This window comes from Triticum aestivum, chromosome 1D (genome assembly GCF_018294505.1).
Source record: "Triticum aestivum cultivar Chinese Spring chromosome 1D, IWGSC CS RefSeq v2.1, whole genome shotgun sequence".
Lineage (NCBI taxonomy): Eukaryota > Viridiplantae > Streptophyta > Magnoliopsida > Poales > Poaceae > Triticum > Triticum aestivum.
The window spans coordinates 98,708,069-98,780,157 of record NC_057796.1 but is presented as its reverse complement, the minus strand read 5'-3'; the positions used below and the strand labels follow the sequence as shown (position 1 = coordinate 98,780,157).

Here is a 72,089-nt window from a genome sequence, read left to right as displayed (position 1 = left end):
CGGACCCTATGGGCTCAAGAACTATGTAGACATGACCGAGACACATCTCCGGTGAATAACAAATAGCGGAACCTGATGCTCATATTCTACATATTCTACGAAGATCTTTATCGGTCAAACCGCATAACAACATACGTTGTTCCCTGTGTCATCGGTATGTTACTTGCCTGAGATTCGATCGTCGGTGTCATCATACCTAGTTCAATCTCGTTACCGGCAAGTCTCTTTACTCGTTCCGTAATGCATCATCATGTGACTAACTCATTAGTCACATTGCTTGCAAGGCTTATAGTGATGTGCATTACCGAGAGGGCCCAGAGATACCTCTTCGATACATGGAGTGACAAATCCTAATCTCGATCTATGCCAACCCAACAAACACCTTCGGAGACATCTGTAGAGCATCTTTATAATCACCCAGTTACCTTGTGACGTTTGATAGCACACAAGGTGTTCCTCTGGTATTTTGGAGTTGCATAATCTCATAGTCAGAGGAACATGTATAAGTCATGATGAAAGCAATAGCAATAAAACTAAACGATCATTATGCTAAGCTAACGGATGGGTCTTGTCCATCACATCATTCTCTAATGATGTGATCCCGTTCATCAAATGACAACACATGTCTATGGTCAGGAAAAATAACCATCTTTGATTTAACGAGCTAGTCAAGTAGAGGCATACTAAGGACACTCTGTTTTGTCTATGTATTCACACATGTACTAAGTTTCCGGTTAATACAATTCTAGCATGAATAATAAAAATTTATCATGATATAAGGAAATATAAATAACAACTTTATTATTGCCTCTAGGGCATATTTCCTTCAAAGTTTTCAAGTTTTGGGTGAGATCACGATGGATGAAGGAATAAGGAGTGGCAAGACCCTAAGCTTGGGGATGCCCAAGGCACCCCAAGGTAATATTCAAGGAAGACCCAAGCGTCTAAGCTTGGCGATGCCCCGGGTGGCATCCCCTCTTTCGTCCACAATTCAACGGTATGTTACTTGGAGCTACATTTTTATTCATAACATGATATGAGTTTTACTTGAAGCGTCTTGTGCCATAGTTTTATTTTGCTTGATTAGTTTGCCACAATCATTGTTTGTTGGGCACACCTTTTTAGAGGGGGACACATTCCTTGTGTTTTGCTAGAATACTCTATGTGCTTCACTTATATCTTTTGAGCTAGGCAGTTGCTCTTGTGCTTCACTTATATTAGTTAGAGCATGGTGGTAGTCATATTTTATAGAAATAATTGTACTCTCATGCTTCACTTAAATATTTTTTAGAGTCTTAAATAGGAAGTGGTAGCACGGGTTACAAGACTAATCGGAAAAGGATAGATATTTGAGATTGATATAATAAAAACTTTCATGTATATCACTAACGTATGGTTTAATTATATTGATGTAGTAATATGAAAGGGTATAAGTTCATGATCATTGGTTAGTAAGAATATCGATATTAACGCTTGTTATTAACTACTCATGTAAGTGTTCGTCATGGCATGCTAGGGAGGTTTGAGCATTTTTATTTCTAAAATGAAATCCTTGAGTGTTGTTATAACCGGAGGGTGCGCGATGGTTAACTCCTACCACTGGTGTGCGTCTGTCCTAAACAAATGGTTTTTAACCCCTTTCCGCGACGGCATTTGGAACCGTCGGCAAGTGAGTGTGTGCGATAGGGTGTCCTTCCCACACGACCCAGAAATTGTCGGGGATAGGCCCTCCTGGGACCCAGGCTGGGGCCGTGTGCGATCGGGCGAGGCATCGAAACCCAATCATTTCCGTAGGTATGTACATCCCACACGGTAATCCGAGAAAATCATTTCCCTAGGTATGTACATCCCACACGGTAATCCGAGAAAATCATTTCCGTAGGTATGTACATCCCACACGGTGAATCCCAGAAAAACATTTCTGTTTGTATGTATATCACGCACAATCAATCCAAGGAATACGTTTCCGTTCTTATGTACCTCCCACACAGTCAATCCAGGGAAAACGTTTTCGTTCGGACGTACATCCCACACAGTTTTATGTGTAGGCTCGTGTGTGAAAGGTGTAACTATCACACACGGTCTTCATTGGTTAACTGTTTGCTTTTATCAACTATGTCACACACGATTTGATGAAGAAAATTGTGTGGCATTGGGCTATCCATCGCAAGCGCTTTTACTGCTAGAACCATTTGCAAAGGTCCATGACACATTTAGCAGGTTTATTAGTTTACAATTAATAATTCCAGTATTACGCAAATTCACATTTCATATCGAACAGATGTTTGCCAATTTCATATCAGGCACATAAATATATTATAACATCACGGTACGGTAGCTACATGAAAACAACACATTACAACATATAGCTAGTTCAACTTCATAAGAACAATATATTCATTTCCCTAATCGAGATCATCCAGGCTCGTCTTATCCACCTCTGCTTTCAGTTCAGTAAGAACCCATTTTGCACGGGCCAACTGGGAAAGTGCCTCCTCCTTCGCCAACACCATCTTAGCAAAGTCTGATTTAAAAAATCTAAGCTCATTCTCCACCTTCAACTTGTTATCCCGCATCTTGAAATATGCCTCAGCTTGACAAGACTTTCTCTAAGCCTACGTGTGTTCTCTTCCTCATACATGCCCCAGAGCTTCGTTAGGCACATCTTCAAAGACTGTGGCCACTCTTGATCAACCCACTCCAAGTAAGAACACTTCCATTCATCCTATAATATTTAAAACTAGATCAGTAACAATTGTAGGGGAAATGGGTTTATAGCAACATAGAAAATCACCAATGCTTATTTTGAAAAAGTGAAGAAACATGTTAATTATGACATATCTTCTCAAAAAGATCAATGTGCAAATGAAATAATTGGTACTGAGACAACAACCAAATTCTGGAACATCATAAGCTATAATTAACTACAACGATGCTACAAGTTCTTACTCATGTACAATAAATAACAAATTGAACATTTTATGGGGAAGGTAAATATAACTGCAACAACATAACGATAGTGTTTGGATGACAGCAAATTGATACTAACAGGTGTGTACATGCACAAATTTAGTAACATAGAACTAATAGCACTAAGGCCGTCCACTATGTATGCCAAAACTGGGGTAAAGACAACTGTTGCTACATCTCGCACCGGTGCCCTGCACTGGCGAGCCGATGCAGCGGAAAAAAATCAGGGACCCGGACTCCGGAGCACGTAGTTGCTCCGATGCCCAGTTCCTTCGTGCCATAAAGATTTAGTATTTTACTGCTTGGCTGCTCGGATGTGTGGACCAAAGTTGGCTGCACAAACTGCTGAAGCAGTGCCAAATAATTTTCTAATGGCACCGCTGATGAGATGGCAACAATTTAAGATACTAGGTACAAGCTGTGACACTGTCTTAGGATGCGTTTGGTTGAAGGTGTGGTATGAATGGGTTGGGACCGTGACAGTGTCTGAATCACATCTAACAAATGATTTGTAACAACGAAAGAGGGTCTAACCTTCTCTGCACATGCCAGAAACTTCCTCCCACTGTTCACAGAATCAAACGCAACTAGCTTCACGCATGGAGATTGATGGTCACAACGAGCAGATAGATCTTCAGCCACCCCGCTCCATTCGTTGCCACTGATGGTCCTAGGGAGCTACAAGAGGAAGAAATGACTCAAATCGACCGCCGGGTAAAAAACCTTCATTCCAAGTCATAGCCCGAGAGAGAGAAGAGAGGCATACCCGGGTGGTGAAGGAGTAGTCGCCGGAGGAGGAACCGCTGGAAAGGTCTTTGAAGAAGACCATGGCGACCCCGGAGGTAGGATGCGAGACAGCGAGAGCGAGGAAGCGGCTATAGCTTAGCAAGGAAGGAAGGAAGGAGGAAACAGGGGAAATGTGACTTGTGGTCGGGGAGAAAAGGGGGTGGGAAGGGGGAAAGGGGGGCGTGAGGGAGTCCTGGATTAAGGGGTCCTCGGGCGTCCGAACTATGGTACGTGGGCCGGACTGATGGGCTGTGAAGGTACAAGACCGAAGACTCTCTCCCGTGTCCGGATAGGACTCTCCTTGGCGTGGAAGGCAAGCTTGGTGCCCGTATATGAAGATTCCTTTCTCTGTAACCAACTTTGTATAACCCTAGTCCACTCCGGTGTCTATATAAACCGGAGGGCTTAGTCCGTAGAGACAATCATAATCATAGTCATACAGGCTAGACTTTTAGGGTTTTAGCCATTACGATCTCGAGGTAGATCAACTCATGTAATACTCATATTCATCAAGATCAATCAAGTAGGAAGTAGGGTATTACCTCCATAGAGAGGGCCCGAACGTGGGTAAACATCGTGTCCCCCGTCTCCTGTTACCATCAACCTTAGACGCACATTTCAGGACCCCCTACCCGAGATCCCCCGGTTTTGACACTGACATTGGTGCTGTCATTGAGAGTTCCGCTGCGTCGTCTTCAAGAGGTTCGATGGACCCGTCAATCATCTACAACAATGATGTCCAGGAGGAAGTCTTCCTCCCCGGACAGATCTTCGTATTCGGCGGCTTCGCACTGCGGGCCAACTCGCTTGGCCGTCTAGAGCAGATCGACAGCTACGCCCCTGGCCATCAGGTCAAATTTGGAAGCTTGAACTACGTCGCTGATGTCCGTGGAGACTTGATCTTTGATGGATTCGAGCCCACGGCAGCCGCTCCCTGCCACCGCGATGAGCATGACTTAAATCTGTCATCGGACCATACCCAGAAGATAGTGCCTATGACTGCTCTGGCCCTAGATCCGGAGCAGATAGCGCCATCCGAGGACGGAAAGCTCAACCCCGCCACGGAAGCCGCAGACTTAGCGGCGTTGGAGCTGCACACAGACCCAACCTCGAGTGGAATCTGTGCCACCGGAACCTCGGACTCGTTTCTGGCTACAGGTTCCGAACCACGTGCATCCGCGTACGTCGAGCTTGATCAGGCATCGATCGTCGAATTCAGCTCCGCGGACATCTTCCGGCACTCACCTTTAGGCGATGTGCTAAACTCATTAAAAAACACTCTCCTTAGCAGGGGACTCATAGCCGAATTATATCCGGTTTGAACTGGAGGCTGATGATGGAGAATTTCCCTTCCCAGCCACCGCCCACTTCATAGCCACTGTTGAAGACTTAACCGATATGCTCGATTACGGCTCCGAAGACATCGACGGTATGGACGACGATGCCAAAGAGGAGCAGGGCCAAAACCCGTCGTTTACCGGGCGCTGGACGGCCACTTCTTCGTACGACGTGTACATGGTCGATACACCTAAAGAGAACAATGGCGATAACGAGAAGGATCCAGTCGAGGATAAACCTCCCGAGCACAGCCAAAATGCCGACGTCAGCGGCGCCGCTCTAAATCACGCCGTGGAAAAGATAGCGATACCGGCACGAGACAAAACAATACTCCGGACGATGCCGAAGACAAGGAATACCTTGTTGAGCCAACCTCCGAACAGGACGAACGGGAGGACAGGCGAGTCAGCCCTTATGAACAGGTCGTAAACGAAGACTTGGAGGACAGTAATTATCTTCCACTCTCCGAGGATGAGATGAGCCTCCGCAATGAGGATTTCATCGTGCCTGAGGAACCTCTCGAGCAGGAGCGCTTTAAGCGCCGGCTAATAGCCACTGCGAGGAGCCTGAAAAAGAAGCACCAGCAGCTTCAAGCTAATCAAGACCTGCTCAACGACAGATGGACTAATGTCCTGGCAGCCAAAGAATACGGCCTTGATCGCCCAACTAAAAGTTACTCGAAGCGCAAATTGTTACCCCAATTCGACGACGAGGCATTGGAGCCCGTACCATCAGCGCGTAATGCGGCTGACCGACCACCACGTGGCCGGGATAAAGCAGCACCTCAAGTCGAACACCAGCCCGTCCTACCTCACCATAAAGGAAGAGATAAAACGGCTCGGGGTTATACATATGACCTGCGGCAGGACCTAAAAACAGAATAGGTCAGACCAGATCGATCTACGGATCACGGGGGCATGCCTTGACGCGCGACGACGGCCATTTGGCCGGACGTGACAAACATAATCACGCCCGGGCCAAAAATCGCAGACAGACTACATCCGAACTACGTCGCGACTTAGCCCGATACAGAGGCTCCGCACACCCCCTCTGCTTCACTGACGAAGTAATGGAGCATGAATTCCCAGAAGGGTTTAAACCCATGAATATCGAATATGATGGAACAACAGATCCCGCGGTATGGATTGAAGATTTTCTTCTCCATATCCACATGGCCCGCAGTGATGATCTCCACGCCATCAAATACCTCCCACTAAAACTAAAGGGACCAGCGCGGCACTGGCTAAACAGCCTTCCAGAGAACTCCGTTGGCAGCTGGGAAGACCTGAAAGATGCCTTTCGCGATAACTTCCAAGGTACATATGTCCGGCCACCAGATGCCGATGACTTAAGTCACATCATCCAGCAGCCCGGAGAGTCAGCCAGGAAGCTCTCGACTAGGTTCTTAATTAAAAAGAACCAAATTGTTGATTGTCCGGACGCCGAAGCCCTCGCGGCCTTCAAACACAGCATCTGGGATGAGTGGCTCACCCGCCACCTCGGTCAAGAAAAACCAAAATCCATGGCAGCCCTTACTGTTCTAATGACCCGCTTTTGCGCAGAAGAAGACAGCTGGCTCGCTCGTTGAAGCAACAGCGCCAGCGATCCGGGCACTTCCAAAGTCCGAGACGGCAACGGCAAGCCACGACGCAATAAATACAAGTGTCGCAATAATAATGAAAGAACGCAAGACACGGCGGTCAACGCCGGATTCAGCGGCTCCAAACCCGATCAATGGAAAAAGCCATTTAAGGCAAATAGAGACGGACCATCCAATCTAGACAAGATACTGGATCGGCCCTGCTAGATTCATGGCACCCCCGATAAACCAGCTACTCACACCAACAGAAGCTGCTGGGTCTTCAAAAAAGCAGGCAAGTTTAATGTCGAACACAAGGGGAAGGGGCCGCCCAGTGACAGCGATGACGAAGAGACTCGCCAGCCGAATACCGGGGGTCAGAAGCAATTTCCCCCCGAAGTGAAAACCGTAAACATGGTATACATGACGCACACCCCTACAGGGGAGCGCATGCACGCACTACGGGACACATACGCCATAAAGCCGATCCCCCCAAAATTTAGCCATATCCGTCCCGAAGGTTCGGCAGCTCTGATCATCGATCCAGTTATCGATGGGTTCCATCTCACGAAAGTCCTTATGGACGGCGGCAGTAGCCTTAATCTACTCTACCAAGACACTGTCCGCAAAATGGGCATCGATCCTTCAAGAATCAAGCCCACCACAACTACCCTCAAGGGAGCAGTACCCGGCGTAGAAGCTCACTGCACGGGCTCCATCACATTGGAAGTCGTTTTCGGTTCGCCGAACAACTTCCGTAGCGAAGGCTTGACCTTTGATATTGTCCCGTTCCGCAGTAGCTACCATGCACTTCTGGGGCCGCTTTTGCTTGTTTTAATGCGGTCCCACTCTACGCCCGCTCAAAACTTAAGATGCCCGGTCCATGTGGCGTCATAACAATAAATGGAAATACGGAACACTCCCTCCGTACAGAGGATCGTACTATGGCTATTACAGCCAAAGTACAAAGCGGCCTCATCAAGCCGCATATCTCATCGGCCATTAAGCCGCCGATCTCTATTAAATGGAACCGATCAATCTCAGAGTTGGATTAGCAGTTCGGCCTCCGTCGTTCACCTCATATACCCGCGAAGTTTGTACCACGCATACATAATTATGTACTTAAAATACCCTGGTCATCGGCGGAGGCACAATACGGACAGGCCTAGAAGCACTCCCATAGCCTCCTTTTCTTTTCTAACTATTTTTTTTATCACAGGTGGCTCAAAGACTGGTCATCTCACGGACTCTTTCGGAGTTCGGCTTCGTACACTTACCCAAAGGCTATTCCTGTTAAGGAGTCCTTTCACCGAGGCAAGCGGCGCAGACGTGCGACAGGAGGTCCAAATAATTTTGTGTAGAACGCACTCTCTATTTCGAGCCTGTAAAGTGCCTTCTCCCTCAGCCTTCGACCACCGGCATGTCAAATAGCCCGGGTTGTGGCGTTATTATCTGTAAGATGGCAATTGACATATAAATCAGGTTCCAGTGAACATAATCCGTATTCAGTGTTTGCTTTTTCTAAAGAACTGAATTTTGCTTCTTCGGTTGTTTCACACACGCACCTCGGCACAAATTGCCAGGGGCTCGATACGGCAACAAATGAGTTGCCGACAAGTCCGAACAGCTTTATAGCACACTTCGGCGTCACGAGTTTGGCCTTATATGCACCAGCTCCGAATCATGTCTTTGGTCAATAGTTGGGTTGCCCGGCTCTTGTGCTTACTATCTTACGTTCCGCTATATCGGCTAGGGTAGTAAAGGGAGAACTACTGTGATTGTGTCCTGGTTTATCCGGATGAGCACCTCAGTAGAGAAAGCCAAAAACTGACTGTCATCATGCGGCGAGAGCTGGTCAACCACTCGATGACTTGCCAAAATCTTTTGCGATTCCTTCCATATTACACAAAGGACCGTTCTTAAGGTCACCTATGTAACGCACCGTATTGGGATAACTGCGTACATACCAGGGGCTATATCGTAGACCCACCGTCAAACTCCTATGGCTAAGTGAAAGTGTTAAAGCCCTATAGTCTGATTGCCTAGTTTGCCGCATTGACACCTCCTTCACGGACCAAGACGTTGGGTCAAGAGTGATCAAGTGCTTTTCCGAACACCCCCGTATTATATGTGAGGGGGCTGAAGCCGACGACTGGCAAACTTTTAGATTATACAAAAAACGGCCGCACAGGAGGAACCAAAACTTTCCGGTAAAAGTATAAAAACATAGCCTTAATATATCATAAATATTGTTTTTACAATTTCGATACATTCACTCGAACATCATATCCTTCGAGCACTGACCCTCTATCAAGCGAGCACCCTCTAGGACATCTTCAAAATAATGCTCTGGCGTGTGATGGTCCTTGCCCTCGGGTGGACTCTTCGCTGCAATATCGCTGGCCCTCATCTTCGCCCAGTACGTCTTCACGTGGGCAAAGGCCATCCGTGCACCTTCAATGCACGTTGGCCGCTTCACGGCATCGATACGCGGCACCGCATCAACAAGTCGCTGCACCAAACTGAAATAACTACTCGGAATTGGCTCGGCCGGCCACAGCCGGACCACGATGTCCTTCATGGCAGATCCGGATATCTTGTGGAGCTCGGCCCACTGGGCCATCTGTTTGTTGAGCAACAGCAGACGCTTTGGCATGATGAACTGCGACCAGAAAAGCTTTTCCGTTGCATGTCCTTCTTGCGCTTGGAAAAACTACGTCGCATCAGAGGCACTCTTCGGCAAGTCCAAAAATGCGTCTGGAGAACTCCACATTTGATTAAGCGGGGCATACTTCGGATCTTCAAATTTAGTTTGTAATAAGAAGGGCTTACCGGCCGCGATCTCCCCAGCTTGCCGGATCTCCTCCCGAGCCGCTCTAGACTCGGACCGGGCCTCTCTCGCCTCTCGTAAGGCCTTGTCAAGATCGGCTGTTTTGGCTTTGTTATCCTTTTCGAGGGATTCGCATCGGATAGTGGCATCCTTCAGCTCGCGCACCATAATGGATATTCTCTCCTCGCACTGGCGTCGAGCAACCTGTTCGGCCTTTAGCTCAGCAGCTGCCTTTGCGGCAGCCGCATCACTTATCCTGGCTTGCTCCTTGGCCCGGGCAAGCTCAGCCTGAAGGGTCTCAACCGCGGCCGCACTATCTACAGTTACGCATAGCTCAGTGCACAATTCTCAGCGTCATGCTCATCTTATCATACTTACGTATACTGACTGCCCCAAAAACATACCTTCCGCCTCATCGAGCCGCCTGTTAATAAGCATGATGTCATCATCCGCAGCATCAAGTTTTTGCTTCAGACATACAACCTCTGTAGCTTGGGCATTCGCCATGTATGTAGCAGCCTGTGTTCCAATTAATTGGATTATTTCCTGAGCATATCTTTTTTGATCCTCTGATCGCCTCCCTTTGGGCGCCAACCAGAGTCTCAGGGGCTACTATCTATACGCAGGTGCGTTTTGCGTACAGAGCACAATTGAAAATATTACAGTACGTACCTCGAAGCCTCTTAGTAGGCCCATGAAGGCTTCATTCAATCCGCTTTTCACGGACAGAATCCTTTCAGCCACCGTACTCATTAAGGTATGATGTTCCTCCGAGACGAACGCATGTTGCAACATGCCCATCATTGTATCCGGCGCCTCCGGATTCCTGGCAGCGGCTGGAGTGGGGACTCCCTTCGAAGGGATATGTTTACTCGACTCTAGAGTCGTCCCCGACTGTAAACCGAATAGTCCGAGGCCTTTATGGTTGTCCCCGTTGGGGCCGCACACCACGGGCCCTGGGGGACCGAAGTTTCACCTTCGGGCGTTGTCTTCATTGTCCCCCGCACCACTTGTTGATCAGGAAAGATCCTCCGGGACGACACCTCGAAGTCGCTGCCCTATTGGGCGAGGGAGCCTGTGGAGGCGTCTCGCTTTCCATCATCTCTGGAAGCAGATCCCCCGAGGAGGAGGACTGTTGAGGAAGACTGCACGCCGGACTGCAAATATATATTAAATGTTACCCTTGTAGCCTGAACGGAACGGGATATGCTTAGGACACCCTTGTTCACTTATGACTCGGCTAAAGGCTTGTCCTTGTGGAGGAACTGCGCGACAGTGTCGTCTTCCAAACCCGAACCGCCTGAAAGGGACGTCTTCCCTCGCTTGGGAGCCATTACCTCCAAATCTTTGGAGGCCTCCTTTTCTTACCATGGGGAGAAAGGATGTCAGCTTCTCCTTCTCTTTTGTCTTCGGAAGAGGGAGCCCTAACTTCCCCGGACATAGTGTCTGGTGTGCCTTTAGAATGGAGGCCACCTTTGGCCTTCTTGCTCTCCTCACTGTCCTCTTTCACCGGCACTTGGTATGGTGTTGGGACCAGCATCCTTGTTAGCACGGGACTAGCTGAGTCTTCGGGAAGAGGGGCCGAACACCTAATTCGCTCCACCTTCTTTATCCAGCCCTGGAAGAAGATGGTTTTCTCAGTATCTTATTATGGGATATTTAACTAAGCTGTGTTCGGGAGTCGAGTGCTTACCGAGGTATCCGAATGGTTGCAGTCAAGGCTGATGTCCTCGGTGGTGTCCGGCCACTGTTTTCGTGTCCCGGAAAATAACTTCCACATTCCTCTGTGCGTCGTGCCGAAGAAGTGCTGAAGGATTCGTGGTCCTTCCGGATTAAACTCCCACATGCGGAGGGGGCGTTGTTGGCACGGCAGGACCCGGCGGACTAGCATTACTTGAATCACGTCGATGAGATCGGTGTCCTTTTCGATGAGGCTCCGGATGCGGCTTTGTAGCATCTGCACTTCGTCAATTGATCCCCAGTCCAGCCCCTTATTAATCCATGATGCAAGCCGTAATGGAGGGCCATATCGAAACGCAGGGGTAGCTGCCCACTTGGTGCCACGGGGTTCAGTGATGTAAAACCACTCCCGCTGCCATAGGTTGGAAGTTTCCGAGAAAGAGCCTTTTGGCCAAGGCATATTGGTGAGTTTGCTCACCGTAGCGCCACCGCACTCCGCTTGCTTCCCCTCGGCTACCTTAGGATTCACGTTAAAGGTCTTGAGCCATAAGTCGAAGTGGGGGGAATGCGGAGAAAGGCCTCGCATGTGATGATAACGACGAGATATGAAGGAAGGAGTCTGGAGCTAGATCGTGAAAATCTAGCCTGTAATAGAAAATGAGCCCTCGAACGAAGGGATGGAGAGCGAACCCTAGCCCCCGGAGGAAGTGGGAGATGAATACGACCCTCTCGCCGGATCTGGGAGTAGGAATAACTTGCCCTTGAGCAGGAAGCTTATGGGGGATTTCCGCGGTCAGGTATCTTGCCGCCCGGAGCTTCGCGACATCCTCCTCTGTGATAGAGGAGGCCACCCACCGGCCATGAAGGTTGGGTCCGGACATGACTGGGAGGCTCAAGGCAATTGAATTGAACCTTGGGTGCTGGAACTCGAGATTGGAAAGGGTTGGCATAGAGGAGAAAGACGGGTCTGTGCCCCTTTATAAAGGCGATGAATATCAAACGCCTCCTCGTGGGCCTTAAAACATGCCTATTCTCAAGGGATCATGCCAACAGGACGGTTGGGTTACCCACGCCCGTATTCATGAGCAATAAGGGGACACGATCTCTGCTTCGACAAGATGTGCCAATAAAGCCGCGTCTCGAAACGTGGAGCGACAGGCTAAAAAATGGTTCAAAATAATAACCGGGTGGTGACGTGATATCACGCTACAAGAAGTTGTCAGCAGATTGGACCCGTGAAAAGTTATACTCTCTGCGTGGTGTGTGGTATTTTGTTTTGCAGAGCCGGACACGATTCTTGTGTTCAAAGACTATTTTGGAGTATTCGGAGAAGGAACCCGCCTTGCAATGCCGAAGACAATTAGCGCGTCGGACACCTCATCATTGAAGCCTGGTTCAGGGGCTACTGAGGGAGTCCTGGATTAAGGGGTCCTCGGGCGTCCGAACTATGGTACGTGGGCCAGACTGATGGGATGTGAAGGTACAAGACCGAAGACTCTCTCCCGTGTCCGGATAGGACTCTCCTTGGCGTGGAAGGCAAGCTTGACGCCCGGATATGAAGATTCCTTTCTCTGTAACCGACTTTCTATAACCCTATTCCTCTCTGGTGTCTATATAAACCGGAGGGCTTAGTCCGTAGAGACAATCATAATCATAGTCATGCAGGCTAGACTTTTAGGGTTTTAGCCATTACGATCTCGAGGTAGATCAACTCTTGTAATACTCATATTCATCAAGATCAATCAAGCAGGATGTAGGATATTACCTCCATAGAGAGGGCCCGAACCTGGGTAAACATCGTGTCCCCCGTCTCCTGTTACCATCAACCTTAGACGCACAGTTCAGGACCCCCTACCCGAGATCAGCCGGTTTTGACACCGACAGGGCGGGGGTAGATATTTTGGCGGTAGCCAAAATTTTGGAAATGTGGAGGGAAACTTTGCGCGCGGTGCCACCGGACCATTCGCTTTAAACGATTGTGTGCATCGCAAACGATTCTTCTGCTTTACGCGCATGGGATGAGTTTGATAATTCAAATTTTGGTCTCAAGGCATGGGCACATTCACTTTGAACGCGCGCGGTGCCGCCGGGCCATTCACTTTGAATGATTGTGTGCATCGCAAACGATTCTTCTGCTTTACGCGCATGGGATGAGTTTGGTAATTCAAATTTTGGTGGAAATTTCCCCGGGTACGTCATTGCATAAATTTAACATCGCTTGCTAATTTGGGCACACAAAAGAGAGTACAACAGACAGACCACACTTACTGAATCGAGCAATTTTAGTAATTACACAGAGCCAGTTGACCTAAACATTGCTCTAACAAAAGACCAGCATTCAAAACAAAGCCTAAGTATGCATAATTAAAAATCCGCCGTCGCGCCGGCCTATGCATCGCCGGTGTGAGATGAGACGTCGATGACTTGTCCTGGCGACATGCCGCCGTTGGTGGACTCCGCGTCCCCCCTGCTGAAGTCGACCGCGTCCTCGTCCTCGTCCTCGTCCTCGGCGCCGCCCTCAAGAATGTAGTACTCGTGGTAGTGGCTGCGCCAGAGCTCGCGTTGGTACTCCACCGCCGATTCCTCGATGGACAGACTCTTCTCTACCTCGACCTCAGCCATGTGCAACTCCTCCTCCCGGCGCTCCTCAATCTCCGCCGCCTCCTGCATCTCCAGCTCCCGCTCGGCGACCTCATGAGGAAGCAGGTGCTCCATGGCCACCACCACCTTTTCAGACATGGGTTGCATGCTGGAGTCCGAGGTGGCCTGGAATATCTTTGCGTGTGCATCCTCGATCTTGGCATGGATGGCCTCGACCCGGGCCAGGGCGACATAGCGGCACGGACAACAACTCGAGCGCTCTCGGTGTTTGCAGCCGCCGTTGCAGCAGCAGCTGCAGCCGTCTTGGCTGCTGCAGCTGCCCTGTCGGCTGCCGCAGGCGCCCTCTCGGAGGAAGCGGCCATGCTCTCGGCGCAGGCGGCGGCGCTCGGGGGGGGATGCGGCCATTGTACGGGCCTTCACGAAGCGTTTCCACGGCGTCATCTTTGCAAGAAGGGGGTGCAGGAATGGGGATTGGGATTCGTGGATTCGGGGGTTGCCGGCACTAGAGCTGGCGAAGCTTAAGGAGGGAGACTTAAATAGACCCAGATATTTTCATTGCAAACGGTTCCTAGAAAACAACTGTGTGTGATGTTGTAGATATTTTTTATTAGCTGTGAAAGACGAATTTGGAATAAAGTGCCAACGGATGGTGTTTTAAATGAACGAGAAATTTTGTAGTACTAATACAACTGTCATGTCAAATTTTGGAAAATTTCAGGGGTCATTTGACCTTCTAAGACATTTAAGTGATTTTCTAGCCATTTAATGACCGTAACTGAAATTTGAACTACATGTACATGCAACAGCTAACCATAACGGTTTGAAAACTCATATTTCATGTACTTGTGTGCGATTTAATTCCATGTGCAGTAAATTGGAAGGAATTTTCAAACATATTGGTCTAACGGCTATGACATAATTAAGCATGGAGTGACATGGCATTTTAATTCCAAAAAAAATCAGAAACACATGAAACCGTGGTTGATGTAATGTCATGCCACCAAGATGATGTGGTAAAAAAATTGGCATGTTTGACCAAAGTTTGGGCACACACCCCTCACAAACCGGAGCAACTCACTAGAAGGCTCGTGGTTCCGAGAGGGAACAATGCATGTTTGATGATGAACGGGAGATAGCTTCCTCTTACGGGCTTCAAAAAAATTTCTACGTCTAACGTGCACTAATACAACTGTAATGTGAAATTTTTGAAAATTCTAGGGGTCATTTGACCTTTTAAAGACATTTAAGTGATTTTCTAGCCATTTAATAACCGTAATTCAAATTTGAACTACATCTACATGCAACGCCTAACCAAAATGGTTTGAAAAATCATATTTATGTACTTCTGTGCGAGTTAATTCCATGTGCAGTAAACTAGAAGGAAGTTTCAAACATATTTGTATCACGACATGGACACATATGCATGAATACGTATGCATGGAGTGGCATGGCATTTTAATTCCAAAAAAATATCAGAAACACATGAAACCTTGGTTGATGTAATGTCATGCCACCAAGATGATGTGGTAAAGAAATTGGCATGTTTGACGAAAGTTTGGACACACACCCCTCACAAACCGGAGCAACTCGCTAGAAGGTTCGTGGTTCCGAGAGGGAACAATGCATGTTTGATGATGAACGGGAGATAGCTTCCTCTTACGGGCTTCAAAAAAATTTCTACGTCTAACGTGCACTAATACAACTGTAATGTGAAATTTTTGAAAATTCTAGGGGTCATTTGACCTTTTAAAGACATTTAAGTGATTTTCTAGCCATGTAATAACTGTAATTCAAATTTGAACTACATCTACATGCAACGCCTAACCAAAATGGTTTGAAAAATCATATTTGTGTATTTCTGTACGAGTTAATTCCATGTGCAGTAAACTAGAAGGAAGTTTCAAACATATTTGTATCACGACATGGACACATATGCATGAATACGTATGCATGGAGTGGCATGGCATTTTAATTCCAAAAAAATATCAGAAACGCATGAAACCTTGGTTGATGTAATGTCATGCCACCAAGATGATGTGGTAAAGAAATTGGCATGTTTGACGAAAGTTTGGACACACACCCCTCACAAACCGGAGCAACTCGCTAGAAGGTTCATGGTTCCGAGAGGGAACAATACATGTTTGATGACGAACGAGAGATAGCTTCCTCTTACGGCCTTCAAATTTTTTCTACGTCTAACGTGCACTACTACTGTAATGTGAAATTTTGGAAAATTCTAGGGGTCATTTGACCTTTTAAAGACATTTAAGTGATTTTCTAACCATTTAATGACTGTAATTCAACTTTGAACTACATTTACATGCAACGCCTAACCAAAACGGTTTGAAAAATCATATCTGTGTACTTGTGTGCGAGTTAATTCCATGTGCAGTAAATTAGAAGGAATTTTCAAACATATTGGTCTCACGACATGGACACATGCATATGTATGCATGGAGTGACATGGCATTTTAATTCAAAAAAAATAGAAAAATGATCAGAAACACATGAAACCTTGGTTGATGCAATGTCATGCCACCAAGATGATGTGGTAAAAAAATTGGCATGTTTGACGAACGTTTGGACACACACCCCTCACAAACCGGAGCAACTCGTTAGAAGGTTCGTGGTTTCGAGAGGGAACAATGCATGTTTGATGACGAACGGGAGATAGCTTCCTCTTACGGCCTTCAAATTTTTTCCTACGTTTAACGTGCACTAATACAACTGTGATGTGAAAATTTGTTAAATTTCAGGGGTCATTTGACTTTTTAAAGACATTTAAGTGATTTTCTAACCATTTAATGACCGTAATTCAAATTTGAACTACATCTACATGCAACGCCTAACCATAACGGTTTGAAAAAACATATTTGTGTGTACTTGTGTGCGAGTTAATTCCATGTGCAGTAAATTAGAAGGAATTTTCAAACATATTGGTGTCAAGGCATGGGCACATGCATGGAGTGCATGCCATGGCATTTTATTTCCAAAAAAATAGAAAATGATCAGAAAAACATGAAACCTTGCTTGATTTAATGTCATGCCACCAAGATAATGTAGTAAATAAATTGGCATGTTTGACGAATGTTTGGACACACACCGCTCACAAACCGGAGCAACTCGCTAGAAGGTTCGTGGTTCCGAGAGGGAACAATGCATGTTTGATGAAGAACGGGAGATAGCTTCCTCTTACGGCCTTCAAACTTTTTCCTACGTTTAACGTGCAATTGTCATGTGAAAATTTGGTAAATTTCAGGGGTCATTTGACCTTTTAAAGACATTTAAGTGACTTTCTAACCATTTAATAACCGTAATTCAAATTTGAACTACATCTACATGCAACGTCTAACCAAAACAGTTTGAAAAATCATATTTTTGTGTACTTGTGTGCGAGTTAATTCCATCTGCAGTAAATTAGAAGGAATTTTCAAACATATTGGTGTCAAGGCATAGGCACATGCATGGAGTGCGTGCCATGGCATTTTAATTCCAAAAAATTAAAAAACGATCAGAAAAACATGAAACCTTGCTTTATTTAATGTCATGCCACCAAGATGATGTGGTAAAAACATTAGCCTGTTTGACGAAAGTTTGGACACACACCCCTCACAAACCGGAGCAACTCACTAGAAGGTTCGTGGTTCCGAGAGGGAACAATGCATGTTTGCTGATGGATGGGAGATAGCTTCCTCTTACAGCCTTCAATTTTTTTCCTACATTTAACGTGCACTAATACAACTGTCATGTGAAAATTTGGAAATTTTCAGGGGTCATTTGACCTTTTAAAGACATTTAAGTGATTTTCTACCATTTAATGACCATAATTCAAATTTGAACTACATCTACATGCAACGCCTAACCAAAACGGTTTAAAAATCATATTTTTGTGTACTTGTGTGCGAATTAAAAAAATCATCAGACAATGTAAATATCTGGTGTTCAAAAAAGAAAATGAAAAGATCTGGCAAGACAACCGGCCCCCACACGATTGGCACTCTATCGCGCGGCTCGAGGTTTGGTAGGTAATTGGCGGGGATCATTAATCAGACACGGTTCTGTATTGGAAACCGTCAGCTATTATGTTCACACACGGATTTGCTGCGGGAATTGTGTGTAATTCAAACTATAGTACTCGTAAATTCCGGCGACCGGCGTGCGTACTGTCCCCGTTGATCTAGATTCCGGCCGTCAATAAATACTACCTTGGTCACGTCGTCCAGCCTGCATTCTCATCTACATCCCCCCTCACTCGCCCTCTCTCTCTCAAATCTCTGCCATGGCGCCGCCGGTCTGCCCACGCGCCGACGAGGAGTCGCCACCCCCCGAGGACGCTCACTCGATTAGCAGCGACGAGGACCCCTACGCGCCGCCTGACGAGGTTGCGCCGGACCCCCCAACTTTGGATTGGTTTTGGGGTCAGTACAATCTTTGTTTGTGGAAGTCGCTGCCGCCAGCTGAGAAAGCCAGGCAAGTGGCTTTCAAGAAGGAGATGGCAGAGGAGGAAGCTAGGTACCAGGCGACCTGTGAAGCCTGTGATGCCGCCTGGAAAAAGGAGGCGGCGGAGCTTTGGGGGCGGGCGCGTCTTCGTGCCGAGGAGGTGTACGAAGACAGGTACTTCGCGAGGAAGGTCATAGGCGTTGGGCACCTCGTCGCTGCGTGGAGGTGGGCCGATAAGCTCCAACGTGCCACCGACGAGGAGCTCCGGTGGGCGCCCAACAAAATGGCAAGATCGGCCGCGTGCATCCGCCAGCAAGAGGCAGATCGGTACGTCAAGCGTTGCGAGGCGGAGGAGTCGGAGTACTGCCTCCGCACTGGGAAGACGCCGCGCACCAGGGAGCTGCTGGGGAGGGCCTGCCGGAATACTTGCCCCAGGAGGGATTATTAGTTTTAGTATTGTTTGTTTTCAATTTTATGCATTGTACCTAGTAGTTAAGTATCATCACATATATGTGATGATATTATATATATATATATTCTGTGATGATCTAATGAATAATTAATATATATAATTATGAATTCCATTTTCCATCTATTTTTGTATACTAATTTGAATCTAGCTGTTATCATCCATATATACAGAATGGAAAGCGTATATACACACATTGAAACAGAACATATAAGAATGGAAAACAAAGTACACACCTTGAAACAGAGCAATACTATGATTGCTGTGAATACATACCTATCCACGTCGAAACTTTTCAAAATAAAACGCGTCCATGAGACCATGACCACCAGCCCTTGCCTAGGGTAACTCTTGGCTCTGTCTGAACTCGTGCAGACGTTCGTCCAAGCGGTCGACACGCTCGTGGTACATCTGGAGCGCGATCTCGAGCTCCAAGTTGGCTATTTCATCGGAGATCATCAGCTCGAGGATGCGACGGCCATGTTCCTCTACTGCGCCTAGGTGGACACCTGGGCCAAGGAGGCGGTTGAGCCTATGGACCAGCGCGTTGGCATCCAGCGGGCCGCACACAAGGCGAACGGCGGCACCCATGTGAACGACGCGACGGGCGTCCGGTGCAAGTACGGCGCGGCCGGCCTCTGGTGCAAGTACGGCGCTGAGGGCCTCTGCCCACTCCTGGCGAGGAATGGGGGTACTGACGGGACGTGTACCCAGCTACGACACCGTGTCAACAGCAGGCAAGCGCCGATGGATCCGCTCTTGCTGTGCGGCGCGTCGCGCCTCTCGCTCTGCGGCGCTCCAATGGTCTCGCCGTGCGGTGAGCCGCAGCCTATCGGCGCGGACGCGCCTAGCTTGCTGCGGCGCGCCATCGATCATGTTGTGCGGCGAGCTGCAGCCTGTCGGTGCTGACATGCCTATCTTGATCCGCGGCGCTCAAGCGCCATGCGCCGAAGGTCTGCTCAACCCTGGCGATGACGCGCATCACGGCATCGTCCATCGCGTTGCCGGGGAGCGCCTCGGCCTCGACGGGCCGTGGCGCCTGCTCGTTTTCCTCGTCAACGAGGTTGATGGCAGAGGCGGCGCTTTGGTGGGTTGGCATGCTTGGAAAAGGTGGATGTGCTACGGGTTGCGCTTGTCGCCTCCGTGCGTCACGCGCCGCCTATGCGCAATAGAGCAGGGTGGCGGGAAACATGTGAGGAAATGGCGGGAAACGGTGGCGTGTTCATAAAACGCCATCAATTAATGGAAACTTAGCATAGAAGGAACATCGAGCTAGCACAAGAAGTAGATGATGATCAGATGAACACGGACCACACTAGGGAACCGGTCGGTGATGAATTCATCAATCCCAAACGGTTGAATACTAGCAAGCGTTTGCCCACAACACACACGGCCTATTCCATCACAAACAGGTTGGATGGATCAACTGTATGCCACGTATCGCACATTGTCAAAAAGTAATGCGGTAGACCTTCTTTAACATGTGTTAAAAATAAAAAAAATAAAAAACAAGGACCTCGAGGTTAAATTAGCTGAGGGAATGGGTCATTTCGGTCATTTGACCGAAATGATCCATCCTATCAGTTAATTTAACATCAACACAACTTCCCATCCAGTCACCCATCTGATGGCTGCTCCAGCCTGAGCACACTTAACTTGATAGTTTTCTTACATGAGCTACTGGTGGAACAGCTAGTACTTGCTGGTAGGAATGCCTCTTCGCATCCTTATGGCGTATCCAGATGACCGGCCATCCCACAACGGCCAATAGATGTTCTGTAGACAGAGCATATCACATACGTCATATTAGAAGCAATCGTCTGCGTTATTATCGGTCTTCGCAAACATTTCTGATTACAGACTTGTTTGCCGCGTATCACACACATCTTGTTATATTGAACCGTTTATGTTCTCTTGCCTAATCACAAACAGTTCATCCGAGTGAACCGTATGCTGTACATTGCACACACCTTGATCGGGTTGACCGTTTCTTTTGTGTTGCCTAATCACAAACAGTTCATCCGAGTGAAACGTATGCTATACATCGCACACCCCTTCATCTGGCTGCCCATTTCTTTTGTTCCTCCTCATCGCAAATAGTTAATTGAGCTGAATCATATGCCCTGCATCGCACACGCAACTAAAATCTGAACCGTGTTTGATGCATCCTCCATCGCAAATGTTTTGCACCTTTTTTGACGGTTTTTTATACCACCGTTTGCGATTATGGCATCGCACACAGTTTCGTCGAAGGGTCTCTGATCATAATGTCGCGTTAGCAGCATCCTGCAGTAGTGTACCAACCTCCTCCCTAGGGGCATGCGAGTAATACTTTGCTTTGAGGGCTAATAAACTTCCGCAATAAGTATATGAGTTGTTTATGACTAATGTGAGTTCATGGACAATTACGCATTCCTACCTTTTCGCAATTTGCTAGCCTCTTTGGTACTGTGCATTACCCTTTCTCACCTTGAGAGTCGGTGCAAACTTCTTCGATACCGTGCATTGCCCTTTCTCACCTCGGTAGTTGGTGCAAACTTCGTTGTTGTATCGAAACCCCATGATATGATATACTCTATCACACATAAGCCTCCTTATATCTTCCTCAAAACAGCCACCATACCTACCTATCATGGCATTTCCATAGCCATTCCGAGATATATTGCCATGCCACTTCCACCATTCCGTCTTATGAAATGTGTGTTCATCATCATATTGCTTTGCATGATCATATAGAGCTGACATGATATTTGTGGCAAAGCCACCGTTTATCATTGTTATACATCTTACGCTAGATCATTGCACGTCCTGGTACACTGCTAGAGGCATTCATATAGAGTCATATTGTTTCAGTTCATCGAGTTGTAAGTAAATAAAAGTGTGATGATCATCATTATTAGAGCATTATCCCAGTGAGGAAAGGATGATGGAGACAATGACTCCCCCACAAGTCAGGATGGGACTCCGGACGAAAAAAAGGAGGCCAAAAGGGCCCAACAACAAAAAAATGATGAGAGGAAAAGAGAGAAGGGGCAATGTTACTATCCTTTTACCACACTTGTGCTTCAGAGTACCACACTTGTGCTTCAGAGTAGCACCATGTTCTTCATATAGAGAATCTCCTGAGTTATCACTTTCATATAATAGTGGTAATTTTTCATTATAGAACTTGGCTTGTATATTCCGATGATGGGCTTCCTCAAATGCCTGAGGTTTTCATGAGAAAGCAAGTACCCACTTAGTTTCAGTTGAGCTTTCATACACTTCTCTAGTGCGTCCGTTGCATGGCAATCCCTACTCCTCGCATTGATATCGATTGATGGGTCTCTCCATTGCCCATTGATCCACCGAGTTGATGTGATACTTTCTTCCTTTTTGACATCTCCTATATATCTTTATCACCGCATTCTTTTACACCTATAATGCTAATGTCCATGTCTCACGCTCATGTATTGAGTGGGGTTGAAAATGCTGAAGCACATTAAAAAGTATGATACAATTGCATGGTTTAACATTTGGGTGCTCATGATTTATACTTACTAGTTGACCAGTTGCGCCAAATGGCGCAGAGACCCGCTAAAGCCATGTTGTCGATGAAAATAGTTTCATTTTGCAAGGACATATTCGATATTAAAAATATGTTTATCACGATGAGAAATTTGAGTTTTAGAAAAAAAATCATATTTCTATAACATGCATAGATGAGCTAAGGAAGCATTCTTTTTAGTTAAAATTATGTTTATCACGATCAGAAATCTGAGCTTGAAAAAAAAACATTTGTATAATATCTATAGACCAGTTAAGGATGTATTTTTTAGCAGTGTTTGCAATAAACTTTTATTTTTCATGTGCCCCAAAGAAAAACCTCTCTGTGTTGTGCATATGGAGGCACAGGTATGTGAAAGGTACATATGCTACCTAGCCCGGTCCAGGAACAATTTGTGTGGACCGTTCGGAGTCACGCCTACATACACAGTGCCTACTTATCCCCTTTTCTTCCTGGGTTCCTCATTTGGGCGAGAGAAGCATACTCAACTGATGAGATTTCTCCTTTCCTATTATTTCTGATTTCTCTGCATACACAAATGACCCATTACACCAAACAGCACAATGTCCATTTCAAACACGAAGTGTTATCAAAATTAAATTAGCTTCTAGCACGGAGGAACATTCCAGACTTGTAACAGCGGATGCAACCACTTTACCAATTCAAACTCTTTAGCAACCATTTATGATTATGATGTCTAATGGCACAAGGTGTCAATTTAGACTAAAGAGTTATTTGAAATGTGTTTCATTTGCCCTTTACAAACTGCTAGATACAATTTCACTACACAAAAGAATTTTCAAGCTCGATTAAAATGGTATTTTCATGCATACAAACCATAACTAAACAACGTGAATGTAAATATATATGACTGAGTCATACTTCCTAATACAAAAGCAAGCAACGGACTGGTAATAAGTAGGCCTGTTTTAGAGAGATTGTGGTAAATTACAGTTCATTATTACACGCAAAATGTTTTTGCGTCGGACCAGAACACTCATCTATCTTTGTCTTCATATCCTTTTCTTCTCAGAGCTGGAGTGTGATGCCTTGCTCCTACTCATCTACCTACAATTTTTGAACAATCTAAATTAGTTATTCATTCAATGGGAAATCTGAAGTGGGGATTACTTCGCCAATATCGTTAGCAAGTGTATGAGGGAAAAGAAAGAATGTAACTTCCAAAAGCGAAGGTAAGAATGAAGTACGTAGTAGTGTAGCTGGGAAAGTAGGAACATGAGCTGAGACATGTTTCAGAAAAAATGGTTGAGGTTCCCTGATCCTTTTGACATGAGCTGCGATTATTTTGTCAGGGACACATGGCTGTATATAACTTTCACAAGCAACATCCCCTATGTGACAACCTACCTTCGATCACAAAGCTATATAATCTATATAATGGAGAAAAATGGAGCTTTCGATAACCTGCATACCTATTTCCTAAAGCAAAGCTAGGAATGAAGTACACAGTATTGTAACTGAGAAAGTAGGAAAATCAAATCATATACTCTGAAACATATTGCAGAAAGAGAAGCGTGAAGCACACTTCCTTGAAATTTGAACACAAGCGAACATTCATTTTTGTTGAGCCTGCTATTTATTTATGGGGAAGCATGGATAAGTAAAGATAGAAATTTAGAAAATGTATGCAAATTCACATATATTTTTCTAAAATCCCATGGAAATATGTCTATCAGGACAGTGTATTTCAAAAAAGCAAGTCAGGTAGCAAATACTTTGGATAAAACCTCTATAGATAGTAGAGAACAACTTCCAACGATTCAACTGTACAGACTAAAAAGCTCGCCAGGAAATGAGAAGAGCCAAATACACTAAGTTACAGAAGAAGCACCTGAAATACAATAGTGGCACAGTTAGTATGGCAAGAAACCTGCATATATTTGAGTGCAATTTACATCCTCTAGGCCATCGTTCTCACGCACTTTTTCCTAGTAAGTAGAAAGCATATACAGAGTATGAAAAGGGGATACAGATCACACAACAAATAGTAGTTTCAGAGCTTTAGAAGGCTGTCCCATTTTCCACAGTATGCTTTCAGCTATGCAGAACCGGACGTTGTACTACTTATTTCAGAGTCAAGACATATTTCAATCTGTAAAAGAAACCTGACATGAATCATCTGCTACTCTAGAAATTTGATTTATCACGGCTAACCAACATGGAACGATCATCTGACTTTCTGGTTATACTAACGTGTAAATATTTGGCAGGAATAGACTATAGTGTCAACCATAAAGTATTATTTGCAAAAGCAAGGAAGGTTGCTGTATCTAGATAAACTACTCTTTTCAAGTTGACTGCCAAATTTTTATTAGAAAGTGGATGCCTAATAATAGCGCATCTCGGGGAATCACAGTGAGAATGAAAGGCCTGTAGAAATGCAAAACGGCAAGATAAAATTCAGACATTGGCATAGAGAGAAACTAATAGGAAAACATGCACCATCAATCACTCGCCATAAGGTCAGCAGCTGGACAATAGCTGAGCTGCAGTAGATGGTTACCAAATAATGAATAGAAGGAAAATCACTACAAAAATAACCATGAGAGCACCAAACTATCTACAAACATGAAGGCCCTTGCTTGGATTAAACAGGATGAGTATGCCATGATAATCAAAAGAACAAAAAGATGGATTAAAATTTATAGAGCAATGCTAGGAAGATATTGTCTTGAAGAATGGAAAGTAAGAAAACAATAAAGCAAGCAACGAACCTGCAAAAATATCCTCCAAGTTTTGCGTGAAAATCGATCAAATATATTCTTGATCGCATATTTGTCTCTGTCGAGGTACTCTACAGGAAGGTTCTCCAAAAAACAGAGTAAAGTTGTTTTTTCTTTTTTGAGAGTTTGATAGCAAACCTGCAATGCATCAAAAAGGGATTAGAGTTGATAAGAAAATAAATCTCTGCTACTTTATAGTCAAAGAACATGGTTCCATCGACAAAAATACAAAAACATTGAAATTTGACGGTGTAAGGAACCTGCAGTGATATACTGAGCCATAAACTACTTTGCAATGATATACTGAACCATAAACCTGAAGCTCTACATGCTTTCAAATTATGTAATGAACAGGCCAAGACTCTGCACCTACCATCATCACAACTGTGGACATACGATGTGCTATGTATTTTCAGATCTCTCATTCAAATAGTTTGTAGCACTGGCAGACATACAAAGGCTGACCCATGTTATTTCAGTCTTACGACTTTTACTTTAGCAGAACACTCATTTGGTCAATCTTGGTAGAAGAGCACCAAAACAATTTTAGGCGCATCCATTAAGAAAATAATAACAATAGCAGCACAGTTAGGCATATAGATTGGTTAGTAAAACATATCTTCTTTGGATTATTCTACCAGGATAGATAATAAAACTTCACCTCTCAGGTCCTTTTTCAGCATCATGCCAATATATACTTCAAAACAGCATGTCAAAATTTAGAAAATCCGTTGAGATAAAACATGTGATTGATCAGTGTGAGCCACATTGCTTCTATTTTTGAAACACACTACTTGGACAGTTGTAAACATTGGTAATACACTACTAAGATAAAACTTGATAACATAGGCTTAGTGACTGTACAGTAAAATGTGTATATCTTATGGCTCAGGGGTGTGATAAATTACACTTCAGCATTTGAATAATAGTTTCGAAAATAATAGAAACTTCCCCACTTTGACGTTCCTCAACACAAGGAGCTTGTAACAAATCTGGACCACTCCAGCCGTATACACATTAGTCCATGGCAAACATCTTAACTGAAGAATAATCTTATGATCTAATATCTTTAGAAATAGCTGAAACTTATTTCTTCTGAGACGGTTACTACAGGTATGAAATCACTCCAGCTATTAGTACGTATGAAACTTCTCTTTAGTGTTTCCATTCTGCCTGTCTGCACACTTCAATTATTTTTTGCAAGAACAAACCAGACTAAGAAAGCATTAGTGTGTTGCATCTTACTCGAGTTACCGGAAGATGAGAGAATGCTTGCCGATAAAAAGGGGAGCAAGGATATAATAACCTTTAAACATCCAAGGAAGTAACGTGGAATCCACCCAGCAAGAAAAACAGAGGCCATGGAAAGTCTCACCTCAGCATTCCAAGACCTGACTTGCCCTTTGGATACAGATCACGAGAGTAACCAGAGACAATCAATTTTACACGTGCCTCATGTCAAGTATTCTGAGCCAGTAGAGACCTCTGTCTATCTGTTAGGGCTGCCAAAACAGTACAAATACAATTAATTCAGTATTATAGGAAATATAGCAATACAGCTGGGTAGCAAGATCCTCAGGAGAGATGTGTAAACTAAACACAAACAAAATCACAGACCATCAAAAACAACTGGACACACATATAAACATTTCAAGGAAAAATGCTTAAACCCGCAACTCAACATCAAGATGATCAAAAGAAACAAACAAATAACAGGACCATGTGTGATTGCTTACCTAATTAGACATCTATATAAAACAGAACGGCATAGATAACCTCCTCACAGAACCATGGATGCCTATGCAACCATGGAGGCATCCATACTAAACAGCAACTGAAAACATTTTTACATAATAGTCACTGTCAAACAATCAGTCCAGAATCTCAGGAAATACCAGGAAATAAAGTACATCTTAGATATGTCTATAGAAGATCAGAGCAGAGGAGAATATAATGAGCATTCGGTGCTTGTTCATCTGCGACCTCACACATGCACAAATGTGCCGACAAAGCACAACATGCTGCCATGGATTCCAAAATAGGTATAATGACGGAGACAAGAGTGCACATCCTGTTCAAACGGAACCACAAAAATAAGCAACATAATAGAAGTAGTAAACAACACCCAGGAATATCCCTATTTTAGAAAGAACAAGGTTACTCAACTTTCTAATATTCCTAAACAAAATCAAGACACAGAATCGACCTTTCTAGTTCAAGTATATATATTGATTACAGATCTGAACTTCTAGCTAGCATGCACCTGACGAGCCAGATATAGCAACGATGAGCATCAATATATACGCATATATATTCCCTAAATCCAGGGGCAGTAAAATGAGAACACTCATTCCGTTACCCATTTCTAACCTTTACACTATCCCTCTTCCAAAGAAAGGAGGCTAGCTAAATGATATCATACTCTCTGATGAGAGTGATATTAATTAAACAAAGTACTAATGTCAGGTTGCTTGATTAGTTGAAGGAACACTTCATACAACAACATAAAGAAATAGCAGGCACGTATGTGACTCCTCTTTGCTGGTTACGATTAACCAAATATACCAAACCAGTTGCAGCACGAGAATGACAGCAAACTTGACACAACTGCATTCTCTGTACATCATATATAAGAACGAGGTGAAGCACCAAAAGAGGTTATTAATTACCATTAGAGCCATTGGAAGAAGACCACTTTCGAATCTCTGCACACGTCAAGTTTATAAATCCAAATATTAGCAAAGTAAAATATGAGTGAGGAAGGAAGTGAGGGAGAGAAAGAGTGGAGCACCTAGTTCGCCGCTGGCCTGCATCGCTCAAGTCGCCTCCAACAGGCACGTGTTGTCCTCCTTATACTCCAGATGCATGAGGCAGCCATTGAAGGAGAGATGAGCTCCTGCTTCCTCTCGCCTTCCCACCGCCTGTTCACCTCGAGCTCCTAGCCTGGTGGGGGGGGGGGGGGGGGGGTGGAGGCAGAGGTGGCACCTCATGGCGCAGAGGAGGCGACGACGCGGTGGCGCAACAATTCGACCTGCCGGCCGCCGGCAGGTGCGCGAGGCCTCGCCCTGCCCCTTCCCACCCGCTAGGATCGCTCACCCAGCTCCTTCCCCGCTGTTGCTTGCCTTCCTCGCCGGCTTCCTCCTTCCCCTACAGCCCCATCCGCACCGCGAAGACCCCGCCGCCGCTGCTCTCCCACGACGATGACCTAGGCAAGCAGAGGAGAAGGCCGGCGGTGGATCGACGACAACGTGGTAGAGGAGAGGAGGAGGCGAGTGGAGAGAAGGCCGGCGGCTGCGGGTGAGGAGAGGATGAGGGAGAGAGGGAGGGGTGCGGCGGCTGGTGGGATGGAGGGGAAGGAGAAAGGGCGCTAGGGTTAGGCGGGTGGGGTGGGAGTGGGGCGACGATTGGGTGCGGAGCGCGCCGATCTCATTGGGCAAAACTTAGTGCACGCGGAAACAGCCAACCCAGTCAACGAGCGCCGGACGTGAGCCCACTTGTCATTGGACAACTAAAACAACTGCGAGTTGAAAATTAGGTTTGACTGTGAAGTGAAGATCTGACGGTCCAGACACACCAGAAAACAGATCGGACGGCCAACGAAGGCTGAATCGGGGGAGGCTCCTGGGAGCGAGTTGCCCAGCCTCATTATTTGTTTAAATGCGGTGAAGGCGGAGACATGCCATGCTTACATAATTCAATGAGTAGGGATAACATTCATTGAGCATCGTATATTTTGAAACGGTAATTATTATGTTCTTATAGTCATGGATATTATTATGTTGATATCAATTACTTCATCGTTTCTTAATATTTATGTCGTAGAAGAGATTACATGATAAACATGCTAGGTAGAATTCAACATCAAAAAAATTGTTTTTGGCATTTACCTACTCGAGGACGAGCAGGAATTAAGCTTGGGGATGCTGATACAACGTATCTATAATTTTTTATTGTTTCATGCTATTATATTATCAGTTTTAGATACTTTATATGCAATTTTATATCATTTTTAGGAACTAACCTATTAACTCAGTGCCTAGTGTCAGTTCCTGTTTTCTGTATTTTTTTGGTTTTTTAGGAAATCAATTCCAAACAAAGTCCAAACACGATAAAACTTTGCGATGATTTCTTCTGGACCAGAAGGGACCCTAGGATCCTCGGAAGGAGACTAGGGGAGTTACGATAGAGCCACAAGCTCACCAGGAACGCCCCCAGGGGGCACCCCGTGAGCTTGTGGGACCCACGGAGCTCTGATTGAACTAATTCTAACTCCATAAATTCCCATAAATCCTGAAACCAACATAGAGCCATCCAAAACACTTTTTCCGCCGCCGCAAGCTCCTGTTCTTCCACGATCCCATCTAGAGGCCTTTTTCGGTACTCTGCCGGAGGGGGGATCAATCACAGAGGGCTTCCACATCAACCTTGCTTCCCTTCAATGATGTGTGAGTAGTTTACCACAGGCCTACGGGTCCATAGCTAGTAGCTAGATGGCTTATTCTCTCTCTTTGATCTTCAATACAAAGTTCTCCATGATCTCCATGGAGTTCTATCTGATGTAATCTTCTTTTGCGGTGTGTTTGTTGCGATCCGGTGAATTGTGGGTTTATGATCAGATTATTCATTGAAAGTAATTGAGTCTTTACTGTACTTTATTGTGCATGATTGTTATAGCTTTGTATTTCTCTCTGATCTATCTGTTTGGTTTGGCCAACTAGAATGATTTTTCTTCAGTGGGAGAGGTGCTTTGTAATGGGTTCAATCTTGCAGTGTCCTCACCTCGTGACAGAAGGGGTAGCGAGGCACGTATTTGTAATGTTGCCATTAAGGGTAAAACGACGGGGTTTATTCATATTGCTTGAGTCTGTTCTGTCTTACACTATGTAGAATCGTTTTGGTCTACTTGTCACGAGTGAAATGCCTATATACATGATCATTGCCATGAATAACATCATAACTACATGTTTTTCTATCAATTGCCCAACGGTAATTTGTTTACCCACCGCATGCTATGTTTCAAGAGAGAAGCTCCTATTGAAAACTATGGCCCCCGGGTCTACATTTCTCAGATTACAAAAACCAAAAATACCTTGCTGCAATTTATTTACTTTTTTTGTTTTGCAGTTATACATCTACCACTACCAGATTTAATCCTTGCAAGTAACGAGTTCAAGGGGATTGACAACCCTCTTGCCCGCGTTGGGTGCAAGTATTTGCTCTTATGTGTGCGGGTGTTGTTCACTAGGCTTGGTGTGATTCTCCTATTGGTTCGATAACCTTGGTTCTCACTGGGGGAATACTTATCAGCTACTATATTGCTTCATCCTTCCTCCTCGAGGAAAAACCCAGCGCATCTCACAAGTAGCAGTAGGCATGGCAAAGTTTAACATAAAAATGTTTAGGACATCTCCAACGCCGACCCTCAAACCGCCCACGTCCGTCCGGGTCGCGTTGTTCGGACCGTAGAAGCCATCCAACACGGGCATGTATCGGTCCGCCGAGCGGTCCGGGCGTGTTTTCTGCCGCAAATTGGAGACAACGTGGGGGGAGTTTTGTGGGAGTCCAAACAGCAGACACGTAGGACTCCGACACCCCCGGCCCACCCAATTCCCCCTCCCGGTCTCATTTCCTTCCACTCCACCCCTTCCTCGCCTTACTTTGCATCTGCACCCTCCACCTCCGTCGCCGCTATTGTACATCTCCAGCCGCCACAGAGGCATTGCCAGACGTCCGCAACCAGCACCGACGCATCCGCTCACCTCTAAAACGGTGGTGTCCACCCTGGAGCCATTTGTACCCAAGTACACTCCGTCCCCCTGCAGGCGACCTCCATGGCGGACACCACGCTCGGCAGGTGTTCGGTCAAACACCATTGAGCTTATTTTCGAACGCTATGTCATTTTTTAGAGTAAGAAGGATGGCGAGCTACTCAAGCATGGAGAATGAGTTGTGTGATGCATGGTTGGTGATACGTCTCCAACGTATCTATAATTTTTTATTGTTCCATGCTATTATATTATCTGTTTTGGATGTTTATGGGCTTTATTAAACACTTTTATATTATTTTTGGGACTAACCTATTGACCCAGAGCTCAGTGCCAGTTCCTGTTTTTTCCCTTGTTTCAGTGTTTCGAAGAAACGGAATATCAAACGGAGTCGAAACGGAACGAAATCTTCTGGAGAAGTTATTTTTGGAAGGAAAGCTACCCGATAGACTTGGAGTGCACGTCAGGAAAGAAACGAGGGAGCCACGAGGCAGGGGGCGCGCCCTCCCCCCTAGGGCACGCCCTCCACCCTCGTGGGCCCCTCGTGGCTCCCCTGACGTACTTCTTCCTCCTATATATATCCATATACCCTAAAACCTTCAGGGAACAGAATAGATCGGGTTGAGTCTTATGTTTCTTCTCCCCCTCTACTCTCTTGTAATGGATTGAGTTTTCCCTTTGAATTTATCTTATCGGATTGAGTCTTTAATGATTTGAGAACACTTGATGTATGTCTTGCCGTGCGTATCTGTGGTGACAATGGGATATCACGTGATTCACTTGATGTATGTTTTGGTGATCAACTTGCGGGTTCCGCCCATGAACCTATGCATAGGGGTTGGCACACGTTTTCGTCTTGATTCTACGGTAGAAACTTTGGGGTACTCTTTGAGGTTCTTTGTGTTGGATTGAATAGATGAATCTGAGATTGTGTGATGCATATCGTATAATCATACCCACCGATACTTGAGGTGACATTGGAGTATCTAGGTAACATTAGGGTTTTGGTTGATTTGTGTCTTAAGGTGTTATTCTAGTACGAACTCTAGGGCTGTTTGTGACACTTATAGGAATAGCCCAACGGATTGATTGGAAAAAATAACTTTGAGGTGGTTTCGTACCCTACCATAATCTCTTCGTTTGTTCTCCGGTATTAGTGACTTTGGAATGACTCTTTGTTGCATGTTGAGGGATAGTTATATGATCCAATTATGTTATTATTGTTGAGAGAACTTGCACTAGTGAAAGTATGAACCCTAGGCCTTATTTCCTAGCATTGCAATACCATTTACGCTCACTTTTATCACTTGCTACCTTGCTGTTTTTATATTTTCAGATCACAAAAACCTATATCTACCTTCCATATTGCACTTGTATCACCATCTCTTCGCCGAACTAGTGCACCTATACAATTTACCATTGTATTGGGTGTGTTGGGGACACAAGAGACTCTTTGTTATTTGGTTGCAGGGTTGCTTGAGAGAGATCATCTTCATCCTACGCCTCCCACGGATTGATAAACCTTAGGTCATCCACTTGAGGGAAATTTGCTACTGTCCTACAAACCTCTGCACTTGGAGGCCCAACAACGTCTACAAGAAGAAGGTTGAGTAGTAGACATCAAGCTAGTTTCTGGCGCCGTTGCCGGGGAGGTGAGTGCTTGAAGGTATATCTTTAGATCTTGCACTCGAATCTTTTTGTTTCTTGTTTTATCACTAGTTTAGTTTATAAAAGAAAACTACAAAAAAAATGGAATTAAGTTTGTCTCATAGGCTTCATCTTTTTAATATCTTTCGTGAGTATGATGGAAAAGAAAATTGTGCCAAAGTGTTAGAAGAAGAATGCATTAAAATGTTTGGCACTAAATCTTTGAATGATGAGCATGATTGCAATGTTGTTAGTATGAACTCCTTGAATATCCATGGTATTAATGATGATTGCACTAGTTATGATGAAAATGTCTCCTATAAACATGTCAATTTTTGTGGAGTGCATCGGGTTTGCAAGTACACACCAAATAGGGAAGATAGATATTGCAAGAGGCATAAGCACTTAGAAACTAAATTGTTGCAAGAAAGGCTAGATGTTTGTGCTGAAGATTTAAATTTTCTTGGCCGTACTTGTGGACTTTGCAATGATAGGGTCATTTAGCTATCCGATGCAAATTGTTTCATGATCTGATCGTGTCCAAAAATTGTGATGACTTGATTTCCCTTGCACATTATAATGAACTTAGTTTGCTTATGGGCTACGAAGAAATGAAACATATAACTAAGCATCTTCCAGAATTTGCCCGTTATAAACTTCTTGGTTTTGATCTAGAGAAGATTTATATGTATTGTGCGGTGAATTGCATTGAAAATCCTTATATTGCCAATTACATAAAGAAAAGAAAACAAATAGAAGATGAAGAGAATACTAACGAAAGGGAAAAGACTTCCCAGTATTCTCCTATTGTTTCTTATGATGGATCAGGTAACGAGGAGGAGCCTTCTATTCAACCAATCTCATCAATAAGGAGCTCCAAAAAGAGGATTGAACCCACGCATGATGTGGTGAAGAAGAAGAAAAGAAAAAGGAAGAGAGGTAAAAAGATATCTCTCCCAAATAATGTTGCTCCTATTATTGTTGTGCCTCATGAAAATGAATCAAAAATAATTGTGGAAGATGATGCACTTGATGATGATCTCGTTATGCCTATTGCTTGTTGTGATGATTATGATTGGGAAGATAATGATACTTCTTATGATCTTGAAAACCTTTTTGGCACTTGCTTGGAAGAATATGATAATAATGTTTGCTATACTATTGGTGCTATCCATACTATTAATGATGAGAGTGATTATGCTTATGATATGAAAAGGCCCAAGCTTGGGGATGCTATGTTTGATGAAGATGATGTTTTTGAGAACATATTTGCTGCAATTAATGTTTGTCCCAAGCTTGGGGATGCTACGTTTAATGAAGATGATATTTTTAGCCTCTCAAGTTTTGATATGCAAAGTTGTTATGATGATAGCATGCCTTCTACCTATGATGATTATATTGATGACAGTGGGTTAGGAAGAGTGTCAACTTTAGGAAGTAATGATTCCACTATTTTGGAGGATGTTGAATCTTATAATATTTATGAAAGTGGATTTGGAGAGGTCATGACTTTATTTCGTGATGTATCCACTATTTCGGAAGAGGTTTCAATCGATTATGATGAGAACAAAGTTGCTACTTATGATGATTATTGTGATGAAACTTATGCTATAAAAAGTAGTGATGATTATATTTATAAAACTTGTCATGATTATGAGTACCCTTTTTCTGAACATTACTCTTTTAATGTGGAAACAATTTATAGTATTCAAGTCTCTTGTGATACTCCCACTATTCCGAATGAGAAGAATTTTTCTTATGTGGAGAGTAATAAAATTTCTATGCTAGTAGATCATGAAAAGAATGCTTTAGGTGCTGGTTATATTGTTGAATTCATTCGTGATGCTACTGAAAATTATTATGAGGGAGGAATATATGCTTGTACGAATTGCAATAATATCAAGTTTCCTCTCTATGTGCTTAAAGTTTTGAAGTTATGCTTGTTTTGCCTTTCTATGCTAGTTGATTATTGTTCCCATAAGTTGTTTGCTCACAAAATCCCTATGCATAGGAAGTGGGTTAGACTTAAATGTGCTAGTCATATTCTTCATGATGCTCTCTTTATGTTTCAATTCTTATCTTCTCTGTGAGCATCATTGAAATCATCATGCCTAGCTTGGGGCGTTAAACGTTAGCGCTTGTTGGGAGGCAACCCAATTTTATTTTAGTTTCTTTCTTTTTGGTTCTGTTTAGTAATAAATAATCCATCTAGCTTATGGTTAGATGTGGTTTTATGTTTTAATTAGTGTTTGTGCCAAGTAGAACCTTTGGGAAGACTTGGGTGAAGTCTTTATGATCATGCTGTAAAAACAAAACTTTAGCGCTCACGAGATTAGCTACAACTTTTTACTGGAGAGTGCTATTTAGTTGATTATTTTTGCAGATGATTACTAGACAAATTCCTCAGGTCCACAAATTTATTTTAGAATTTTTTGAGTTCCAGAAGTTTGCGTTAGTTACAGATTACTACAGACTGTTCTGTTTTTGACAGATTCTGTTTTTCGTGTGTTGTTTGCTTATTTTGATGAATCTATGGCTAGTAAAATAGTTTATAAACCATAGAGAAGTTAGAATACAGTAGGTTTAACACCAATATAAATAAAGAATGAGTTCATTACAGTAACTTGAAGTGGTGTTTTGTTTTCTTTCGCTAACGGAGCTTACGAGTTTTCTGTTAAGTTTTGTGTTGTGAAGTTTTTCAAGTTTTGGGTAAAGATTCGATGGACTATGGAATAAGGAGTGGAAAGAGCCTAAACTTGGGGATGCCCAAGGCACCCCAAGGTAATATCCAAGGACAACCAAGAGCCTAAGCTTGGGTATGCCCCGGATGGCATCCCCTCTTTCGTCTTCGTTCATCGGTAACTTTACTTGGAGCTATATTTTTATTCACCACATGATATGTGTTTTTCTTGGAGCGTCATTTTATTTTCTTTTGTTTTGCTTGTTGTATGAATAAAATACCAAGATCTGAAATTCTTAAATGGGAGAGTCTTCACATAGTTACATAATTATACAACTACTCATTGATCTTCACTTATATCTTTTGGAGTAGTTTGTTATTGCTCTAGTGCTTCACTTATATCTTTTAGAGCACGGCGGTGGATTTATTTTGAAGAAATATATGAAATCTCATGCTTCACTTATATTATTTTGAGAGTCTTTAGAACAGCATGGTAATTTTCTTTGGTTATGAAACTAGTCCTAATATGATGGGCATCCAAGAGGGATATAATAAAAACTTTCATATAAAGTGCATTGAATACTATGAAAAGTTTGATTCCTTATGATTGTTTTGAGATATAAAGGTGGTGATATTAGAGTCATGCTAGTTGAGTAGTTGTGAATTTGAGAAATACTTGTGTTAAAGTTTGTGATTCCCGTAGCATGCACGTATGGTGAACCGTTATGTGATGAAGTCGGAGCATGATTTATTTATTGATTGTCTTCCTTATGAGTGGCGGTCGGGGACGAGCCATGGTCTTTTCCTACCAATTTATCCCCCTAGGAGCATGCGTGTAATACTTTGCTTTGATAACTTGTAGATTTTTGCAATAAGTATATGAGTTCTTTATGACTAATGTTGAGTCCATGGATTATACACACTTTCTTCCTTCCACCATTGCTAGCCTCTCTAAGACCGCGCACTTTTCACCGGTATCAAACACCCACCATATACCTTCCTCAAAACAGCCACCATACCTACCCATCATGGCATTTCCATAGCCATTCCGAGATATATTGCCATGCAACTTTCCACCGTTCCGTTTATTATGACACGCTCCATCATTGTCATATTGCTTTGCATGATCATGTAGTTGACATCGTATTTGTGGCAAAGCCACCGTTCATAATTCTTTCATACATGTCACTCTTGATTCATTGCATATCCCGGTACACCGCCGGAGGCATTCATATAGAGTCATATTTTGTTCTAAGTATCGAGTTGTAATTGTTGAGTTGTAAGAAAATAAAAGGGTGATGATCTTCATTTTTAGAGCATTGTCCCAGTGAGGAAAGGATGATGGAGACTATGATTCCCCCACAAGTCGAGATGAGGCTCCGGACAAAAAGGAAAAAAAAGAAAAAAAAGAGGCCATAAAAAAAGAGAAAGGCCTAAAAAAATAAAAAAAAGAGAGAAAAAGAGAGAAGGGGCAATGCTACTATCCTTTTACCACACTTGTGCTTCAAAGTAGCACCATGATCTTCATGATAGAGAGTCTCCTATGTTGTCACTTTCATATACTAGTGAGAATTTTTCATTATAGAACTTGGCTTGTATATTCCAATGACGGGCTTCCTCAAAATGCCCTAGGTCTTCGTGAGCAAGCGAGTTGGATGCACACCCACTTAGTTTCATTTGTTGAGCTTTCATACACTTATAGCTCTAGTGCATCCGTTGCATGGCAATCCCTACTCACTCACATTAATATCTATTGATGGGCATCTCCATAGCCCGTTGATACGCCTAGTTGATGTGAGACTATCTTCTCCTTGTTGTCTACTCCACAACCACCATTCTATTCCACCTATAATGCTATGTCCATGGCTCACGCTCATGTATTGCGTGAAGATTGAAAAAGTTTGAGAACGTTAAAAGTATGAAACAATTGCTTGGCTTGTCATCGGGGTTGTGCATGATTTAAATATTTTGTGTGATGAAGATAGAGCATAGCCAGACTATATGATTTTGTAGGGATAGCTTTCTTTGGCCATGTTATTTTGAGAAGACATGATTACTTTCTTAGTATGCTTGAAGTATTATTATTTTTATGTCAATATTAAACTTTTGTCTCGAATCCTATGGATCTGAATATTCTTGCCACAATAGACAATATTACATTGATAAATATGTTAAGTAGCATTCCACATCAAAAATTCTGTTTTTATCATTTACCTACTCGAGGACGAGCAGGAATTAAGCTTGGGGATGCTGATACGTCTCCAACGTATATATAATTTTTGATTGTTCCATGCTATTATATTATCTGTTTTGGATGTTTATGGGCTTTATTAAACACTTTTATATTATTTCTGGGACTAACCTATTGACCCAGAGCTCAGTGCCAGTTCCTGTTTTTTCCCTTGTTTCAGTGTTTCGAAGAAAAGGAATATCAAACGGAGTCGAAACGGAATGAAATCTTGTGGAGAAGTTATTTTTGGAAGGAAAGCTACCCGATAGACTTGGAGTGCACGTCAGGAAAGAAACGGGGGAGCCACGAGGCAGGGAGGCGCGCCCTCCACCCTCGTGGGCCCCTCGTGGCTCCCCTGACGTACTTCTTCCTCCTATATATATCCATATACCCTAAAACCTTCGGGAAACAGAATAGATCGGGAGTTCCGCCGCCGCAAGCCTCTATAGCCACCAAAAACTAATCGGGACCCTGTTTCGGCACCCTGCCGGAGGGGGGAACCCTCACCGGTGGCCATCTTCATCATCCCGGCGCTCTCCATGACGAGGAGGGAGTAGTTCACCCTCGGGGCTGAGGGTATGTACCAGTAGCTATGTGTTTGATCTCTCTCTCGTGTTCTTGATTTGGCACGATCTTAATGTATCGCGAGCTTTGCTATTATAGTTGGATCTTATGTTTCTTCTCCCCCTCTACTCTCTTGTAATGGATTGAGTTTTCCCTTTGAAGTTATCTTATCGGATTGAGTTTTTAATGATTTGAGAACACTTGATGTATGTCTTGCCGTGCGTATCTGTGATGACAATGGGATATCACGTGATTCACTTGATGTATGTTTTGGTGATCAACTTGCGGGTTCCGCCCATGAACCTATGCATAAGGGTTGGCACACGTTTTCGTCTTGATTCTCCGGTAGAAACTTTGGGGCACTCTTTGAGGTTCTTTGTGTTGGATTGAATAGATGAATCTGAGATTGTGTGATGCATATCGTATAATCATACCCACCGATACTTGAGGTGACATTGGAGTATCTAGGTGACATTAGGGTTTTGGTTGATTTGTGTCTTAAGATGTTATTCTAGTATGAACTCTAGGGCTGTTTGTGACACTTATAGGAATAGCCCAACGGATTGATTGGAAAAAATAACTTTGAGGTGGTTTCGTACCCTACCATAATCTCTTCGTTTGTTCTCCGCTATTAGTGACTTTGGAGTGACTCTTTGTTGCATGTTGAGGGATAGTTATATGATCCAATTATGTTATTATTGTTGAGAGAACTTGCACTAGTGAAAGTATGAACCCTAGGCCTTATTTCCTAGCATTGCAATACCGTTTACGCTCACTTTTATCACTTGTTACCTTGCTGTTTTTATATTTTCAGATTACAAAAACCTATATCTACCTTCCATATTGCACTTGTATCACCATCTCTTCGCCGAACTAGTGCACCTATACAATTTACCATTGTATTGGGTGTGTTGGGGACACAAGAGACTCTTTGTTATTTTGTTGCATGGTTGCTTGAGAGAGATCATCTTCATCCTACGCCTCCCACGGATTGATAACCTTAGGTCATCCACTTGAGGGAAATTTGCTACTGTCCTACAAACCTCTGCACTTGGAGGCCCAACAATGTCTACAAGAAGAAGGTTGAGTAGTAGACATCAGTTGGTCGTATCCGCGGATTTCGTAGGCAGGAGCATAGAGGGGACCTTCTGGGAGCAAGTGCATGAATTGTTTCACACACGAAAGCACATTGCGCCCTACGACATGTACATTATTCTACAACGCAATGTGAGGTCGTTATCGTATCGCTTGTACGCTACCCAGACTAGCATCACCAAGTTTTGCAATGTGGTTCGTCAGCTGGAGGCAAGGTGGCCATTGCACGCGGCAGAGGACGAGATCGTAAGTTTTGCTTCCTCTTGTTGAACTTGTTGATTGATTCGTTCACTCAATGTTGGTCTACACATTATGTAGCCCGCACGCGCTGCCGTGATGTACCACAGAACAGAGGGACGGTCATTTAAGTACACATTGTTGGATGAAACTGAAAGAAAAGTATATGTAGAAGGGCATGATCTGTTGATGCAAAACTTGTTGGATATGCAGTTAATCTAGTCAAATTTTAGACATTGTTGTAACAGACTTAATTTGCATGCTATGTATGGATGATTTGTGCTATTTTCTATCCAAATTTTGATGAATACCGGCCGATTTGGATGAACTTTATCCGGTTGATTCATAAAGTGTTTGAAATGTACTCCAACTGTCCGGAATTATTTATCGCAAAAATGGATAAAAATGAATGTATCTATAACTAAAATACATATAGGCAAATCCATTCCTCCGACAAGTATTTCCGCACGAAGGGAATATGAGGGCAGTGTTGGATGACGACCTCCCGCATCCATATCCACGGAGAGGAAATTTGCAGGTCGTCGTTGAAGATGCCCTTAAGGTCCCTACAAGGAAATCATTCAAACATGTCCATGAGTATCTTTTTAAATCAGCTCCCAGAAGTGTTCATAGAACAGGAAGTGAATCCCATCAGGGCCAAGGGCTCCATCAACATACGAGTCAAAGATGGCATGCTTAACCTCATTTTCAATAAGGGGGCTCTAGCATTCTAGGCCTCCTTTGGTTCATATGGTAGGAAAATCGTAGGAATATGACATTTTCAGTAAGGGAGCCTCTAGTATTCTAGGCCTCCTTTGGTTCATAAGGTAGGAAAACATAGCAATATGAAAGTCATAGGAAATGAGATGAGAGGCTTGCAGATCTAATGTACAAAGCCAGATACAAGAGCAATATTTTGTGATGCGCTAACTCTCACAAGAACACAAATGACAACTGAAATTCAGTTGTGCACACTTCGCAGATCACTAGTCATAAACCATTCATAATCATACCTGTCTGAAATTTTCACTGGGCACAATGGGGAGAAAACTTTCAAGTCCTTTGCCACACACACAAACACACATTTTCATTTGTTGACGAAAACAATATCAGTAAAGAATACAACAATAATGTATCTGTGTCCACAATAGTACAGTAGCCGCTGCCAAAAATCAACCCATCCATATCTGCAAACAGTTACGTCGGATGTCTCCTCATACAAAGGAAAACGGCATTGAGGGCAAGCCATGCATCTGCCGGAAAAAAAACAAGCCCGTGCAGCCAAACTGTGAGAAGGACTACTCGCAAACTGGTGATCAAACCTGACAACCGAGTACGAAATGGCATCAACCAGTCAACTCACCCAGTCCTGAGCCAATGCGATGTCTTCTTTTAGCTCCTTGCTCAGGTCCAACATTACAGGAGACCACAGAAGAGAAACATCTCAAGAAATGCGGTCAAGCTCCTGTAAATTTACTGAGCAGGCAAAAGGCCGGAGTCAATGAGCGATGACCAGCTATCTGGATGATTTCTTACGGCTAAGGATCTCCTGCTCTTTGAGGCGCTGTTGAAACCTTGAAAGGCGTGCTTGGAGGCTGACCAAGCCTGCAGCCTTGCGTGACAGAAGAAAGCTCAATTGTGTCACATAGTCGTCAATAAGGCTGCCTGGTTGGTCAACTTCTGCCAAAAGGTTCATCTCCTGAGAAAAAATAATAATGTGCACTTAGTTTATAGCACGAGGACTTAGTATCCGAGTAATATATCCTAAGTGACTAATGGTGTAAGAAGGGAGCACCAACACTGAACTGAATGAAATGGGTAAGTTTCATGTACACAAAGAGAAAGTACTGGCACAAGTCTTGAAACGGTTATTTGCAGACAGAACGGCTACTATCAGCATGCTAACACACTTAATACTGTCCGAGCATGATTAAAGATAACAGAAGTTCTCAAACATTAAACGACTGTCAGAGGATCAAGAAGACAACCTACTTTCAACTTCAGAAGTTCCGATCAAACCATGGTGATCGTAAGCAGGTGAGTACTGATTACAAGGTATGCCACTAAGATTGTAAAGTTTAATAATTTTTTAAACCCCTACAGGACTACTCAAGTTTCTTTTCTTTTCCGATGAGGGGCTAAGATTAGAGCTAATAAAACTAGTTCTCTCTAGAATGATTGGAATTGTAAGTGCTAGATATGGCACCATCTTTATCATAGGAGTACATTAATGTATGTATCCTTACATCATAAGATGGTAGGAACCTCAGTACCATGGACAAAATAATTTAGCACGGATCTAAAGAGCATGAATTAAACAAACAAACAAACAACAACAACAACAAAGCCTTTAGTCCCAAACAAGTTGGGGTAGGCTAGAGGTGAAACTCCGCCTATGTTGTCTCAACATAGCCGGTCCCAAGCCCGGGTAAAGGAGGAAGGTTGTGATAGGCTTGGCAAGCCAACGTAAAAACTCAGCCACTCTTATGGAGATGAAACCCAAAAGAAAGAGCATGAATTAAACAATTACAGAAATTACTCAGCACATGAACTGGAACTTACTTCACGCACGATCTCCATTGTATTCTCGATTTCCTTCCTGTGAGCTGCAATGAGGGCCTCCTCTTCCTAATAGACAAAATAAAGATTTACACCACAAGTTCCATTCAGGATAAATAAGACAGAAATACCAGCAAAATATTGTTTACCTCGAGAATGGCATCTATCTCCACATCATCGCATGAACTTTCTTTTTCAGATTGCCTTGACGAAACCTGAGAAGCTGAAGCAGATGTTGGTCGTTGCTGCTGTTGCAACTGTCTTACCTGCTGCACCTTGTATCCAGGCCGACTTGCCTCGATTCCACTATCCTTTTTCATGTAGTTCTGCTTTTCAGATTTGTCTTCCCTTATGACCTTCCTCCTGGGAGGTGAGACTCTGGTAACCTTTTCATCCTCTTGTGCATTTGCTGAATTCTGAATTAACTGTGCTTTACTGTTGTAAACAGTTCGGACAGAACTAAAATCAACCCTCTCTCTATCATTCAAACCAGATGCACCATTTTCCTCTTTTCCTCTATTAGAATAACTTGGGATCATACTAAAGTTATTCCTGTCAGGCTCCATCGAAGAGTTGGAGGTAAAATTTTCAGCGCCTCTCCTAGATATATCGACAGGTCTCTTCTCCTGGATCTGGTTGGGTACTTCATCAGCCTCAACAGATAAAGGATAGGATGGAGCAGATGAAGATTCCCTCATGGAAGGAATAGTTGGTGCAGTAGACTGCTCCTTTCTTGTGTTGCCACCCTTTGAAAGACTTTTAACCCTGTCAATTGATCAGCAAATTTACTGAATTAATAGCCAGAAGCAGTCTAAAATGATGATTTACCACATGTGAATTGGACTTTATGAAGTATGTTTCATGCTATTACCTATCGGCATATCTCAACGTATTTAACGTGTGTTCACATGAACCTGCATTGGGAGAAATGCAAGAAATCATCACTGTCCTAGAGTTGCCAACAAATGAGTCACGGAGAACCTCTGTGAGCTTGCTTCCTCTGAAAGGAATGTGTATCTGATCATTGTCAAGGGCCCGGATGCATTCCTTCAGAGCAAGGAGGCTCTTGTTTATCTCTGCACCTTCAATTCTGATATGATAATAACAGATACATGTCAATAAATTTTTTAACTGTACCAGGTTAATGTTTGGAAATATAATAGGCAAATGAATCTGGGGGCAAAAATAACACCTTGTCTGCCTATCATTATCTGTTGTATCAGCGCCACGTTCGCTTCCAGCAAGATCAATAAAAGATATTTTTCCCACTGCCTTTGTGTTTTTAGCTTCATTGGCATCCCTGTCCCTTTGTCTCCTAGTTTCAGTTACTATAATATGCTTCTTCACAGCCAGTTGCAGAATGGCATGTGACCTCGATGACTCTTCATTGGCCCCTGTAGACCCTGTGCTCCTTGCTGCATTTCCCCTCTCAATATATTCCCTCACAACCTGGACATCAGAAACCTCAAATTCCTGCAGACCGACTATGCAAACTTGTTTCTTGCCATCCTCCCTCATCAGTAAGTGTCTACAAAAGAAAAAATGATGAGAATTTTCAGTTTAACTAAATCCTTCAAAAGTATTGTCCCGATCACAAAATCCAAGTCCAGGCTAGATGTCCACAGAGCAGCAGTAAATCTCATATGATAAATGTTCCAAACTTCAAACAGAAATGTGGCTCTGAGATTCAATTTTTAAACCAAAAGGCACTGACATTATTTCAGAAGTAGCAAACAAATATAGAACACAACAAATGCAACTTAAAAAAAAGACTACCCAACATTTTGACTAAGCATTCCCAAATATGGATTTATCAATGAAATGCTTAATGTTAGTATGTGCATGCATCCATTACCAGCCCCGGGAAAGAAAAAGGCAATAGGCAAGTGTACAACAACCAACCTTCTGTCTGATAGAAGATCATAGAGTTTCCCACCGTATATCTCGAAGTAGCTGAGCCACAGCTTAAAATTTTGATTCCGGTAGACAGGTTGTTGCAAAAGACGAATCATGTCTTGAGCAGCTCTCAGAGGCAAAGGTTGCATTGTGTATGTCTTCCCACTACCTGCTCATGAACCGGAATGATTAAGAACATCACAAGGGGAGCTAGTACACAATCTAGACAGCTAAAGAAAAGTGTTTAGTTTCCTTTCAGTTAATCACATCAGAGCTACAATACAGAAGTCAACCAAAGGGAAAATAGTAGACAGTGAACTATTTCAGAAGTTTGGGATCCCCAGTTCAATACTACAATTATTTGCACAAGAACTGTGCTCTTTTGCATGAGCCTACTGAAAATTGACAAAAAAAATAGCGTTTGGAAGAGAAACAATACTTTACACACTATTGAAATCACAGAAACCATGACTCTTTGTGCTTAAAGAAATACAATATGTATGTATAGCTTTCGGCAAAAAACACTATTGCTCAACCTGTTTGTCCATAAGCAAAACATGTTGCTTTTGTTCTCTGGAATATTATTGGTATAATGCGTTCCACTGTCTCACGATACACCTGTCCAGAGAATTCAAAAGGCAAATCAATTTACTGAAAATGTAGTGTACACCACATTCACTATGATGGAGAAAAAGAATAGCATTGTGTAGAAAAATGATGGTACAACTATGTAAACTGGAAATTGGTAGTCCAAATTTAGCACCAGCTAATTGCCATTCCGAAGTTGGATGGATGATGAAGCATAACTGCAGAGTAGCCGAGTAACACAGTGATCAACCATGCTCTGAACAAATTTGCTCAAAATAATTCAAGCAGAGCTGCAGCTGCCATACAAGTGGGCATGCAAGCACTAGCGTGGCGGGCCAAGGCACACAAATAATGATGATGGGCAGGAACAGAATGTTGTACAGTCAAGACACATTGGTTGGTGAGCATGTGATTTGAGCAGAGTTAGAGAACAATACTTGGGAATCAAGCTGACACATTGAAGAGCAACTGAGCAAAGAGAGGTATGGCCGTATGGGCATATAGGCTAACAAACTTGTGTCAACAGTCATGTTGCTACTTCAGCAATCGAATATGGGGATTGAGCAGTCTCTAATATAAAGGCTGCTTTGGCCATATCTTACATTCCCTCGGCAAAAAAATAATCCAATGTCTTAGTTATAAATGACAGGGTAATTCATACTCGCAGGCTGCTGACAGGATCGCAGCACTTTCCTCATATACCCAAGTTCAGGGGTGTACTGGGGGTGGGGCAGCCTCGGCAGCTGCCCCACGCGAATTTTCAAATACCGTCTGTTTTTCTTCAACAACTGCCAAACCATCATGTGTTCAAGAAACCCCCATGTGTCAAGCTAACTTGCCACCAATTACTAGTTCTGTCCCAAGTTCAAAACAATAGAAGCAAAAACTGAACTTGATGAAGCAATTTATATAATATGCAGTTTTTAATGCCATAGAAAGAATTTTTTTGAGAATAATTATACTACGAGATGGCACTCAAACAAGAGAAAAAGTAATACCTCGTCGTTAGAAACATCCTCATCCAGGACAGCGTCAAAACAAAATTCATGCTGCTCCACATAAGCTGTCAAGTCGACCTTCCAGTAGAAATAATATGTTAATGTACATAAAAGGAAGACCATGAAAACAATCACCAGGAGCACTTCAATTCTTGGCAGTTTATAGTCATGTTAATTTATGGCCATCCCAACAAGGAATTAAACACTACTTTGCAGAAACAAATATAAACACAGCAGATAAACAGGAACTAATAGGAGTTCAGTTAATTGTGATATTTTATTACAATTATCTTCTGAATAACCATATTTAAGCACCCTGAATCTGGAATGTGGGTTCAATTCCATTTTTCTGAAGAATTTGCCACTTTGAAGCAGTAGAGTACATCCAACATGCGAGTTAAGTCACTATTACAGTAGAACTTGTGACATAACTGAAACAAACTTAACTTTACCTGGCCATTTCAAAGAACAAACAGGTGATGTTATCACAAATGCATGCTAGCATCATTGGGAAGCAACACAACTATCTGGTAGCTATGCTGTAGTGGTTATGAAGAAGGGTTATCAGTTGGCACTTTCAGATTCAAATAAAAAGGTGAAATAGGATCTCCACCAAATGAGTAGGATATGGACATTTACATGAGCATGCTAATCCCTCTTGTGTTCATATGCCAGCTATCTAATGCGTTACAGACATTCAAAAAGTAAAATAAATTGATTTTTATAGAGTAAACTATTAAAGGTTAAATAAAAATAGAAGTAATAATAATGCAGGCATAATAAAACGTCCCGAAGACAAACAGTGCATACCTTCAGCTTAGGTTCATAAACTGTCAAAGAAGATGAATCATGCACAGCTACAGCATCATCTTCCTTTCGAGATAACTCTTTTCTGTTCAGGGGCCTCTTTCTTACCTGAATTTGTTGTTCAACTAAGTCAGGTATATCTGTTTAGTGTTGACAAGTCACAAACAACAACCTAAAGAGATTATCATACCACAACTTTGATCTTCGCTACATTATTTTCTCTAGTACTGATCTCCTTTTCACTCGTCACTGCATTATAGTTATCAGCTGGACCTAGCTGGCTTCCTGTTATCATATCATCCTCATCATCATCAATTTCCTTTGGCATAAAGGGTGAAGGCTCAAATGGTTCTGAATCTACATCCTGTAAGAAGGAAACACAGTAAGCTGAAATGGACTGCATGAAGACATTTCCAAACCATGAATCAACATAAAGTACGGACTGCCATTAACTCACGGATGTTAACTAAGATAGCAAACGGTTAACTAAGATAGAAAACGGGCACTTTGCAGACAAGACTTGGAGACATACCTCAGAAAGAAGTCCAGTGTCATCCATAGCATGGAGATCCAGAAGACCAGCTCCAAGTTCACCTCTAAGTTCAGGTGAATACAGACCCTCTGCGGAAGTCCCACTGCCAAATTTCTGAGCAGTTGGTGTATAGGGCTCAGAGACTGATGCAGGCAAAGATTCTCCGTTAAAATTCAAGTTTCTCAGCAGCATATACAGCCTTTGTTTCTCTTCAACTGACTGTGGTCCATAGCCCTACCAAATAACAAAATGTAAGGTTTGCAATCGCGCATGTTGACAGCATTTTGCATTGGTGAAGGCTATCAATAGGAAAACTATAATTAGTAAAGTCCTCGTGGCATGCAATACTTGAAGCAAACTGTTGTAGTTGAAAAAAGAAGATTTCATCGCGCATGACTAACAACGATTGATGCCAGGGTCAGGGCATTTAAAGAAAACTGATCAGGCCCAAAGTTAACTTCCTAATTTAAATTTGGCATCCATCTGCATAAAAACGAAACATATGTCCTTCATGTTTAGCTTAGCCCCCTAGGAACCTAAACTACCGCACGGGTCAAATGAAAGTCCGAGAAGGACATAATCCAGTTAGGTCAGTGCAAAAGATGGCATCTACAATCTAAATTCGAGACAAAAGAAACTGCAGTTCCTCAGACAACAATTCAACAATTGTGTGTGACCAACTTCTCTCAGATTATTCTACCTATAGGAACATGAACTTCAAAGGCACCAGGTAAGACATGTATGCCAGCTTATGGAATGTGACCATCATCAAGAACAAAAAAATAATACCCATTTCCCTATCTGTAAAACTATAGGAAAACTATAATTAGTAAAGTCCTCGTGGCATGCAAAACTTGAAGCAAACTGCTGTAGTTGAAAAAAGAAGATTTCATCGCACATGACTAATAACTATAAATTGATGCCAAGGTCAGGCCATTTAAAAAAAACTGATCAGGCTCAATGTTAACTTCCTAATTTAAATTTGGCATCCATCTGCATAAAAATGAAACATATGTCCTTCATGTTTAGCTTAGCTCCCTAGGAACCTAAACTACCACACGGGTCAAATGGAAGTCCGAGAAGGACATAATCCAGTTAGGTCAGTGCAAAAGATGGCATCTACAATCTGAATTCGAGAAGAAAAAAACTGCAGTTCCTCATCCAACCAACATCAGACAACAATTCAACAATTGTGTATGAACAACTTTTCTCAGATTATTCTACCAATATGAGCATGAACTTCAAAGGCACTAGGTAAGAGATGTATGCCAGCTTATGACATGTGACCATCATCAAGAAACTAAAAAATAATAGCCCATTTCAACTATGCACACCTCTACATCAAATTTGTGTAAACTTCAAGCACTACAAATCCATAGACTATTGGAAATGAAGTAAGCTGATGCGCCTATCCAGTATAATAATTAGTAAGAGATGCTAGCTCCCTTTATTATTGGGTCCACGCCAGTTTGCCCCTGAATCAATCCACACTCCCTCCCCAGCTACATGATGGCCCTCCATCAAACAGATGGAACTTGGTGAGTACCATTCCCAGCGTATCGATCTTGCAAACCATGGCCTTTCGCGGGTATACTCTTACTGCACTGATCGGATAATGCAGCTTAAGATATCACAAGCCAGTAGCCAATAAATTCTACCAGAAACCAAGTCAATCCAATCTATTTGGCGCAGCCCCTGAATCACAAGGTTCGGTCGATCAATTTCTACATACAATCGGGAAGACACGATACAACACTGGAACGCACCAGACGGCGTCTTCCCAATCCGGCAACCGAAGAACTAGGTTAGATCAAACATTTCGACCGAGAAACCTCACCTGCATGAGCAAACTCGGCAGCATGCCCGCTCCTCCGGCGCCGCCTCCAAGGCCCCCAACGCCGGCGCCGCGCTGGTCCCCGGCGGGGCCCGTCGACGAGGCCGCGAGGTGCTGCAGCCCCGCGGACTGCAGCCACCGCGCCATGACGGCGTCGCTCGAGTCCCCCATGTCGGCGGCCTGCGCGGACGCCCCTCCGGCACCCGCGGCGGCGGCGGCGGACCCCGCGCCGCCGCCGGCGAGGCGCTGCGACCTCCGCTGCGGCGCCAACTTGGCGACTGGGTGCGGCAGGATCCGATCGCGCGAGTCCCGCGGCGGCGCGGCGATCCGGCAGGGTCGGGTCCCAGATCTGCGGGGGGGCTCGGGAAATGCGGGGCGGCGGATTTGAGGGCGAATTGGGGGAAGAGAGGAGAGGGGAAGCTGGCTGGCTACCTGGCAGCCCTCCTTCGCTTTTTTATTTCCTTTTCTCTCTCCGTTCTTTTTTTTTCGAGTAGCCGATGGGGGAGAGAGTGTTAAAAGGAGAGGGAAGAGGTGGCTCGGAAATGGAGTTTTGTGCAGTTTAAAAAAGGAGATTTTTTCCATTTGGCAAGCAAGATAAATTTACTTTTCTTTGCTTGGTCAAGTAATTTTTTGTATGATAATGATATGTGCATCTTGGAAAGAGGATGGCCGGCTATGTTTTATGTTATGCACCAAAGTGTCATTAGCGGTTGGTGATTAGCATGATAGCAAGGTCGATTGTGATGGTAACACCTAGCATCTTGTAGTGATTGAGACTCGAGAGCCGAACAACTCTATAAGGCACAAAATTGCAAGCCGTGTTAACAATTTATTGTGCGAAAATGCGGTTGTAAAGATAGCAAAAGGCACATTTCAAAAGTTAATAAACAAAGTTGTATGGTTAAATAGGTAGAATGTTACTTTCATAAACCAAGATGTATATTGTCCAGCTAATCACTAAATCTATTGAGAGCAAAATATAAGCAATACTTCGCTTGAGGCTACCTTCGAAAATAATGCTACATAGTATACAAAGGTACGAAGTACCTTCAAACATGATGATGCATAGTATGAAAAAAAATGCTACGGAGTACCATGGTTGTCTCGACACTAAGCAAGGTTTTATAACATAGCATGAAATATTTTTTAGAGAAAACATCACTCGCATTTCATTATACCTGACAAATGTCAAGGAATACGGACTCAAATAAGAAATAAGAAAAACATTGTAGTTCTAGCATGAAATATTTTTTAGAGAAAACATCACTCGCATTTCATTATACCTGACAAATGTCAAGGAATACGGACTCAAATAAGAAATAAGAAAAACATTGTAGTTCTCAAAGTCTTTTAACTCCATCTTCTTTAGCCAAATAAGAAAAACATCGTCGACCGCACCCTCAGACGAACTGTCACGATAAAGGAGCGAGTGCAAAGACTACACCAGGCTCTTCAATAACTAGATGCTACCCCACGTGTTGCTGTAGAAATGTTTGCAACATATTTCAATAAGATTTGGTTATATGGGCATGGATATTTAGATTAATGATGTACAAACTAGGGCTAAAATACATATTATTATTGTATAATTATTGAATAATTACTGAATATAAGTGCCATAGCACAATTATAACATTTGTGCATTTTTTCATGCATAATTACATGTTGTGGTGAGCCTTTTCCCATGCATGGTTGCATGCGTGAGATAAATATATTAGTGGGATCACGTACTTAGTTATATACTGCTCGTCTGCTCCCACCGTTTACAAATATAATGTGTTCTAATTTTTGTCTGAATCAGATGTATGTAGACACTTTTTTATGTGCTTGTTCACCCATTTCAGTCTCTATATAGTTCATATTAAAATATTCAAAACATCTTATTTTTGTGAACGGATGGAGTAGAAGGTACCCCACGCACTGCGTTGGAAAATTTAGAAAGTAGCTATGATGCATAAGAAAATCATAAGCAGATGCAATCTATAGAAGAGGGCGGTATATGGGCGAAAACGGGGGTCTCAATATTAACATTAGGACCTCAAAATTCATGTTGAATTGTTTTCTACTTGCCTCGGGTTGAGTACATAAAACAACATAGTTTCCAATTGTAGCAAGTAGAAACTACCTAAGCACAAGTATCAATAGCATACGTGGAATACACAAAATTACAGCTCCAAGGAAAGATAGCAAACATATATCATCAGGATTACACACCTTTTAAGTGAATGACTTAAGAGGCTCCAATGTAGAAACTTTAGCCAAACAATGTTGCATGGTAACAACTACAAAAAATCTAGTACGGCAATTGAGGATACATAAAGGGTGAGTGTAGAGTTACCAGCCTCTAGTTGCAAGTCAACCAGGGAAAATAAAAACATACCCCTTAATAATCCATGGAAGTATGCACCTGATACATTAGAATAAGAAAATTGTTATGTTATGCATTGTACAAAAAATATAGTACAATATGAGTATAAAAACAGTACACCGTTTCAGCCTTTAGGTCATATGTAGTTGCATACAACAAAATCAATAAATATTGGATTAGCAATCCCCTAAGGTGCCGAACATAGTTTCCAGGAATAAGATTAGACTGGTCTTGTTCTGGCATAACTCCAGAACCCACTGATACAATATGAGTAACATAACATGGGTACATGTCAGGTAGATCTAGACAAACTGTTAGTATCAAGCTATTAGCTGGTAAAATTGCAACAGGAAAAAACTATCACCTGGTTAGATCCGTGTTGTGTGTGAGAGCAGGAAGCTAGCTTAATTTTTAGACATGGATACATGGCAACACACTTTGTGCATGCAAGGGCAAGAAAGTTTGCATGCATTAATCCATGCATGTTTGTTAGTCATTCATGCATACGTCAATATATACAATTATTTGTCAGAAACTTGGAAAATGGACATATATGTCACATTTGATTTAAAGCAGCAATAGTTGCAGCCAATCTTACAAATCCTCGATCTTCACAATGAAAATACAGATAAACCAAATTAGGCGGGTTCAACCTTCTAACTCACCGCTCCATCAATGTTACTGGGCAGGAGACGTTGGCGGTGGAGCCATGCGAGGTGATGGCTTGTGCATGTTGGGCAAAGAGAGCCAACATTTCGTTGTGAGAACTGGGATGGGTAAGGATTCATCCTATGGATATATGAAGGACAATATGAGATGCAATGAAGAGAAAGAGATATGCATGACATTGGAATAGGAAGGAGAGCAGACGGCACAAAACGTTGGCCGTGTATGCTTTCATTAGTTTCCTACATGTGTTGTCTCTCATGGATTTGGTGGGCAAGTAACAACGGGATGCATGCAGGCTAGAGTAATGGGTTGCATGTGCTTGCTAGTTTATTCACAAAGGAAACTTCATGCAGTGAACTAGAAAGAATCCGCTCAAAATAAAAAGTAAGCCGGCAACTGGACACTCATGTGGATGGGTCGCTGATGTTGATAAGTTGCACAAGATGATATGATAGTGGGATGTGTCTCTTAGGCATATAGGATAGGATAACACACGCATCATACATAAACCACAAATATAAACCCGCCAGGAGAGGAGGACATCAACTGGGACGTGCCCCATGAATAAGTTACTAAAGATATGTTTCGAAACCACCAACATGAAGGAATAACATCCATCTGAGGTTCGATGAAGAGAGGAGGCACTCCTGCACCACCTTGACGCTTGCCCATATTCAATACTAGGCTCAATTTTCTAGGTGCCACCATCGGCACCAACACAACATCCAAAAGATGTGGCTGCATCAGATCCATGGGACCAATGCCCCCGCAAGCCTGCTGCCAACGTTGAAGCAAACATAATAGGTCTAGGAGACTTATTCCACTCGTGTGACATTGTCTCCATCTCAGCATCGCTGTTGGGACACCCGAATTAGAGATTTACGCGAAAAAGGGAGTACTCATCGGGTAAAACACGAGTTATGTGGCCCAACTCGTCAATATTAAATTCTATTTTTGATGCATGTGTACTTTGCCAAATCAGATTTTCCTTTTATTGAAGATGATATCATGTAAGGTACAAGTCACGATTTTATCAATCCTTAGATGATTCATGCATGCAGTTTTTATAGGCTGTGTGTAACGCATATGTGTTTTCTTTAGAGAGAAACACATGTGTTAGTGGTCAAACTAAGTTTGGCAAAAGAAATCAAGACAACAATTTAGTCGTCATTGTTTTTTTTGAAAGATCCGGTTTGAGCCGGCTTCATTGATTTAGGAGAAAGCATACGGGAAAACAAGGAGGATCAAGTGATCATGGTGCACAAGAGCAGTGCGCAAGCTACAAAGAGAAACGAAAAAAGAAAGAGGGGCACCCGACGCCCACCCCACAGAAACTGCCTATCGCGCAGAGGCGTCCTCGAACGGGGTCTCTAAGCATGTTCCTCCGACAAGCCTCCATTGTGCAAGGTCGAGCTTTATAGCCTGGATTACGTCGTCTGTCTGTGGCAGTTTCCCTCTGAAGACACATGCGTTCTGCTCCTTCCAGATGTGCCAAGCAATCAAAAGCATCATGGTTCTGATCCCTCGTCTCTGGCCGGTTGGTGTGCGCCTGATCATCTCCGGGCAGTGCTATAGAGAGCTGTGGGTAGGCAGCCGCAGAGCGGATTCTAGGCTCCTCATACATAAACTGTAGAAGTATCCATTCGGCCAGCCCCTCCTCTGCAGCCTGTCGTTGCACCAGAGCCTGTTATTATGGAGTAACCAGGCGAACATCTTGATAGTCCCAGGCGCCCAACATTTCCAGACAACGTTGCTATGGCTCGTGCTCGGCGTGTCCTTGAAAAACACGTTGTATGCTGCCCGGGCAGAGTGCACCGCGCCTCCTCCGGCAGTCCAAGCGAGCTGATCAGCATCTTGACCGTCGAGGGTGATCTCAGCTTGCTGGAGCCGCCGCCAGAGCCACAAGAAATCGACAGCGATGAGTGTCATGTTTCCGTGGCAGAGATCCCTGATCCACTGGTCGTTGTCTAGTGCTGAGGCCACCGATCGGTTATTGTGCCGCGAGTGCTTGAACGGGCTCGGGAAAGCAACACTCAGAGGTGTACCATCAAGCCAAGGGCACGTCCAAAACCCTATCCTTTGGCCATCACCAATCGTGATCATCGTTGCTCTGGTGAACAGCTCCCTCTTTGCCTTGTCGCATGGCAAGGGGAAGGCCGCCCAGGGCCGCGTCGGTTGCTACCAGGATGCCTAGAGCCAACGCAGCCAGAGAGCGGAACCGAACCGGTGCAAGTCTGGGATCCCCAACCCGCCCTTCTTCACTGGAGAGCACACCTCTTTCCAAGCCACCTTGCACTTTTCGCCGGTCAGTGCTTCGTCTTGGGCCCACAGGAAGCGACGTCGTGCCTTGTCTATCTCCTTTAGAACCTTCTTTGGCACCTTGAGCACTGTCAGGGCGAATGTTGGCAGCGCTGAAAGCACCGCCCGCACCAGAACACGTCGACCTACCAGCGACATCAGTTTACCCTTCCAGCCCGCGAGACATGACTTCACTCGATGTATGAGGAATTGGAATTGCACCAGTCGCAGCCTCTTGGGGGATAGTGGCAGTCCCAGGTAGGTTGTGGGGAAACTAGTGATCGATCCCCCAAACCCTTGCAAGACCTCTGCCAGCAGCTGGCCATCGCATTTCATCAGGATTACTGAAGATTTTGCTTGGTTCAGCTTCAGCCCCGTCGCCTCTCCAAATGAGTGCAGCAACCCCAACAAGGGGGCGATCTCTTCTTTGATTGGGTTGGCGAAGATAATTGCGTCGTCGGCATATAGGCTCACCCGCATGCCTGCCCCGTGCCCCGGCAGCGGCGCAATCAACCCTCTTGTTGTGGTCGTGTCCAGCAGACGATACAGCGGATCGATCGCAAAAATGAACATCAGTGCCGAGAGCGGGCCTCCCTGCCTGAGCCCGCGGGCGTGAAAGAAGCTAGGCCCCAGCGACCTGTTCAGCAGACAAGAAGAGGATGCAGTGGTGAGGAGCAGGGCGACCCAGTTTCTCCAACGCTGCGAGAAACCCATGCGCTGCAGCAGTTCGATCAGGTATGTCCAGGATACAGAATCAAACGCTCGAGCGAAGTCGAGTTTGAAGAGCAAGGCCTGCTTTTTTTTCTCTATGAAGCATTCTGACACAACCTTGCACATACTGAAAACTGTCGTGTACGCATTTTCCTTTCTGAAACGCCGTTTGCGCCGGCGAGATAAATCCGTTCAGAGCAGAGGACAGCCTGAGCGCTAGCACTTTGGTGATTAGCTTGGCCATGGAATGAATCAGACTGATGGGTCTGTAGTGACTGAGCTCTGACGCACCACTTTTCTTCGGTAGAAGGGAAATGAGCGCAGAATTCAGGTCGGTGAAATTACTCCCTGCTGAAAGGATCGATATAGTTGACTAGAGGGGGGGTGAATAGGCAACTAACAATTTTTAGCTTTTCTTTACCAATTTAAACTTTGCATCAAAGTAGGTTGTCTAGATATGCAACTAGGTGGGCAACCTATATGATGCAACAACAACTAGCACACACGCAAGGAAGGGATACAACAGAATATAAGCGCGCACAAGTAAAGGTAACAGATAACCAAGAGTGGAGCCGGTGGGGACGAGGATGTGTTATCGAAGTTCCTTCCTTTTGAGGGGAAGTACGTCTCCGTTAGAGCGGTGTGGAGGCACAATGCTCCCCAAGAAGCCACTAGGGCCACCGTATTCTCCTCACGCCCTCACACAATGCGAGATGCCGTGATTCCACTATTGGTGCCCTTGAAGGCGGCGACCGAACCTTTACAAACAAGGTTGGGGCAATCTCCACAACTTAATTGGAGGCTCCCAACGACACCACGAAGCTTCACCACAATGGACTATGGCTCCGCGGTGACCTCAACCGTCTAGGGTGCTCAAACACCCAAGAGTAACAAGATCCGCTAGGGATTAGTGGGGGAATCAAATTTCTCTTGGTGGAAGTGTAGATCGGGGCCTTCTCAACCAATCCCGAGCAAATCAACAAGTTTGATTGGCTAGGGAGAGAGATCGGGCGAAAATGGAGCTTGGAGCAACAATGGAGCTTTTGGGGGAAGAGGTAGGTCAACTTTGGGGAAGAAGACCTCCTTATATATAGGGGGAAACAATCCAACCGTTACCCCCCACACCAGCCCCGCAGAGAGCGGTACTACCGCTTGGCCAGCGGTACTACCGCTCCCCCTCGCGGTACTGCCGCTGGGCCCGGAGCAGTACTACCGCGGTGGTCAGGGCGGTACTACCGCATACGAGCGGTACTACGGCCCCCACTGCCGCGGCTAGTACCGTAAACCCCGACACGAAAAAAGACCCCTCGAATCGAGGCGGTACTAGCACGAGACCGCAGCGGTACTACGGCTGGGGGCTACCAGTGGTACTACCGCTCCGGCCCGCGGTACTACCGCTGGGACCAGAGAGGGCACACTGAGAAGGGGAACGAGCCCATCATTGAAGCGGAAAGGCTCGGAGGGGGGCAAAGGAAGTGTACGTGATGATTCTGCCCTAGCCTTTCCAAAGCGGACCCCCTCTTGATAGTACGGTGATCCCTATGAAACTAGTCCACCAAACTAAATCGAAAGGACCACACTGTCTTCGCTTCAAGCTCCGAGGGGAGGGAATCGTCTCGTGCCAAAAGGATGAATCTCTGAAAACACTCAATGCACACGATTAGTCCGCAAAAGCATTGTCATCAATCACCAAAACAGCTAAGGGATACAAATGCCCTTACAATCTCCCCCTTTTTGGTGGATTGATGACAATACGGGATTTGCACAAACGGGAACAGACAAGGGACATAAGCAAACCCCCAAGTCTCTAAAATATAGACGGGCTCCCCCTAGATGTGTGCCATCAAGATAAGTGCTTTGGACTGCACGACACACATACTAGGATCAACACTCCCCTGTATTTTAGAGACCAACAACCTAAGCGAGATTCAAGAGAGCAGGATATATAACATAATAAGCATGCAACTCATGAGATACCAAAAGACTAGAGACATAGATAAAGATATGATAAGGATAAGGTAGCATATGTCTCACACCATATGACTGGAACTGAGGTCTCACGGAACACAAAACCAAACAAAGCACAAGGTAGCAAACACAACGAAAGCACAAAGACAAAGACACACTCGCAACACAACGACACAAATCCCTAAACTCTCCCCCCCTTTGGCATCGAGACACCAAAAGGGGCAAAGAGCGCTCCTACGGCTCTAGGTGAGAGCATGCTGAGGATCTCGAACATCAGTACTCCGCGTGATCGTCTGCACCGCCGTCCTCGGTCGGAAACTGCTCGGCATCTGAATCGGTCCACGGACAGTGCTGCTGGATCCACTCCTCCTCCTCAGTGATGTGACCCTCAGAGCCGCTGGTGACTATCGCACCTAACTGACGCATAAGCTCCTTGTGGCGTCCCCCTGGCATTCTTCTCAGCCACATGTGTCATGTACTCACCGTGAGACTCCATGCAAAACAGCTTCTTCATCTTGAGCTTGAGCTTCTTTGCCCAAGAGGGCTCTGCCTCAGAAGGCACAGAGTCATGGTCAACACCAGTATCAGCCTCGCCCTCGGTCTCCATGGCAGCAGCAGAAGAAGGAACCCCAGATTTAGGAACGGAGGTGCCCCAATTGTCCTTCTTCCTCAGACGCTTGATCTCATGAGAAACCAACTCTCCAGTTTCCAGCAATTCCTCGGGATAGGTACTCCTCCAGGCCTTCTCAATGAGCAACATGATAAACGGAGCATAAATCGGGCACTTGCGCTCAGAAACAGCAGACAGAAGTTCAGACCACATAACATGAGAGATGTCCAGGGACTCGCCAGTGTTTGCTTCCTTCTCACGCTGGCAGAAGAGAAGCATGTCCACGAGATAGGAGTGAACCATGTCCAGATTCCCGATATGAGGGAAGAGAGTCTCGCGGAAGATACGGTGAAGGATGTCCAGAAAGGCAGACAGCTCATAGGTTTCCTTCTTGGTATCAGGGTTGATCTTCAAAGTACGGTAGGGCCAGAGGGCTTGCTTGTGAGTGGAGATAACATTGTGGTGAGGACGGAACCCGACTGGAGTCTCGAGCCCTTGATCTTCCACCTCAAGCAACTCCATGAAGGCCTTCCACTTGACAGCTAGCAACTTCCCATTAGTCATCCAAGTCAGAGTCCTGTCTACATCAGTTCCTAGGTGGACAGTGGCATAGAACTGGGCCACCAAATCTGCATCAAAGTCCTTGTTGAACTGCATGATCCTGAGAATGTTCAACTGAGAGCACATCTGAAGGGCATCACCAAAGTACTCCGGGTCCTTCTCCATAGCATCCATGTTGATGGAATGAACATTGACAAAGAGGTTCTTCTTAGCCTTGATCACGTCAAAGTAGGTGGCATACTGAAACCGGTTCCAGAACGGGCGATTGACAAGGTTGGATTCTTGGGCTTCCTCATATGGGTTGCAGCGACGCCTGTCCCAGAATTCCTTGGCAGTCATCTCAGTCACCTTCTTGCCAGTTGACTTCGGCCGGTTGGCAGTCTTCTTCTTGAGTTGAGGATTAGCACTTGAGGAAGCACCCACTGGCGGCGGTGGAGCACTGGAAGAACCACCTGCAGACTCAGATGAGCGGTACCGCTTTGACGTTGAACGCCTGGGGTTGACACGGCGGACTTGCTGCTCAGGATGTTCATCACCTGGAACCAAACACACGGACACACGAAACAACCAGAAGGAACGATCAAAACCAAATAAACACAACAAATATGGATCAACATATGGTAGGAAACGATGGAACTGGGCATCCGGCGGTAGTACTGTGCCTGCACAGCGGCAGTACCGCACCAGTGGTAGTACCGTGCCTCCACAGAGGCAGTACCGCTCCAGCGGTAGTACCGCGCCAGATGGGCGGTAGTACCGCCCGAGACGGGGCACGGAGGATCCCTACTGCCGTGGTCAGATCCGGCACTACCGGGGATGCCAAATTCAAAAATAAACCTACCAAACATCAATCCAAAGAATCTAGTTGCCTTCTCCAACCTACTCAAGCCTAGATTTGGCCAAAAATCTAGAGATGCAACCACTATTGCCCCTAAAACGCGAGATCTGAAAAATAGACAAGAAGAGAAGAGGAACGGGGGCAATACCGGCATCCATGGCAAGAGGACGAGGTGGGGATCGACTCCACCGAAGGAAATGGAGAGGAACGGTCCGGAGACGGAGGGCCGCCAGAGCCCTCCCGCGGCGAGATGGCGCTGGAGAGAGAGGAAGAGGAATGAGGGGACGAAGCAAATGGGTATGGGGGGAGGAAACCACCCCTGCCCACGACTTAACCCCCTGGCCCCGCCCCTCAGCGGTAGTACCGTGGTGATGGGCGGTAGTACCGCTTAGCCACATAAGTGGTAGGACCGCTCCCGTATAGCGGCAGTACCGCTCCAGCGGTAGTACCGCGCCTTCACAGCGGTAGTACCGCCCAACGCAACTCAAAACTAGACTCAACACCTATGGCACAAAAAAGAAAAGAAGGGAAACGACGGCAAGAAGAGAAAACCAACACAAAGCAACAAGAGCACCAGCAAGAGAACAAGAACCACACACCTCTACACGAGAGGGCGGTGGCCGAGGCCACCTATGTTTGAGTCAATTGGTATGGCACCGTGAAGAATTATCCTTGGGCCCATGACCAAAACTCGTCTTTGAAGCACAAGTACCATCAAAAATGGCTAATGTGAAAGAGTGAGATTAGTTTATGCATTATGGGGGGAGGAAGAGTTCATTGAGAGAACAACACTCCCCCTAAGTCCATGCCTACACCTAGACAAGAATGCATGATGAATGTGAGGGGTGTGCAAAGGTTCAAACCACATTGCTCGAATCAATGATATTTAGCTCATGCCTTAACTCGCGAAATCTTGCTTCATCCAATGGCTTCGTGAAAATATCTGCAAGGTTATCATGAGTGTTGACATAGTTGAGCTCGATCTCCCCTCGCCTAATATGATCCCGGATGAAGTGATACCGAATCTCAATATGCTTCGTCTTGAAGTGTTGCATCGGGTTGAGAGAAATCTTGATGGCACTTTCATTGTCACACCAAAGAGGCACTTTGTCACAAATGACACCGTAATCCTTTAAAGTTTGCCTCATCCATAAGAGTTGTGCACAACAACTCCCGGCCGCCACATACTCCGCTTCGGTGGACGAGAGAGACACACAACTTTGCTTTTTAGAAGACCAACTTACCAAAGAGCAACCAAGAAATTGGCACCCTCCGGAAGTGGACTTCTTATCCACTTTGTCTCCTGCCCAATCGGAGTCCGAATAACCTACAAGCTTGAAGTTTGCTCCTCTTGGGTACCATAAGCCAAAGTTTGGGGTATGAACCAAATATCGAAAGATTCGCTTGACCGCCACAAAGTGGCTTTCCTTAGGTGCGGCTTGAAACCGTGCACAAATTCCCACACTCAACATGATATCCGGTCTAGATGCATAAAGGTAAAGCAAGGATCCAATCATGGAGCGATATACCTTTTGATCCACCGCTTTACCATTGGGATCAATGTCAAGTTGGCACTTGGTGGGCATTGGAGTGGAAGCCGGCTTGACATCACTTAGCTTGAATCTCTTTAGCATGTCTTGAGTGTATTTGGCTTGGTTGATGAAGGTTCCTTCTCTTCTTTGTTTGATTTCGAATCCGAGAAAGAACTTCAACTCTCCCATCATAGACATCTTGAACTTTGAGGTCATGAGAGCGGCAAATTCTTCATTGAAGGCTTTGTTCGGGGAACCAAAAATAATATCATCAACATATAGTTGGCACACAAACAACTCCCCTTTGACCTTCTTAGTAAAAAGAGTGGGGTCGATTTTCCCGATTTTCAATCCACGATCTTGTAACAACTCCGTAAGATGCTCATACCACGCACGTGGGGCTTGTTTAAGGCCATAGAGCGCCTTGTGGAGTTGATACACATGATCGGGGAAATAGGGATCTTCGAACCTGGGGGGTTGTTTGACATACACCAACTCATTTATGGGACCATTAAGAAAAGCACTCTTCACATCCATTTGTTGCAACGTGAAATTATGATGAGAAGCATAAGCAATCAACAAACGAATAGATTCAAGGCGAGCGACAGGGGCAAAGGTTTCACCGTAGTCGATACCCTCGACTTGGGAGTAGCCTTGTGCCACCAAACGAGCCTTGTTGCGAACAATGATCCCATGAGCATCTTGCTTGTTCTTGAATATCCACTTGGTTCCAATGACATTATGGTTCCCGGTTGGCCTTGGCACTAATTTCCACACTTGGTTATGTTCGAAGTTGTTGAGTTCTTCATGCATGGCATTGAGCCAATCCGGGTCCTCGAGCGCTTCATAAACCTTTTGGGGTTCGACACAAGAAACAAACGCATGATGTTCACAATAGTTTGCTAATTGTCTACGAGTGCTTACCCCCTTTCTTAGGCTTCCAACCACATTCTCCATGAGATGACCTTTGGTGGTGAGCTTGGAAGCGATCTTAGCGGCACGACGCTCCAATTCCTCCTCGAAGTGAAACGAGGAGGGGTTACTTGATCATCTTGAGTGTCGTCTTGAGCTTGTTCTTGATCTTGAACTTGCTCGAGGGGGAGAACTTGACCTTGGGCATCATTTGGTGGATCACCACCATCTTGAGGTTGATCTTGCCCTTGATCTTGTTCATGAGGTTGAGGGCCTTCACTTTGTTCTTCGGAAGCGTGTGGGTCTTGGGTTGGTGATGGCTCCACTTGAGTGGAGCATTGTCCTTCTCCTTCGGCCACAAGGGGTTCCTCAATGGGTAGGATATAACCAACACCCATTCTTCTTATGGCTTGGGGAGGAATTTCATCACCTACATCACAAGTACCACTTTGCTCCACTTGGGAGCCGTTATTCTCATCAAACTCCACGTTACACGTCTCCTCAATAAGTCCCGTGGACTTATTGAGAACACGGTAAGCATGGGAGTTTGTAGCATAACCAACAAATATGCCCTCATGAGCTCTAGTCTCAAATTTAGACAAACGAACACCTTTCTTGAGAATGAAACACTTACACCCGAACACCCGAAAGTACTTGAGGTTGGGCTTGTTACCGGTGAGTATCTCATATGGAGTCTTGTTCAAGCCTTTGCGGAGATAGAGCCGATTTGAAGCATGACACGCGGTGTTGATGGCTTCGGCCCAAAAGTTGTATGGAGACTTGAACTCCGCCATCATGGTCCTTGCCGCATCCATCAACGTCCGGTTCTTCCTCTCCGCAACACCATTCTGTTGAGGGGTGTAAGGTGCGGAATATTGATGCTTGATCCCCTCATCACTAAGAAACTCATCCAAGGTGTAGTTCTTGAACTCGGTGCCGTTGTCACTTCTTATTGTCAAGATCTTTGCATTGTGTTGACGTTGGGCTTCATTTGCAAAGTCAATGACGGTTTGTTGGGTCTCACTCTTCCTTTTGAAGAAATACACCCAAGTGTATCTTGAATAGTCATCCACAATTACCAAGCAATACTTTCTACCCCCAAGACTATCAAAGGATGGAGGCCCAAAGAGATCCAAATGAAGGAGCTCCAAAGGCCTCTTCGAGTAAATGAGAGTCGTGGGAGGGTGAGCCTTCTCATGAAGCTTTCCTTCGATACAAGCACTGCAAGCACGATCTTTAGCAAAACTAACGTTCGTTAGTCCACGGACATGGTCCCCCTTGAGAAGACTTTGCAAAGATCTCATATTGACATGGGCTAAACGGCGATGCCAAAGCCATCCCACGTCAACTTTAGCCATTAGGCATGTCGCGGTCTTAGTGGGTTGCTCCGAAAAGTTAATCACATAGAGACCGTTCTCGACATGCCCAACAAAGGCTACTTTAAGAGTCTTGCTCCACAAGAGGGCCACGGTATTAATATCAAAGAAAGTGGCAAAGCCCATGGTAGCAAGTTGACGAACGGAAAGTAAATTGTATGCAAGGGACTCAACTAGCATGACCTTCTCGATCGTGAGATCATGAGAAATGACAACTTTGCCGAGTCCCAATACCTTAGAAGACGAGACATCACCCCACTCGACATTGGTGGGCATAGATGGAATCTTGTGCACGTCCACCACCAAGTCCTTGCTTCCGGTCATATGTTTTGTAGCTCCACTATCGAGCTACCATGATCCCCCACCGGAAGCAAACACCTACAAGAGATCAATGCTTGGTTTTAGGTACCCATTTTGTAATGGGTCCTTTGATGTTAGTAACAAGGGTCTTAGGAACCCAAATGGACCATTCAATATACTCATGAGGAGAACCAACAAATTTGGCATAAACATGCCCATCACTAGCACGGCATAACACATAAGAAGGATTAAAGTCGCCGGCTTTGTTGGATGGGGTGGTATTGCCCTTCTTGACACCGTCACCCTTCCCATTGTTCTTCTCCTTGGAAGCACCCTCTCCCTCCTTCACAAAAGTTTGCTTGAGAGGAGGAGGTCGTTTGGTCTTGTCATTCTTCTTCTTGTTCTTGGGCTTGGGTGCGAACCCAATCCCCTCCTTGGCCACAACTTCCTTTTGGTTTCTCAAAAGGTCGTTGAGGTTCTTCTCACCTTGTATGCATGACACAAGGCCTTTCTCAAGTTGCTCCTTCAACTTAGCATTCTCCTCAACAAGATGCACATGCTCACAACAAGGGTTAGTAGCATTTGCATTATCAATTAACACCATATGAGGAAAGGTGGCTTTCTCCTTAGTTAGCTTTACTTGGAGTTGATCATGAGACTCCTTGAGGTTAGCATGAACGCCCTTCAAGACTTTGTGAGCCTTGTCGAGAATGTCAAACTCCTCTTTAAGTCTAGCAAGATCAACCCCAAGTTTTGCCTTCTCGGAGTTTAGCACACGAGACACAACAAGAGCATGATCAAGATCTTTCTTTAACTTAGCATGATCATCGTTGTATGACTCCTCAAGAGCCAAACGAAGACCACGCTCTTCGTCAAGAGCATTGGAAAGATCCGAAATCTCATCGGCATAGTCACGACTATGCCCCTCCATCTTAGAGATGGTATCTTCGTGAGCCTCGATCATGTCATTGGCTTCACCAAGTTGTTCCAAGAGAGCAACGAAGTGCTTCTTGGATTTACCCTTGAGTTTACCCATAAAGGTCTCAAACTCATTTTCCTCCACATTTGTCCCCTCATGTTCATCAATGCTATCCATCGAAGAAGGATGATTAATGATGGTAGTTTTGATGTTGGAGGTTACCTTGTTGGTGGCTTTAGCCATGAGGCACTTGGCGGTGATGTTCTCATTAGGTGAGTCGAAGAGAGACATCCGTGGAGTCTTCGCAATGGCAACGGAGGCCATGGCAACCGACTCACCATCTTCATCATCGTCATCATCCTCGTTGTACTCTTCTTGTACCGCCAATGCCTTGGGAGGAGTCTTCTTGGTGAAGTTGCTCTTGTTGGGGAACGACTTGGCCTTGTCCTTTCTAATGAGCTTGCCACCATTGTCCTCCCTCTTCTCGTAAGGGCACTCCACAACAAAGTGGCTCACATTGCCACAATTGAAGCAAGTCCTCACTCATTGCTTGCCCTTTGCGCCACTTGAATTGTTCTTGTTGAAGTTTGGCCTTGTGTTCTTCTTGCTCCAAAATTGCCTTGAAGCAAGAGCCATGTGTTCATGATAGGCATACTTCGTATCTTCAAGGTTGCCCTCCTCTTCTTCCTCTTCATCCTCTTCCTCCATACTAACCTTGGCCTTTAGAGCAAGGTTGGGCTTCTTTTCTCTTTGAGAGCGAAGAACCGCATTGTCGGCGGTCTTGTCCAAGATGCTCATAGCAACAAACTCATCCAACACTTCACTTGATGACAAGGTGTGGAAGTCCGGCCTTTGACGAATTACGGAGCACATGGCTTTGTGGTAGGGCATCATTGCCTTGAGGAATTTGCGCTTGATCCAATTGTCATCCGTGTCCTTACTTCCATGATCTCGGAGAGAGACCGCGAGTTTGGTTACTCTCCGAAAAAGCTCACGAGGTTCTTCATCTTCTTTCATTGCAAACTCGTCGGCTTCATCTTGCACCACTTCATAGTTGGAGCGTTGAATGCTTGCGCTTCCCCGATAGAGGGAAACAACTTGGAGCCAAGCATCTTTGGCCACGGTGTAAGGCCGGAGATGAGGAAGATCTTCGGGTGGGATTGCTTCTTGGATGATGAAGAGAGCATTCTCATTGAATTGATGATCCACAACTTCTCTAGGAGTGAAGTTACTTCGGTCATGCAGATAGAAACCTTCTTCAATGATTCTCCAAAGGTTAGTGTTCACATGATTTAAATGACGCTTAAAACGATAGACCCAAGAATCAAAATCTACATTCTTCTCAATCTTAGGAGCCGGGCCGGCATGATTTAAATGAGTGGAAGGGAGCGGTCCACCATAGACAGGTGGAGGTTCCACATGGGCAAAGATGCCGGTGCCCTTTTTACCACTAGAAGAAGGAGCTTTCTCGCTAGTAGCTTCCCCTTTGTCGGTGGTAGCATCCGTCACCTTGTTGGCGGGATCACCCACTTTCAACGGTGCGGTGGAAAGCTTAAGCCCTTCTAAGTATTTATTAAACATGCTTTCGACCTCGGTAGTCAGGTTTTCAATGTGTCCAACGCCACAGTTAATTCCTCACGAGAGACCGTGGTTCCCCCATCTCCCGTAGACGAGACCGGATTCACACCGGAGTGCTCCTCCACACTGTCTACGACGTCAACCATACTCTTCGGACGGTAAGGTCCTTAAAAAGAGACGAGGCTCTGATACCAATTGAAAGGATCGATATAGTTGACTAGAGGGGGGGGGGGTGAATAGGCAACTAACAATTTTTAGCTTTTATTTACCAATTTAAACTTTGCATCAAAGTAGGTTGTCTGGATATGCAACTAGGTGGGCAACCTATATGATGCAAAAACAACTAGCACACACGCAAGGAAGGGATACAACAGAATATAAGCGCGCACAAGTAAAGGTAAGAGATAACCAAGAGTGGAGTCGGTGGGGACGAGGATGTGTTGTCGAAGTTCCTTCCTTTTGAGGGGAAGTACGTCTCCGTTAGAGCGGTGTGGAGGCACAATGCTCCCCAAGAAGCCACTAGGGCCACCGTATTCTCCTCACGCCCTCACACAATGCGAGATGCCGTGATTCCACTATTGGTGCCCTTGAAGGCGGCGACCGAACCTTTACAAACAAGGTTGGGGCAATCTCCACAACTTAATTGGAGGCTCCCAACGACACCACGAAGCTTCACCACAATGGACTATGGCTCCGCGGTGACCTCAACCGTCTAGGGTGCTCAAACACCCAAGAGTAACAAGATCCGCTAGGGATTAGTGGGGGGAATCAAATTTCTCTTGGTGGAAGTGTAGATCGGGGCCTTCTCAACTAATCCCGAGCAAACAACAAGTTTGATTGGCTAGGGAGAGAGATCGGGCGAAAATGGAGCTTGGAGCAACAATGGAGCTTTTGGGGGAAGAGGTAGGTCAACTTTGGGGAAGAAGACCTCCTTATATATAGTGGGGGGAACAATCCAACCGTTACCCCCCACACCATCCCCGCAGAGAGCGGTACTACCGCTTGGCCAGCGGTACTACCGCTCCCCCTCGCGGTACTGCCGCTGGGCCCGGAGTGGTACTACCGCGGTGGTCAGGGCGGTACTACCGCATACGAGCGGTACTACGGCCCCCACTGCCGCGGCTAGTACCGTAAAACCCGACACGAAAAAAGACCCCTCGAATCAAGGCGGTACTAGCACGAGACCGCAGCGGTACTACGGCTGGGGGCTACCAGCGGTACTACCGCTTGTAGCACCCAAGCGGTACTACCGCTCCGGCCCGCGGTACTACCGCTGGGACCAGAGAGGGCACACTGAGAAGGGGAACGAGCCCATCATTGAAGCGGAAAGGCTCGGAGGGGGGCAAAGGAAGTGTACGTGATGATTCCGCCCTAGCCTTTCCAAAGCGGACCCCCTCTTGATAGTACGGTGATCCCTATGAAACTAGTCCACCAAACTAATTCGAAAGGACTACACCGTATTCGCTTCAAGCTATGAGGGGAGGGAATCGTCTTGTGCCAAAAGGATGAATCTCTGAAAACACTCAATGCACACGATTAGTCCGCAAAAGCATTGTCATCAATCACCAAAACAACTAAGGGATACAAATGCCCTTACACCTGCCATCTGATAGAACTTGTTAAAAACAGCCATGACCTCCTCCTTAATGATCGGCCAACACGAGCGATAGAATTGCCCAGTGAAGCTGTCCGGGCCCGGGGCCTTTTCCGTGGGGGACGCGAGGATCGCCGCCCAGACCTCGGGCATGGTGAACGGGCCGTCCAGCTGCGGTGAGGCCACTACCGGGATGTTTAGGCTGTCCCAGTTCAGGGTGCAGCTTCAGTGTTTGCTTCGTCCTAGAGCTTCAGAGAAATGATCAAAGATGATCTTCTCTTTCTCGTTGTGATCCACCACCACCCTGTCATTGTTGCTGATCGCATGGATGAAATTGTTCCTACGGTGCGATTGCATTTTGGCATGGAAAAATCTCGTGCTGGCATCTCCTGCTCGTAGCCAATTCACTTTGGATGCCTACCGCTTTCTCGCCCGCTCTATTGCAGCCAGCCCGAGCACTTTTTGCTTCAGGGTTTTTCTCAGGTTTCTCTCAGCAACCGTGAGGGCTTGATGCTCTTGCGCTAAACCAAACTACATAATTACTTCATTAGCAATGTGCAGCTACAGCCTAACCTTGCCAAACGTTGCCTTGCTCCAGATTCTTAGGTCAGTAGCCGCCCTTGCCAATCTTCTCTTCATCCTCACAAAGGGGCAGTCGTGCGGGACAGGTCATTGCCAAGCTCGCAACACTGTTTCATTGAAATGTGAAAATCTGGGCCAAAAAAATTCGAACCTGAAGCAAACTTTTCTGAAAGGTGTGGTAGCTTTGGCCAGATCAGCGGGTAATGATCAGAGAAAGAAGTTTATGCTGCCATTAGCATGTAATCTTGATACAGCAGATCCCATGAGTCATTGCAGAAATACTTGTCGATACTGCAAAGGGTAGGGTTCTCATGTTCGTTGCTCCATGTGAATTTCCTGTTTCTGCGCTTTAACTCTTTCAGCCCAGCCAGTCAAGCGCTCTTCTAAATTTGCCCATCATCCTCCTGTTAATGTTGTTGTTACTCTTGTCGCTCGCTTGATATATCATGTTGAAATCTCCGTTGATCATCCAGGGCTCACCCACCGGCGGTGCTGCGGCGGCAGCTCGGCGAGGAAACTATCTTTCTGCGCGTCGTCCGTTGGCCCATAGACCGTGGTAAGCCAGAACGGCTCGCCCACTGATACGTCTCCAACGTATCTATAATTTTTGATTGTTCCATGCTATTATATTATCTGTTTTGGATGTTTAATGGGCTTTAATATGCACTTTTATATTATTTTTGGGACTAACCTATTAACCGAAGGCCCAGTGCAAATTGCTGTTTTTGGCCTATTTCAGTGTTTCGCAGAAAAGGAATATCAAACGGAATCCAAACGGAATTAAACCTTCGCGAGGATCTTTCTTGGAACAAACACAACCCAGGAGACTTGGAGTGGAAGTCAGAGATGCAACGAGGCGACCACGAGGCAGGAGGGTGCGCCCAGGGGGGTAGGTGCGCCACCCACCCTCGTGGGCTCCTTGTAGCTCCACCGACCTACTTCTTTCGCCTATATATACTCTTATACCCTGAAAACATCCAGAGGAGCCACGAAACCACTTTTCCACCGCCGCAACCTTCTGTACCCGTGAGATCCCATCTTGGGGCCTTTTTCGGCGCTCCGCCGGAGGGGGATTCGATCATGGAGGGCTTCTACATCAACACCATAGCCTCTCTGATGATGTGTGAGTAGTTTACCACAAACCTTCGGGTCCATAGTTATTAGCTAGATGGCTTCTTTTCTCTCTTTGGTTCTCAATACAAAGTTCTCCTCGATGTTCTTGGAGATCTATTCGATGTAATACTTTTTGCGGTGTGTTTGTCGAGATCCGATGAATTGTGGGTTTATGATCAAGATTATCTATGAACAATATTTGATTCTTCTCTGAATTCTTATATGCATGATTTGATATCTTTGCAAGTCTCTTCGAATTATCGGTTTAGTTTGGCCTACTAGATTGATCTTTCTTGCAATGGGAGAAGTGCTTAGCTTTGGGTTCAATCTTGCGGTGTCCTTTCCCAGTGACAGTAGGGGCAGCAAGGCACGTATTGTATTGTTTCCATTGAGGATGAAAAGATGGGGTTTATATCATATTGCTTGAGTTTATCCCTCTACATCATGTCATCTTGCTTAATGCGTTACTCTGTTATTATGAACTTAATACTCTAGATGCATGCTGGATAGCGGTCGATGTGTGGAGTAATAGTAGTAGATGCAGAATCGTTTCGGTCTACTTGACACAGACGTGATGCCTATGTTCATGATCATGCCTAGATATTCTCATAACTATGCGCTTTTCTATCAATTGCTCGGCAGTAATTTGTTCACCCACCGTAATATATGCTATCATGAGAGAAGCCACTAGCGAAACCTATGGCCCCCGGGTCTATTTTACATCATATTAGTTTCCAATCAACTAGCTAATTTTAGTTTACTATTTATTTTGCAATCTTTACTTTTCAATCTATACAACAAAAATACCAAAAATATTTATCTTATTATCTTTTTCAGATCTCGCTTTTGCAAGTGGCTGTGAAGGGATTGACAACCCCTTTATTGCGTTGGTTGCAAGGTTCTTGATTGTTTGTGGAGGTACTAGGCGATTTGCGTGTAGTCTCCTACTGGATTGATACCTTGGTTCTCAAAAATTGAGGGAAATACTTACGCTACTTTGCTTCATCACCCTTTCCTCTTCAAGGGAAAACCAATGCATGCTCAAGAGGTACCAAGAAGGATTTATAGCGCCATCGCCGGGGAGATCTACGCTCAAGTCAAGACATACCAAGTACCCATCACAAACTCTTATCCCTCGCATTACATTATTTGCCATTCGCCTCTCGTTTTCCTCTCCCCCACTTCACCTTTGCCTTTTCTTCGCCCTTCTTCTGTTCGACTTGTGTTACCATGTGCCTTCTTTTTGCTTGCGTCTTCGCTTGCTAAAAGTTTATGGATCCTCATCCGCTTGCCAATCTTTTTAAGAGATCCAATTATGATGAACCAATTTCTAGTGATTTGAGTGCACTAGATTATCTTTATGAGGTTTTGCTTGAAATTCGTGAATCTGAAAGTTGTGATGAAGAAATTTATGAAGAGATTCACGATAGCTCCTTGAATAAAAAACATGATTGCAATGATTTTACTATAAATTCTCTTGATGTCAATTGTGCTAATAGTATGCAAAACCCTAAGCTTGGGGATGCTAGTTTTGCTATGTCTACTACTTGTTGCAGTGATCATGATTGGGGTGATTCTTCTTATGATCTTGAAAATTTATTTAAGCCCCATGATGAATATGAGATTGATAATAGTGTTTGCAATAATATTGAAAGTGGGTTTGGAAGAGTGTCAACTTTAGATCCCACACATTTGGAGAATGTTCAATCTTATGGTATTTTTGATAAAAGTGGGTTTGGAGAGGTCATGACTTTAGTTAATGATAATCCCACTATTTTGGAAGAGTGTCAACTTTGCATGCATGTGGATCATGTTGAGAATATTTTATGCGATAGATATTTTGTTGAATTTTCTTATGATCCCACATTTAATTATTATGAGAGAGGAAAATATGGTTGTACAAAATTTTCATGTTACTAAATTACCTCTCGTTATGTATTGCTATTGTTTCTTTCCTCTTCCTTGCATATGCTAGTTTTTGCTTGCTATGTTAATTTGTTTGCTTATAAAATGCCTATGCATAGGAAGTATGTTAGACTTAGATGTGTTTATCACGTGTTCTATGATGCTCTCTTTGTGCTTTAATTCTTGTCTTTGATGTGAGCATCATTAAAATTATCAATGCCCAACTAGGGGCGTTAAATGATAGCGCTTGTTGGGAGGCAACCCAATTTTATTTTTTGTTCTTTGCTTTTTGTTCCTGTTTAGTAATAAATAATTATTCCAGACTCTGTTTAGATGTGGCTTTATGTTTTAATTAGTGTTTGTGCCAAGTAGAACCTTTGGGAAGACTTTGGTGAAGTCTTTGTGATCTTGCTGTAAAAAACAGAAACTTTAGCGCTCACGAGATTAGCTGCCATTTTTTACTGGAGAGTGTTTTTAGGTTGATTCTTTTTGCAGATGATTAATAGATAAATTCCTCACGTTCACAAATTTATTTCAGAATTTTTGGAGTTCATAAGTATACGTTTGATACAGATTACTACAGACTGTTCTGTTTTTGACAGATTCTGTTTTTCGTGTGTTGTTTACTTATTTTGATGAATCTATGGCTAGTATCGGGGGGTATGAACCATAGAGAAGTTGGAATACAGTAGGTTTAACACCAATATAAATAAATAATGAGTTCATTACAGTACCTTAAAATGGTGGTTTGTTTTCTTACACTAATGGAGCTCATGAGATTTTTCTGTTTAAGTTTTGTGTTGTGAAGTTTTCAAGTTTTTGGGTAAAGATTTGATGGATTTCGGAATAAGGAGTGGCAAGATACTAAGCTTGGGGATGCCCAAGGCACCCCAAGGTAAAATTCAAGGACAACCAAAAGCCTAATCTTGGGGATGCCCCGGAAGGCATCCCCTCTTTCATCTTCGTCTATCGGTAACTTTACTTGAGGCTATATTTTTATTCACCACATGATATGTGTTTTGCTTGGAGCGTCTTGTATGATTTGAGTCTTTGCTTTCTAGTTTACCACAATCATCCTTTCTGTACACACCTTTTGTGAGAGACACACATGAATCGGAATTTATTAGAATACTCTAAGTGCTTCACTTATATCTTTTGAGCTAGATAATTTTTGCTCTAGTGCTTCACTTATATCTTTTAGAGCACGGTGGTGGTTTTATTTTATAGAAATTATTGATCTCTCATACTTAACTTATATTATTTTGAGAGTCATTTAGAACAGCATGGTAATTTGCTTTGGCTATAAAATTAGTCCTAATATGATGGGCATCCAAGATGGGTATAATAAAAACTTCCATATAGAGTGCATTGAATACTATGAGAAGTTTGATACTTGATGCTTGTTTTGAGATATGAAGATGGTAATATCAGAGTCATGCTAGTTCAGTAATTGTGAATTTGAGAAATACTTGTGTTGAGGTTTGCAAGTCCTGTAGCATGCACGTATGGTAAACGTTGTGTGACAAATTTGAAGCATGAGGTGTTCTTTGATTGTCCTCCTTATGAGTGGCGGTCGGGGATGAGCGATGGTCTTTTCCTACCAATCTATCCCCCTAGGAGCATGCGCGTAGTGCTTGGTTTTGATGACTTGTAGATTTTTGCAATAAGTATGTGAGTTCTTTATGACTAATGTTGAGTCCATGGATTATACGTGAGGGAGTACTGGATTAAGGGGTCCTTGGGCGTCCGACCTATATGACATGGGCCGGACTGATGGGCTATGAAGATACAAGATAGAAGACCTCTTCCCATGTCCGGCTGGGACTCTCCTTTGCGTGG

General features: G+C 44.4%; 1 protein-coding gene and 1 long non-coding RNA gene across 6 annotated transcripts; both read right to left on the bottom strand.

Annotated features, from left to right (window-relative positions):
• Positions 1-23,024: 23,024 nt before the first annotated feature.
• On the bottom strand, positions 23,025-28,390 carry LOC123180554 (uncharacterized). Of its 4 annotated transcripts, none has more exons than XR_006491115.1 (3): positions 27,776-28,390; positions 26,360-27,689; positions 23,025-25,122 (listed from the first exon to the last, which is right to left on the bottom strand). It is a non-coding gene; the product is annotated as an uncharacterized lncRNA (long non-coding RNA). The 4 variants fall into 4 exon arrangements; XR_006491114.1 differs by having other exon boundaries at positions 23,025-26,486; positions 26,721-27,689; XR_006491113.1 differs by having other exon boundaries at positions 23,025-27,055; positions 27,654-27,689.
• Positions 28,391-40,241: 11,851 nt separating this feature from the next.
• Positions 40,242-48,849, bottom strand: LOC123180553 (kinesin-like protein KIN-13A). 2 transcript variants are annotated; one of them, XR_006491111.1, is made up of 13 exons: positions 48,420-48,849; positions 46,583-46,816; positions 46,241-46,414; positions 46,054-46,158; positions 45,244-45,321; positions 44,194-44,275; positions 43,664-43,826; positions 42,954-43,289; positions 42,633-42,851; positions 41,911-42,526; positions 41,765-41,830; positions 40,566-40,901; positions 40,242-40,455 (listed from the first exon to the last, which is right to left on the bottom strand). XR_006491111.1 is itself a non-coding variant. In XM_044592623.1 (12 exons), the coding sequence occupies exons 1-12, from the start codon at positions 48,585-48,587 to the stop codon at positions 40,719-40,721; spliced, it is 2,424 nt and encodes an 807-aa protein (XP_044448558.1). In that variant the 5' UTR covers positions 48,588-48,849; the 3' UTR covers positions 40,242-40,718. The 2 variants fall into 2 exon arrangements, 1 of the variants encoding a protein (XP_044448558.1); XM_044592623.1 differs by having other exon boundaries at positions 40,242-40,901.
• Between the last annotated feature and the right edge of the window lie 23,240 nt (positions 48,850-72,089).

Coding starts and splice junctions, on each gene's coding strand:
- LOC123180553 (XM_044592623.1), bottom strand. CDS start 48,587: ATGGGGGACTCGAGCGACGCCGTCATGGCGCGGTGGCTGCAGTCCGCG. Junction 43,827..44,193: donor TTTTGCTTATGGACAAACAG/GTTGAGCAATAG, acceptor GTTCATGAGCAG/GTAGTGGGAAGACATACACA. Junction 43,290..43,663: donor GATCTTCTATCAGACAGAAG/GTTGGTTGTTGT, acceptor TTTCTTTTGTAG/ACACTTACTGATGAGGGAGG.